Here is a 72,089-nt window from a genome sequence, read left to right as displayed (position 1 = left end):
AAATAATTATTCGCTTAATTTATTTTTAATAACTCACCATCATTTGACTCTCTAACAGTGTATAGAATAATAGATATTTTTAGTACATCAAATATTTCCATGAAGAAAACGGACACTTTTTTTTTCGTTAATAACCTACTGATAGAATGCATTAGAAGTGGTTCAAGCAACTTTTCAGTACAGATAGCAAGCGGGCGAGTTCAGTCGAGCTCAAATTGAGTTGTTTTAGGATTCAAATCTTTTTATTCTTCAATTTTTTTGGGCTCAGATTAACTCTAGCTCTGTTTTTTTTTTTTTGAAAGCTCAAAGTTTTAAAGACTCAGATTTTTTTTTTATGCTCTATCTCTTTTGGGTTTAATTTTTTAAAATTTAGATTTTTTCGAATTTGAATTAGTCTTATGGATTTAGATAAATTCAAATAATACTTTTGATGTTTTACAAGTTATAATTATTTTTATAATTTGCGTTGCACATCATATCATCTATCTCATTATAGTTTATTTATGCGAATATCAACTTTATAAAAATGATGTATATAAGCATTGTGATCATCGTTACCATTAATAATTTAATTCCTTATCCATTTCATTCAATTTAGTTAAAATAATTTTAGTATAATTACTTATTTGACCCTTCAATTTTATAAAAAAAAGTCATTTTAGCTTTGCATTTAATTTTTCACCTTTTTCAACCCTTAAACTTTCATTATTTGTCAAATCAACTCAAAATGGATAAAAAAGTTAATGTTTGTTAACTTTTCTAACATGACATATATGTGGATTGCCATGCAGATGTAACATCAACAAATAATTATGTATTAAGTTTAAAAAATTAAAAGATTATAATTTTTAAATTATTAAAATTATTTAAAAATTATAAAAAAAATTAATTTTTTTTAAATATTAAATGTTGATGTGTCGGATTTATGCCATGTTAGCAAAGTTAACAAACATTAACTGTTCTATCCATTTTGGGTGATTTGACAAACAATATAAGTTCAAGGGCTAAAAGAGGCAAAAAATTAAATGCAGGACTAAAATGACTTTTTTTTTTGTAAAGTTGGAGGGAAAAAACTATATTATGCCAAAAATTAATAAATTATACCGATAAATATTATGCACAATGCAACACCTCAAACCCGGTCTGATTGCCAAACTCAAGCTATGGAGCGCCACATTAGCCACCTAAGTGACTCTCCAATATCGCCTAACCTAAGCTCTATCACGGCACCATGTTCAAACATAAAATATGCTTAATTTATTAATTGTGCAGTATAATATCATATAAGTATTTATAGAAAACTACAACTCGATTGCAATACATGGTTTGAATTCAATTTAGGGTTTGCATACATAAAATGTAAGGGTTCACATGCAAAATTGGTAGGGGTTAGCACATTATTTGCTAAGGGTTCACATAATTATTCATCTAGGGTTCGCTTAACAGATCTCGTGAGGTTCACATAATTATTCTATCAAGTGTTTGCATTATACAAAGGTTTTAAGTTTACATAAGCAGGGTTGGTCTTGCAAACTGGGTTCGCAAACATAACAATTCCTTTTAATAGGGTAAAGTGCGCGAATTAACCCTATGCAATCAGAACTTAGAATTTTCAAACGACAACATAGTTCGCATAACAAGAAAACATATGAGTTCGTAGTTATATCATGTTTTTTCATATAGACAGACTTCACAATCATAAGGAACATGCATGCAAGGGTTATTATATTTCAATAGGGTTTGCATATAATAATTGGTTCACATGCATATATGGGTACTCATATCTGACTAGTGCTTCACATGTAATAAAAAAATCATAATAGGGGTATGCATGAAATTAAGGTTCGCATCACTTACACGGGACCGCTTACATTTATGGGATCGCAAAGCAAGGGTGTTCATGTAAATGAAACACATTATTCTCATCCATGGATAACAACAACTTTATTTATGAAATAACAAGTACTTTAAACATGGTTCACAAATCAATGTACTAAGAATTTAAACATATCTAAATAGTCTAAACTTTAAATGATATTGTCAAATTCATAAAGTTAGAACTATAACATTTAATTCCAAACCCATAACAATAATCCCATCGCCTTTAAACGAGGTTCACCAACATTTTCTCAAGAGTGCACCTCACCACAACATTGACCTCGCAAATGCTAATCTGCAACCTACTTTCCTCAGAAGAAGAGAGGAGTGGGTGCGTTCATTGTGAACTCAGTGAACGATAAAAAATATTAGGATATGTTTTAGAAACATAGTTTTTCTTTTTTTTTTTTTAAAAAAGGAAAGTTTAGTCTTGAAAACGTTTCGCGTGCTAGTTTCAGGAGTGAGGTTGCGAGACCCAGCTCACACATTCTGTTAGAAAGCAATACTTTGGAAAACAATTTAGAAAACTCATTAGTCTTTTCTTAAAACATACTGGCCAGGGCTTGCCTTAAAATCGTGAGGCCTATATCGTTTAACAAAAACCTTTAAAAATCGAGTCTAGGTTCGCCTTAAAATTGTGAAGCCAACTCGCACTTTTCAAAAAAACTTTTTCTTGAAAAGTGTCTGCCTTAGCTCACAAGACTGGTTCACACTTAGAAGTAGAATCTGTCTTAGGTTGCAAGACTGTCTCATCACTTTTTCTTGTTAGATATAATCCAATCAAACTCGCGGAGGAGCACGTATTTTGAGACATATCACACTAGCTAGCATAAATTTGGGCTCACTGAGGAGCATCATCAGTTACGAACAGAGCCTGTCTTACAAGATTGGTTTGTCACTTTGTCTCATTGGATGTAATCAAACCCAGCTCGCAGAGGAGAAAGAAATTTGAGGCTTAATGAGGAGCACAATCACTTAAGCTTGCACGAGGAGCTTTGCTGATACATAACTTGTCACTTAAGATCACGTGGGGAGCTTTGCTTATACACAGCTTGTCACTTATGCTCACATAGGGAGCTTCATTGATACACAACTTGTAAAACCATTTCTGAAAACATTCTTTAAAACCTTAGCTTGCGTAGGAGCTCACACAAAACTATGCTTTAAAAATTATATTTTCAAATTGTATTTGAAAATAGAGGTTCGTAGCTTAAAATCATGTATTTTCAGAAAACTTACTTTTCAAACTTGTTTTGAAAACATAATTCTAAAAAAAAAACACATCAGTATAAAATGAACAAAATGGCAGTTAACATACTCTAAATATTCCAGATCACTCACCGAAAAACAGAGAAACTTAAACAAGTTTAGCTTTGCCTTTATCCTTACTGGTAGACGATCCGGTTGGTTCGCAACAGACATACACACATATTACTTAAGCAGAATAAGACATACAGAATTCATGCAATGCGAACCTAGAAAATCACACCCAACAAGACAAAGGCTTACCCTGATAGCTACGAACTATACTTAGAACAAAGACTTTGACAGTAGAATATTCAATGAAGAATTCAAATAATTAAGGGTCGTATTTATATACCTAAGAGTCCAGATAATATTTGGATACCCTACTTGATTAGGAAAGTTATTACTTGCACGTAAAGTATTCCTTGATACACTAAATCTTTATTTCCTGGTTCGAGTCTGAATGTACCTTTGACTGGCAAAACCCAATTCGCAACAAGACTGACAATCCCCTGTTCACAGCAAGACTGGCGAACACTAGCTCACCATCACATTAGCAAACCTACCTTATAGAGAAACTAGCACACCCAACTTGGTATCGGACATCTTAAGGCATACACTTTTACTAGTGAAGTCCCTTGTTGATACTCTTTTGGCAAACCCCCAGCTTGCCTAAACCTTGGCAAACAACCAGTTAGTTGGAAAACTGGCGAACCCTTCACTTGCGAGGTGTTACAATACAACTCACTAGGCCCACTAACGAACTTCAACTCGCCAAGCCCTTCGGCGATTACATTTGCTTAGTCCACTGGCAAATACCAGCTTACCCCGGTAAACACCATCTCACCACGTCTCCTGGCGAACTCCAACTTTCCAACCTTATTGGCATACTTCAGCTCACCAAATCTATTGGCGAACCTTATTTCGCCAAGCCCAAACTTCTAAGCTTTACCTTGGGTTCTTACAACTCTCCTCCTCTTAAGAAATTTTATCCTCAAAATTACCTATGTGAGAACAGATAAGGGTATTGACACTTCATTACTTCTTTAGTTTCCCAAGTGGCTTCACTCTTCTTGTGGTTTTGCCACAACATGAATAAGAGAATTATTTTGTTTCACAAGACTTTGTCCTTGCAAGCTATGATTTCAATTGGTTCCTTATCACAATTTACATCTGGTCGCACCTCATTACCATTTACTGTCACGACATGGGACGGGTCCACACAATACTTTATTAGCATAGACACATGAAAGACATTATGGATTCACTCAAGTTCTGGTTGCAAATTAAGTCAATAGGCTATTGGACTAATCCTTTCGACCACCTCATATGGGTCAATAAATCGCGGACTCAATTTCCCCTTTCGTCCAAAACTTAAAACTTTTTTCTATGGCGAAACCTTTAGAAACACTTGCTCGCCTACCTGATACTCAATGTCTTGCCATTTTAAGTAAGCGTATGACTTTTTTTTTGTCTAAAGCAACCTTCAATCATTCGCATATTAGTTCTACCTTATCTTTTATTTTGCGAACTAGTTCTAGTCCAACCATTCACTTCTCATCTAACTCTGTCCAACACAAGGGGGTTTGACACTTCCTTCCATACAACGCCTCGAAGGGTGCCATCTGGATACTTGCTAGATAATTTTTTTTTATATGTGAACTCTATCAAGGGTAAATAATATTCCCAACTTCTTATGAACTCCAACACACAGCTTCGCAGCATGTCCTCCAGTACCTGTATTACCCTTTCTCACTAACCATTTCTTTTATGGATGATAAGCAGTGCTAAAATTCAATTTTGAACCCAAGGCTTCTTGCAAAATCTTTCAGAATCTCGAAATGAATGGAGGATCTCAGTCAGAGGTAATGGAAACTAACACTCCATGGAGACACACTATATCTACAATGTATAGTTCTGCTAGCTTTTGCAGAATATAGTTGGTACGAACTGCTAAGAAGTGTAAAATCTTTGTAAGTCGATCCACAATTACCGATATCACATCCTTTTTTGTTGAAGTTAGGGGCAAGCCTAAAACAAAGTCCACGGTGATCCTCTCCCTCTTCCACTTTGGAATTTTAAGTGGTTGTAGCAATCTTGAGGGATACTGATGCTTTACTTTCACCTTCTGACAAACGAGACACTTTGCCACAAACTCTGTGACAACTTGCTTTAACCCAGGACACTAATACAGTTCGCAAAGGTCTTGGCACATTGTCGCGTGTGAATATAATATGCGAATGTACAAGTGTACATGTTGAATCTTGTAATAAAGTAGTAAGTAAGGCCGTCTCCTCAGGGATCAGATAGGATGAATTTGATTAAGCTATTACTATACACTATATGGATCAGGCTGTGGAAAAATAGAATAACAATTTGTAGGGGAATAATTATGTATGAAATATTAAAATCAAATAACTAACTTAAAATGATGTGGTAAAAATATGGAGAAAAAGTTGAGAAGATCTACAATGTTGAATGGGAAGGTTGGGATTACTAACACTACGTTTGGTTGGGGGGAATGGAATAAGGTTGTAATGGAATAGAGCTGTAATCAGTAATTCAGTTGTTTGGTTGAATGGAATGGAATAGAGCTATAATAGTATTCTTGTGTTTAGTTTTTAATAGTCAGAAGGAAATCTTCTCACCCATTCCAATCGAACTGAAGAAGGTAGACTGAAAAAAAGAGCATTTGCGTTGGATGGTCAGGAATTTTTTTCAACCCATGATAACGCTCATCCTCAATTAATCCTTTTACATTGCATAAGGTCAGATATAATTTTTGAGCACTTTCTTGGATCACTTTCCTAGAGGCAATGCTCCTACTTAATTCAAGGCCAACAATTCGTATGTTTTCCCTCAATAACATGGCAACATTAGTAATTGAAGTAGAAATTTGTTCAATTCCACCATTCATCTTTTTTTATTCTTTAAAGATGTGGAACCATCTTGGTTTGGCTTCGGCGGTTGCAATTGTATAGCCAAGACATCCATCTCATCCAATAAAACATCATCTTCACATCCACGATAATTGTTTCTTTCTTCAAGATTATTTGCAATAGCTACATCCTCAGCATATATTTCTTCAACAATATCTGCAGTTGTTTGAGCATATTTTCCAATGGCTTGATCTTTTGTATATATGGAAGTAAGTTGGTCATAATAAGGGAAACTACAATGTCTGAATTGACTGACATCTTTACGACTCTATAAAAAAAAGAAGGAATTTACATTAGATATAAGTTTGGTCAAAATAAGATAATAAAGACAGGAAATAATTCTTAAACTTATATATGAGTACCACACAACATCTTCAGCAAGAAACTTCTGCCTATGCTCGTCCCAACCAAAGCCGCTATTGTCTTTTCCACTGAGCATGTCGTAAACGATTGTTCAATCCCTTTTCAATGTCCTAATCTTTGATTCAAGATTAGGCTTAGCCATCAACATAGCATGAGATAAAACTTTTTCTAACATTCCTTCCAACTCATTTAAATAACCAGCCTTGAATCCCGTATCTGCGTTATAGCTTCCAACATTGTACAAGTCGACCATACAAGCAACCAACATAACATTGTCTTCTGGAACCCATTTCCTTTTGGTTCCTTAAGAATTTTGGGAAGAAACACTAGATTGTAAAAAACCTGATATAACTATCTTAAGAAAAAAACACAAATTAAAATTAGGTTCGATATTATGAATCAAAAGAGTGACACATTATAAAATTATAACACATGACGAATCAAAAAAATAAATTAAAGTTGTAATTCAACAAGTTCAGTACAATACATAAAGACGATTCAAACAACATCAAATTTTTGTAAACTAGATACATGAAATAACATAAACAAATTAACCTTCTACTATGTTTTAATAAACCTAACTAATTTCTACATGCTTGCCATTCATAGAACATTTGATTGGCTAGTTCCATCCTCCAAGTAGCCCATGTATTAGATGGATGAATATTTACGATATTTGATTCATTTTCATCTATCACATTACTAGCTAACCCTTCTCCCAACTCCGCTTCAATAGAATCAAGACTCATATAGGTTTGAATAAAATTATGGAGTAAATAGCATGCAATAATGATTCTATTATGCACCCTTACAGGATAGAATGATGGACTCCTAAGTATTCTCCATCTAAGATTTCATATCCCAAAACATCTTTCAATAACATTACGCGCTGAAGCATGTTTCTTATTGAAAATTTCTTCTGGCGTACTTGATTGGTAACTCTGGCGCCAGTCATTCAAATGATATCTTTGTGCTCTAAAAGGCGCGAGAAATCCCTCACATATTTATTGTTCTGTCACCTTTTCATGTTCGATATCTAGGCTTATCAACTGTTCGAACCCTAATCTTGATGTGGGTTCCATCTAAAGCACCTAAGCAATTCTACATCACATGTATAAAACTTCGGGTTAGGTTATTATATTTAAATCTAAATGAACTAAATTATGTATGAGCTATATATGGAACTCACTCCAATACCTTGAACCATTTCCACCTTGGGTACGTAGAATTAGTTGTAATTGGCTATTTCTTTTTAAATAGCACATCTTGTCAGCATATGACAACATTTAAAATTTTGTGAAATGATCTGCTAATGGTTTCTTCGGACCTATTAAAGTCATGCCTGATAACTCAATTTTTAAGGTGATTAGAAATGATATGTAAAAACATTGTCACTTGCTCATCAACAAGCATGTTCCTTGATGACTTCAATCCTCCTAAAGTTTGTAACATCTCACATAGTTTAGAAAAGGTAATTCTATTCATCCTAACTTGTTCAATACATGTTTCATCACTAGCATATACAAGTCTTTTCACATAATCTCGTTTAGCATAAAAATCTAAAATATATGATCTAATCCTTGGTCTATAAGTATGTAGGCTATGGATGACACCTAATGCAACTAAGAGCCAACTCGCAACTGTACACATTTGCAACCATACTGTCAATGCAAGAGCAATTCATTTACACCTCTCACTTTGTATTATTAAAGGCAGACGAGTCATTACTACAAGATATTAAAGTGTTACATATCTTCAAATCATAGTAAAATGGTCACATTTCTTCAATACTAATTTCAATAACAGTAAAACAAAATCAGAGAATTTAATTGTCAAAGATCTTACAGTGATTTAGTGAATATAAGAGGCTCAGCTGTGGGTGGAGGAAGCAATCAAGCGAGCCAAAGAAAAAGAGGAAGCAATAACACACTGTTAAAGAAAAATGAACAATACATTTTAAGAATTTTTGCAAAGCACAAAATAAAAATAACAACTATTTTTGCAAGTAAAAAACTTGAAATTCATTTATTTATAAATTTTATTCAACAAAATTGACTCTTTTTTAGCAAATAATAATGTCTTGAACAAAAATATAGTTGTTTTAAAAGAAAATTTAATGATGAACATCTAAACAATTGTAGATAAAATTTTTGCATCTAGAATTTACATTAAGCAAGAAGTATAGGACTTCATTGACTTAGTAAATTGAAGTAAGAAATTCAAAAGTGGATAAAATGGATAAAATGATTTGTACATATATTGTAGAATGATTTGCAAATTATGAAATAACAAATATGTTCAATGTTTTTTTTTGAAATAAAATATGTTCATAGTGTTAATTATAATCTTTAATCAAACAATATAAGTAATATAAAACGTTTTTAAAGACTAAAATTAAATATAACATAAATGAAACGTATCAAAAATAAAAAAAATTTTAAAAAATACTAACAAAAGTGCATTTGAAAACTTATAGTTTAATGGTAATAATTTCATTGTGATTGTTGTCGAAACCATTTTTTTGAAAAACAAAAATTTTAGGTTGTCGACTTTTAAAAATGAAAATTGGGAGTCTCCACCAATCTTTTATTAAGGTATGATTGGGTCACCTAAAAATGACTTTGGTCTACAAATGTTAGAAAAACGGGTCCGGGAGTCGGTTACGTATGAGGAAGGATTAGCACCCTCATTACGCCCAAAAATTGGTACCTAGTTAATTAATTAATGTCTTAATGTCGAAAATTTGAAAATCGTAATCCTTAGCAAAAACTTAAAAACGTTACGTATTAAGACCCTTATCATTTCAGAGAAATAAAATACCACACCCAATACGTTAGGGCACGACATTCTAATTTTTCCCAAAAATGAATTAGGGCAAAATACTAGTGAAATAAAAAAATGTAAAAGAATATCCATTTATTCAAGATTTGAGAAATCGCGGCCCAATACGTTAGGACACAATTCCTCTAAAATCCCAAACTCAGAATATTTCCTTTATTATTATTTTTTTAAAAATATTCATTTCAAGAAATCAATGCGTCACATCCAATACGTTAGGACACAACGTGTTGAATTCCCAATAATGAGTTCTTATTTTTTTTATTAAAGAGAAATCCTCGATTGTTAGATTTTCAAAAAATCGGAACCCAATACGTTAGGGCTCAATTTCCTTGAGAAATCCTAAATACGAGTATTACCTCTATTTTGAAGCGTTTTATTTTAAAATTAAATAAGAGATAGGGTAATGTTATGTTGAATATGTGAATGAATGCCCTTAAACAAATATCAATAATAAATACAACAATTTCATAGAAATAATATGAATAAACAAATAAATAAACAAAATAATGACGTGCAAAATATCAAATAAATAGGCAAGATAATAATAAAAATATGCAAACATAAATTAATAAGCGAATAAAAATATACATGTACACATAAAAAAATACATAAGTTTTAAACAATTAATATAATATTAAAATTAATTAAATAAATTAAACATGTGTATATAAAATATAAGTATCGAAAATTTTAGTATAAAAAACATAAATACATGCTTAAATATGCATATAAAAATAATAATAATTGCATATGAGAATTATAAAATAAAATTAAAAGAATACAATTGCATTATCAAAAATATTGATTTTAAAGAAAATATGAAAATGGACTAAATTGGATCGCCAAGAAAGATCCGGGTAAATTCACAAATAAATAAAGTCCGGAGGACTTAATTGAGCCTCGAATTACATAGAGAATTTGGAAGGGCAATTTTCCTTCTACTCTAAAACGCGCTGTTCAAATTAGACCAAATTGAAATAAAAATAAATAAAAGGTTAAATTAAAAAAATAAAAAACTTAACTACTAAAACATTAAACGGCGGAGGGGCTAAATAAAATAAATAAAATTCGCAGTGGTATCACCTTCTCCCTTTTTTTAAAATTGTAAATAAGTAAAAAAACAATCAAAAGAAAAAATAGTAAGCCACCTTTAAAAAACTACCAATCGTTCTTTTTTTTTATTCCTCCTTTTTTTTCATTTCTTTTACAATGAAGGGAGAGGCCTCTATTTATAGTTGAGCCTCCCCAAATCCAACGGTACAGATCAATTACATCAACGGCTGAGATTAAAGGGTATCTACAAATTAAATCTCTAAGATTACAAAATCATATCTTCTAAGATTGCATATCATATCTAAGATTATATATCATATCTAAGATTGCATATCATATCTAAGATTATATATTATATCTAAGATTGCATATCATATCTAGGATTGCATATCCCTGAAGATTATGTTTCCATAAGCTTGTAGATGGACCTTCAACCTTTTCAAGTAATGGGCAATTCCGATCGAGCCAAATGATATTACTTTGGGTTTTTTTTTTGTGAGCCCAGGCTAAAATTGGGTATTACAGCTGCCCCTCTTTGCTCGTTGTCGTGTAACAGGAACGGAGCAAAGACTTTAGAAATGGCCAATTTTTGCCCAGTCACGCTGGATCTTAGTGCTCTTCTTCTTCAAGCAGCCACATTCCATCCTACTGCATCTTCAAATGTATAAGAATTGGTGCTTCAATCTACTCCACTGCAATATCAAGGAGATAGGACTTACAATCTTCAACCTATTCCACTGCTGACCAGGGAGATATGATTACTGGCTTCAATGTACTCCATTGTAACCACAGGGAGGTAAAATCCGCCAACTTCGATCTGCTCCACTACTGCTTAGGGAGATAAGATCTGAAATCTTCAATCTATTCCACTATTGTCCAGGGAAGTAGAATTACTGTCTTCAATGTACTCCACTATAACCACAGGGAGGTAAAATCCGTCATCTTCGATCTGCTCCACTACTGCTTAGGGAGATAAGATTTGAAATCTTCAATCTATTCCACTGTTGTCCAGGGAAGTAGAATTACTGGCTTCAATGTACTCCACTGTAACCCCAGGGAGGTAAAACCCGCCATCTCCGATCTGCTCCACTACTGCTTAGGGAGATAAGATCTGAAATCTTCAATCTATTCCACTATTGTCGAGGGAAGTAGAATTACTGGTTTCAATGTACTCCACTGTAACCACAGGGAGGTAAAATCCGCCATCTCCGATCTGCTCCACTACAGCTTAGGGAGATAAGACCTGAAATCTTCAATCTATTCCACTGTTGTCCAGGGAAGTAGAATTACTAGCTTCAATGTACTCCACTATAACCATAGGGAGGTAAAATCCGCCATCTTCGATCTGCTCCACTACTGCTTAGGGAGATAAGATCTGAAATCTTTAATCTATTCCGTTGTTGTTTAGGGAAGTGGAATTACTGGCTTCAATGTACTCCACTATAACCACAGGGAGGTAAAATCCGCCATCTTCGATCTGCTCCACTACTGCTTAGGAAGATAAGATCTGAAATCTTCAATCTATTCCACTGTTGTCCAGGGAAGTAGAATTACTAGCTTCTATGTACTCCACTATAACCACAGGGAGGTAAAATTTGTTATCTTCGATCTGCTCCACTACTGCTTAGGGAGATAAGATCTGAAATCTTCAATCTATTCCACTGTTGTCCAGGGAAGTAGAATTACTGGCTTCAATGTACTCCACTGTAACCACAAGGAGGTAAAATTCGCCATCTTCGATCTGCTTCACTGTCAATGCAGGAAGGCAAGATCTGCTATCTTTAACCTGCTCCACTACAACCGAATAAGGCAAGACTTTGTTTTCGATCTGCTTCGCTGTCGATGGAGGAAGGCAAGATCTGCTATCTTCACTGATCTGTTCTCTGGGGAACATGACCTGTATAATGAACCTAATTATGCCTAATGATTAGGATGGCATGAACAAAATGCATCAAATGCTCCTAACTAGACATGTGTGAATGGTGTTTGCATGAATGTAAAATTTTATTTTTCTGAGAATGATCCCGTTTAGGTTGTCATTACTCGAAGTTTATTAAGGCTTTGTGACTGGCGTGCTACAACGCCTTCTTGCTTGACTGGCTTTTCTGAAGAAACATTCAGCCAGGTTGCCCCCCACTGTGAACTTTCAAGTTTAATCCATTGGGGCGCAAAAATTCATACCATCGTTCTCCCACTGTAACCCAAAAATTCAAGGATACAGGATCTAAATCTTTCTAGTCTCCTACACCATTCCCAGGGTGTCGTACCAAAGGCTCATGTGCAAATGAAGGCTCTCTTCCCGAGGTAACCTCTTTCTATTGCCTGGTGATCATTACTTGCTTGTTGATTTAGGCTTTGTCATCAACACAACATCTTATTATTTTGTTCAACCAATGTTTTTGACAACAAAATCCAACGCGAAACTCCTAGTTTAGACTCTTCCTTTTCAGATTTCCAACCTTTAAACCCGGTGCGTTCTAAATAATAGCCTTGTTTCAGGCTCCTGTATTATTTAGAAACTTTTAGAGTAATATGCAAAACTTTCCTTGTGAAAGTTTTATTAGTCCATTGATCATTATTCCAATGCAACATGCTTACAAAAAGGTCATAACAAGGGATAAGAATAAATTATAGTAAAAAAACATAACAAAGAAATTGATTGGGAATGTGTATCTTTGAAAAAGAATGAAGTATTCCAAGAATAACAAATTCAATAGTATGAAAATTGGGTGCCCTAGATATCGCAGCTTGAACTTCCCTGTACAAACTTTTTGAAGATCCTTCTGAGTTTGACATGTGTTTAGGAGATCCACAATATTCTGCCAAAGCCCCAAGATTTTGCCTACTCTTTCCTGTTGATTCAGATATAACTAGATCACCACATGCCCCAATCTGATCAAGATTCGAGTTGCTCTGATCACCTCATGCCCCATTTTGATCAATATTTGAGCCGCCCTTTTCGGGTTTTCAACTCAAATCTCCTTTGGTCTCAAGGCGTCCTTTGCGGATTTTCACCTTGACCTCTCCTTTTTTTTGAAATATTTTTTATTGAATTTGAACTCGTAAGATTAGGCATGTCCTTGTTATCCCTTCTGATCAAAGTCGATGCTTTTCCGGATAAGGCCTTCCACATAAGGTCCTTTCTAGCTTGGGATGAAGTTCTTTTTGTATGGGAAGGATCTTCTTCAATACCAGGTCCCTCTCAAGGAATTCTTTAGGGCAGACCTTTTTTGTGAGCTCGCATCATTTACTTTTGGCGCATTTGACCATGAGGGATAACTTTGAACATTCTTCCTCAATCGGTATTGGATCCAAAAACTCAGAGAGAAAGAATCTTGTCTTCAATAGGCAAAACCGCAATGGACCCAAGAGAAAGACATTGTCCTGGTAGATTTTGTTTTGTTTTTTTTGTTTTTTTTTGTTTTTTTTTGTCATCCCCTTTTTGGCGATATGTTATTAATCATGAACAGACTGCAAACTTTTGATATTGTGCTGTTGTTTAGTACATTGTCAGATATGATCCTTTTGGCGTTCCATACTGATTCTTCACGAATTTGCTAACTGTCGACTTTGTGACATTGACATATGAAGCAGATTCCACCCATTTAGTAAAGTAATTGACGACAACAAGGATGAATCACTGATCGTCAGACTCTTTTGGCTAGATTGACCAAATGACCTTTATGCCCCACATATGGAGAAGTCAAGTATCCCAATGATTCTTTGTAGGGTAAGATCCGTTTCTCGACTTGTTCTACCATCCTTAACAGGTCCAGAAATAGACTACAATCTATGTCATCTTCAAAGTCATGAGATCGCTCTAAACACATGTCTCGCTCAAAAGGAGATTCTGAGTCTGTAGTAGCGTCACTCATGTCGTTGATATCCAGAGACCTATAGCAAGTACAAAAGAATATACAAGGAATGTATGAATTTAAGAATGATTATTTGTACAATATGATTATGAATGTGGAAGAAAATCCAAAAGAATGATTATGAAATATATTGGCTCAAAAATGAATGCAAAGATGTATTTTATTAGAATAATGACGTTCAGACATGAGCTTATTTTGCAAAGGAATTTTTATCATTTTTAGGCTAAAAATAACAAAATTTTTCTGAACATTACTCTAAATAAGCTCTAAAAAACTACAGAGATTTCTTCCGTAGTTCAATTACTTAGAACACTTCTAAGTTGATAAGGGAGAAAATCTTCAAGGAACCTTGCAAATTGTATCTTCAAAAATGGCATTGATGTGAACGCCTCTCAACATTTCTTCGTACATCCCATTCACCCCCATTATCAATGTGATTGGGTAGCGGATTTTCTGCACTGGATAAATCGCCAAATTTGACAACGCCCTTACCAATAAGCCTTTCAACCACTTTTTTAAAGGTAATGCAATTTTCTATAGAATGCCCCGTAATTCCTGCATGATAATCACATTGTGCACTTGCATCATACCATTTGGGATACGGGGGCTGTGGAGGCTTCACATGTAAAGGAGAAACAACATGCGCATTGAATAAGCTTTGATACAGCTCTTTGTACGACATTGGAATTGGCGTGAACTGGAGCTTTTCAGTACCTGGCTTCACACCTAATTCTTGTCTTGATGAACTCTGTTGATTAGCAATCGATTTGTCGTACGTATTCACGCTGTTCACCTCATTTTCCTTTTCTTTTGAGGCTTGCCTTCTGTTATTTCCTCCAGCATCAATCTTTCCGCTCCTTACGGTGCTTTCAATCATTTCACCATTCATGATTATGTCAGAAAAGCTTTTTGTTGCACTCCCTAACATATGTGTGATGAATGGGGCCTTCAATGTACTAACGAAAAGCATCGTCATCTCTCTTTCTAGAAGAGATGGCTGAACTTGGACGGCAACCTCCCTCCATCTCTGTGCGTATTGCTTGAAACTTTCACCAAGCTTCTTCTTCATGTTCAGAAGAGTAATTCTATCACGTACCATGTCAGTCACATGGCTGTACTGTTTTAAGAACGCCTGTGCTAGATCTCGCCATGAATTAATCTGGGTACGGCTCAATTGATTGCACCACTTGGATGCTGCCCCTGCGAAGCTATCCTGGAAACAATGTATCAGTAGTTGGTCATTATTAACATACCCAGTCATTCGCCTACAAAACATGGTAACATGAGCTTCAGGGCTACTAGTTCCATTGTACTTCACAAACTCAGGCATTTTGAATTTATAAGGGAATACTAAATCCGAAACCAAGCTTAATTCTTTAGCGTCAATTCCATGGTAGCCCTCTGTACTTTCCATCGCTCTAAGTTTTCCTCCAGCCATTTGTACTTTTCTTCGAGCTATTTCGGCAATTCACCATTCATTTTCTCAACTGTCTCATTGAAGTCAGGGATAGCGGGATTAGCAAGGTTGTCTCCAGGGTTAGAGCCTGATCTAGCTTGAAAGTTCATTGGTGTTACAGCACTGCCCTGAGGGTTGATGGTAATGGAGGATTTGCACGGATATAGCTCCGCTTGTTGAGAGGTAAGTTCTGGGGAATAAACAGTTCCCTCATTGTCTCATTCTTCAATATTGAGCACAAAGCCTTTTCCTTTATCAGTTCCTTTGTTGAACCATTGAATTAACTGAGCCATCATACTCCCTTGAGATTCCATCATTTTGTCTATCATTTTTTCTGCTCATTCATTTTCTTTTGAAGTTGCTCCTGCATTTCCTTTTAGGATTGTTCTAGTCTTTTCATCCTTTGATCCATATCCTTAGTTTTCGATCGAGTACCGTAGCGGTGTTTAGTAGGCTGGTTGGTTTCCAGATTAACTAAGCAGTGATTTAAATTAATTAGAATTTTTGAAGAATTTTAATGCTATGATATCATGTAATGCGAATGCATGAAATGAATGCATAAAGAGACGTTGATTCTGATTCAATTTCATTTAGAAAACTTTACTAGAAAACAAATATCTTTACATAAAATGGATATTTATATGGCCTTGCCCTCATAGGTGGAGATATTCGATCCTCTTCTTCATTTGAGCATTAAGATAAATCTCATGAACTTTTTAAAAAAACGTCTCTTCTATCTCCTTTTTTGCTCGATCCAGATCGTAACTTGTTGCTCACTCATCCTCGTGATGCTTGTTGGCTTCTCTTTAAGAAGGTTCAGGAGCTCTCAAATAAATTTTGTCATCTTGAATCCTTGGGCAACGGAGCCATAGTCGTGTAGTCTTCCATTAAATTATCATCCTTCTCTTATCACGTGTTCTTGGACCATATTCGGACAACCATATTGTCATCCACTTTATCAAGAAACTCATCTCCTTATGACAAGCTCTCTATTTAGCAATTGAACATGAATCAACACCTCTTTTTTTATGATGAAATGAAATGTCATGTCATGCAATCAAAATAAAACACAAAAAGTCAGTATCGAATATAAACATAGAATATAATCAAGAAAGAGTAAAATACCTACTAGGATATCTACTAGGGTTTAGTATAGTTCTACCTAATGTGGATTCCTAAAGTTCACTATATGAAGTTCGGCTTCTAGGGCAAAGGTACCCGAACCAGCAGATTCCTCGATCTTCACCCATTATAGGCTCATATGGATCGAGTTTAGTTCAGGGGAATACATTTCCCTATGGCTGCACGGAGATGAAAATCTCACGAAGACATAGGTACGGATGTATCCCGGAAGCAATCCACTACCCTACACGGAGGTGAAAACCTCACGAAGGTATAGCTTCTCACTCCCACTTAAAAGGGTAAAATTGTTCAGCTCATGGAATGTATAATGCAAACAATATTTAAACAAGAAGATAATGAAGGATGTCATGAGTTTTTTTATAAAAAATATTTTCTGGACTATAAGACAAGAATTAATCAACTTTGTGGCTCGACTCTCTTAAGTTCCCCAGTGGAGTCGCCAAGCTGTCGAAACCATTTTTTTGAAAAACAAAAATTTTAGGTTGTTGACTTTTAAAAATGAAAATTGGGAGTCGCCACCAATCTTTTATTAAGGTGTGATTGGGTCACCTAAAAATGACTTTGGTCTACAAATTTTAGAAAAACGGGTTCGGGAGTCGGTTACGTATGAGGATGGATTAGCACCCTCATTACGCCCAAAAATTGGTACCTAGTTAATTAATTAATGTCTTAATGTCGAAAATTTGAAAATCATAATCCTTAGCAAAAACTTCAAAACGTTACGTATTAAGACCCTTATCATTTCAAAGAAATAAAATACCACACCCAATATGTTAGGGCATGACATTCTAATTTTCCCCAAAAATGAATTAGGGTAAAATACTAGTGCAATAAAAAAATGTAAAAGAATATCCATTTATTCAAGATTTAAGAAATTGCGGCCCAATACGTTAGGGCACAATTCCTCTAAAATCCCAAACTCGGAATATTTCCTTTATTATTTTTTAAAAAAAATATTCATTTCGAGAAATCAATGCGTCACATCCAATACGTTAGGACACAACGTGTTGAATTCCCAATAATGAGTTCTTATTTTTTTTATTAAAGAGAAACCCTCGATTGTTAGATTTTCAAAAAAATCGGAACCCAATACGTTAGGGCTCAATTTCCTTGAGAAATCCTAAATACGAGTATTACCTCTATTTTGAAGCATTTTATTTTAAAATTAAATAAGAGATAGGGTAATGTTATGTTGAATATGTGAATGAATGCCCTTAAACAAATATCAATAATAAATACAACAATTTCATAGAAATAATATGAATAAACAAATAAAAAAAATAATGACGTGCAAAATATCAAATAAATAGGCAAGATAATAATAAAAATATGCAAACATAAATTAATAAGCGAATAAAAAATATACATGTACACATAAAAAAATACATAAGTTTTAAACAATTAATATAATATTAAAATTAATTAAATAAATTAAACATGTGTATATAAAATATAAGTATGCGAAAATTTTAGTATAAAAAAACATAAATACATGCTTAAATATACATATAAAAAATAATAATAATTGCATATGAGAATTATAAAATAAAAATTAAAAGAATACAATTGCATTATCAAAAATATTGATTTTTAAAGAAAATATGAAAATGGACTAAATTGGATCGCCAGTAAAGATCTGGGGTAAATTCGCAAATAAATAAAGTCTGGAGGACTTAATTGAACGCTCGAATTACATAGAGGGGCTGGAAGGGCAATTTTCCCTTCTCCTCTAAACGACGCTGTTCAAATTAGACCAAATTGAAATAAAAATAAATAAAATGGTAAATTAAAAAAATAAAAAAAACTTAATTACAAAAACATTAAAAGGCGGAGGAGCTAAATAAAATAAATAAAATTCGCAGTGGTATCACCTTCTCCCTTCTTTTAAAATCGTAAATAAGTAAAAAAGAATCAAAAGAAAAAAATAGTAAGCCACCTTTAAAAAACTGCCAATCGTTCTCTTTTTTTATTCCTCCTTTTTTTTTATTTCTTTTACAATGAAGGGAGAGGCCTCTATTTATAGTTGAGCCTCCCAAAATCCAACGGTACACAGATCAATTACATCAACGGCTGAGATTAAAGGGTATCTACAAATTAAATCTCTAAGATTACAAAATCATATCTTCTAAGATTGCATATCATATCTAAGATTATATATCATATCTAAGATTGCATATCATATCTAAGATTATATATTATATCTAAGATTGCATATCATATCTAAGATTGCATATCCCTGAAGATTATGTTTCCATAAGCTTGTAGATGGACCTTCAACCTTTTCAAGTAATGGGCAATTCCGATCCGGCCAAATGATATTACTTTGGGTTTTTTTTTTGTGAACCCGGGCTAAAATTGGGTATTACAATTGTCATGATTGTGTTTTTGTTTATTGAAGAGTTCTTTTAGTCATTATAAGCATCATGATAATTGTAGATCAATTCCTTGTATGTTTAGTATGACTTTGGTCTCTTTTGTTTTTGTTTAATTTTGTATATGATTTTGTTTTGATTCAATTATTATTTATTAAATTCGACTTTATATAAAAGCTAATATATTGTAGTGTTAAAATCTAACATGATGCACCCATAATGTATAATCGCCATTGAGTCATCAAATACTTAAAAATAAAGCCACTCGTATTTATTTTTAAAAACTTTTGATGATTTGTCATCATCTGATTTGTACAATCAGTTTATCAAATATAAAATTAATCTATCTTAACAAATTTCTTGAGATAATCATACAAGAAACATAAGTAAGTAATAACCAGTGAAATACTTAAGAAAATTTTAGCAATGCTTCGACGAATCATAAACCAAAAGGCATGATCTAAGAACAAGTAACTGGAGGGAATGAAGGGGATAATGGAACCGAGCAACTTCTCCATACAAAAATAACCAGAGAAGTAAAATCTTACCGTGAAGATTGGCGATTTCACTCTTGCTTCTCTTCCTCACGTTTGGGAGCTTCTTTGATCTAGTCTATTGCATTGTCCTAAATGGATGGAAACAAATCATAGTTAACGAAGAAAAAAAGGTATGGAAAGAACACACATATATAGGTAGCAGCTATGCTACTCAAACTCTTCGAAGTACTCATATCTAGTAAATGAATCTGAATATGGGGATATAACCTCCAAGATTCCTCCAAATATATGAAAAACCTTAGAAAAGTGTGTATTTTTGTGAAATAATGATGTGAAATACTGAACATGCATTTTTGTGATATGATAAACTCGAAGATAAAAAACTTTGACTATGTTAACCAAATAATAGTTGAGAATTTAATAGAGGATACCACCATTTTAAAATTTTGATTTTGTTTAATCAACTTTTGTGATAAAAGGAAAAACACTATGAGTAGCAGAGAACAAACTCCTTTGAAAACATCAACAACAGTACTTCTACGAGAATACAATCAGGTACCTTGATCAAGACAACTAACAACTTACAACAAAGACACACACCTAAACTTACAATAAGAATAATAAAAGAAACACCAACCAAGCACTCCTAACACACTAGCCATCAATTCAAATTTGCAACAATGAACTTTCAAAGTCACAAAATTCATTTTCAAAGAGAATTCCCTTAAAAGAGCATCAGTAACAGTATCCAAATCACTCCTTGAATCACAAAACATCAGCTTCATGTAACTCTATAACCACCACCAATACCAGCACTCCAAAATAAGTGATTCTCAATAATATAAAATGAAAATTACGCTTCATAATACAATGTTATAAAAATACTAATATAATTTCCTAAAATGGAACTAAATTTACTCAAGTATGAACAATTGACCAAGTCTAGATGCTTGAAGTATAACTCTTTTCAAGAGTTATCACACCCTCAAACCTGAGTTTTTGCTTGTCTTCAAGAAAAATATGCATGAATGCATGAATGAATGAAAGAATGAAATGCCACAACAATATAACTACCTTTTGTAATGTCAGACTATGTAGAGCATATTTTATACTTTAGATCTCAGTAATCTTCTATTTCCAAAAATTTGCTCAAGTTTCATAAGCTTGTTTAGCAAAAAAAAAAAGAAAAAGAAAAAATTGTTTCCCTAAAAATAAAAATTTCTAATTACTCATCCAATTTCGATTATAGGAAGCACTTCCTAATGTACTTAGTGTATTTGTTTTCTAAGCTCAGTTTCCTTTTAATAATCTGGCCTTGCATAACTCAATTACAAGTATTTTTACTAGGGGATTCATCTTGTCACATGATTTTCTTTACTTGACAATCTTAGTGGAGCATACACTAAATTTCTAGGTATTCCATCATGTCTCAATTTGAATACTCACTCATGAAGTTAAGGCTTTTCACTTAGAAGATGGATAGAGCAAACAACTACCCCCTTAGCTACTTAGCCTAGCACTATAATGGAGTGTCCCTAAATTGCTTCTTTTATTGAATCACTCTTACTTAAACTTACTTTTCTAACCAACAGCATGATGAAGAAAACAAAGTGATGCTGACTTACTAGGCAATTCTAAGCATTGGAGTATTTGATAACATTTTTTTCTTAAATTTTCTTAAACATTGACACTTTATTCATTATTAAGTATTGCCCTTGTACTGAATTTAGCTTCAAGAATATCTAATTTTATCAAAAGAAACTTAATATAGACTAATTGTAATTTAAATTAGTGTAATCTACTTTTAAGGGTCAACTTTCAAGCAACTATCCTAAGCTAAACTCACCGAATTCACTGTCACAATTTTCTATAAATGTCGAAGAATTAAATTCCTCATTGAACATCATAAGATAAAAATATACTCACCATAGTGTAACAATTCTTTTACATTTATGTGTCTTGGCAAAATGAATGTCAAAGACAGAATGAACAACTATTTGAATACAACCTATATGCACAATACATACTCAAACGTAAGGGATGCATTGTCCACAATGCATGAATAGACAAAAATTATGAATGCACAAACATATATATGGGTAGAAAATGATAAGAAAAAAAATCATGAATGCATGCTAAAATGAAATGAAAAACAAATAACATAAAAAATGAATTAAGCTTGGAGTGAAATAGTTGTTACTTTAATTTGGACGAGTGGATTTTCATGTAGCATGCTTGTAACACTGCATCATTTTCAACAAAAAGATTGGTACCTCATCTTCCACATCATCCAATTTTTTGAGATCATAAATTAACTTATTGATCTCATGATCTTACTGGGTCATTGGCGCAATCGATTGAGGTGGGACAGGGGTAGTAGCATCCGTAGGTAGTGCAAAAGTTAAGTTTGCTTCTTCTTCGTCATGGTCAGTCTCAATATGCACTGATTCAGTCTTCTCCTCATCTCCCTCTGGTCCGTTTGTGGCCTTCTCCTCAGTGGCAAGATTCGTCTCAACGGACTCTGCGGCACCGATCTTTGCCCCTCATGCAGTTTATTAAACAAAGGAAATGAAATAACTAAGAGAAATTTAAATCGACAAAATGAAATAAAATTAAAAAGAATTTTCAAAATGTTGAAGCTAAACATCTCGAAGATCAGTGGATTGTTTGTCTTGCTCTACATGAGCACCCCAGTAGTACTTCAAGTGTTGTTCATTAACTTTAAATGTGTCCCCCGTTTTCATGTCCTTGACATCAGCAACTCCATGCAGATTTACATGAGCTACCAAGCATTGTTTATCAAAATTGAAAGGTCTATTTTGCTCCAGCAAAGTGCACAAGGGTCACCACTCAAATGAATCTTCATCACTATCAGAATTGCTGTGGAAATATCTTGTGAATTCTTCCTCCAGTTCTACTGCTATCAAGTCAATGGGACGACATTCTTCATTCTCATCAGTGCATTTCAGTGCATTCAATACATTGAACGTGACCTACTAATCATTCATCCTTATGACCACTTCATCTTTCTACACATAAATTAAAGTCCTGCCTGTAGCAAGAAAAGTTCTTCCAAGAATAATTGGCACATCTTTGTCTGCTTCACAATCTAAAATAAGGAAATCTATCTAAAAAATAAACTTATCTACTCTTACCAGTACGTCCTCAATTTTACCTTCCGGATGTGCGTAGCATTGATCATCCAGTTGCAACGTAATCGTAGTAGGTCTTGCCTTTCCAATTCCCCACTTCCTGAAAATAGACAGAGGAATTAGATTTATACTCGCTTTTAAATCACATAATGTCTTGCCAACAAAATTGTAATAGGCCAATTTAGCCCGGGCTCTCAAAAAAATAATAAACCCAAAATAATAAAGCAAAGTCTAAGTCCAGTTCAAAATTATATCATTAGTTGAAAAGGTTGAAGGTCCATCTACAAGCTTGACGCATATGGAAACATAATCTTCAAGGATATGCAATCTTAGATATGATATGCAATCTAAGAATATATGATTTTGTAATCTTAGAGATTTAATTTGTAGATACCTTTTAATCTTAGCCGTTAATGTAATTGATTTGTACCGTTGGATTTGGGGAGATTCAACTACAAATAGAGGCATCTCCCTTTATTGTAAAAGACTGGAGTTTGGAGCAATAATAATTCTTAAGAGCATTCACTCAAATTTCTCCCTCTCTTGCGTTCTTATTTTCTGTGGCTTGTTCTTATTTTGTTCTTCGTTCATCTTCGTTTCTTTTTAAGTTGCTTTCATTTGATTGGATTTTGGTGAAGGAATTTCGCTGAATCTTCATATTGTGAGAGTTAGGCTGACTTAAGCGGTTTTTTGAATCTTTTTTATTTATCCATTTAATTGTTTAATTATTAATTATTCTTTTACTTTTATTCGTTTATTTATCCATCAACTTTCTTATTTACATATTGTTCATTCATTTAACCACTCTTATCATTCTTTTATTTTCTTCCGGAATTATACACTTTATTTGTTTTTAATATTATGTCACACATGTTTACATTTTAAAACTCGTGTTATAAATCATCCATTTTAAATTGTTTGATTATTTGCTTTAATTTTTTTCCATATATTATCAATTACAAATTTCTTTTATACTATCTATTTTATATACCATTTATTTTAAGATGTTTTGTGTATAACTTGTTCTAAATTCCTTATTACACAATATTTATTTTAAACTCATTTATATATTGTTACTTTATATATCACCTATTTTCATTTTTTATATATTATTTATTCCAAACTTATACATATATTACCTACTTGTTTTATATATAATTTATTTATTCATTTGTATATTGTTGATTTCAAATTTCTTTTCCCTTATTATTCATTTCCAAATTCATTATTTTTAAATTTTTTATATTTTATTTTTCCTTATGTTTTTTATTTTATTTTATGCTCTTTGTTTTAAATTCATTGGTCATTGATTATTGATGCTAGTATTTAAATAATTGCCATTATGTGTTTCATAAATTGTTTATTTGTATTTTCATATTGTCATTTTTTATCAAAGTTTTTACGCATCCTTTTAATATTGCGTCAATTTTTCCCATTTTTAAAAAAAGAAAACTTTTAAAAATAAGGCAATATTCGGTACTTTGGAGCTTTGAGAAAATCGTTCCCTAACTTACTGGGATTCGATTTTTTTATCCAAATAACCCAATATCCTTTTTAACCTTTAATGCATGAGACAAGCTTAGTTTCGAGGGTTAAAATGCCGTATCCTAACTTACTGGATGTGACATCTTATTACTTCGGGACAAGGAGGTCTTAACTGCAAATTCGATTTATTCAGGTTTTTAAAGAGGATCGTCTTTTAAAATCTTTTCAAATTTTCGACATTAGGACGTTAATTAATAAATTAGGTACCAATTTTTGAGCGTTACGAGGGTGCTAATCCTTCCTCATGCATAACCGACTGTCGAGCCTGTTTTCTCGAATTTTGTAGATTAAAATCATTATTTTAATAAATCAAAATGTTTTATTAAAATGATTAATCTTAAGGTGACCTGATTACACCTCGAAAAAAGATTGGTGGCGACTCCATTTTCGTTTTAAAAGTCAACCCCGTTTTTCAAAATAAAACTGGTTTCGAAAATAATGATTTCCAATTGAATAAGGAATAGAAAAATTCCATCGGTCTTTCAACTTTGGAGGTAACTTATTCATCAACATTTTTGTGCACCCTTCAATGAGACCAACAGTCTAAAATTCTCCCAATCTGCACTTCTTTGACAATATATCTTTCATAAATTTCATATAATTAAGCATCTGTTCCAAAGCTTCTATTAGGAGTATGTTGATGTGGAGTTGCTTCAAGACATCCCAAAATCTTTTGAACTGAACATCCTGTTTAGAATTAAGGAATTATTGAGCAAAAGCTGGAGGTGTTCGTCCTTTAGGTTGCTAATATTGTTTTGTTGTGGCATTCTTGTTGCCAACACGATTTGATCCTCCTGCAACAATATTTTACTTAGCCTTTCAGCTGTAGTGTACTTTTTAGATGGCTCTAAGATCTTCACATGGTTTTTATTTGAGTTATCCTCTCTTACCGTGGCATCTTGAGCAACGCCAGTCAACTGAGTTCTACTTCTGAGATTGATCACTTTGCAATGCTCTTTCCCTTGTGATTTCAAATTCTTAGTATCACTTGTTATATCTCCTTGTAGCCTCAAATTTAGAGCATTTGCTATCTGCCCCACTTTACTCTCAAGAGCTCTGAGGGATGCAGCTTGACTCTGGATCACGACATCATTTTTGACCATATATTTCTTCAATAGAGCTTCCATAGATGAAGAAGATGATGCTAAACTTTGTTGAACATTTTTTCGTGCTATGGGTTGATTATAACCAAATGGTGCATTAGTGGCATTCTATCGAACAACACTATTGGAGTTCAACATTTCTTGATTATTCCAATTGAAGTTTGGATGTTGCTTCCATGATGGATTGTAGGTGTTGGAATATGGGTTATTGTTCCAGTTGAAATTACCCCATGTAATACACTGAGGTTAGGTTTGATGGGCATTCATCAAAAGCATGACCTTTCCCACAATAAACATATGATAGCTCGACTATTTTCACCTCTTGAACTACAGCTGGTCTCTTCAGTGTTTTGATCATATTAGATAAACACGATACCTGAGCCGTTAATGAAGTGATTACATCAAGCTCCATTGTGCTAGCAACTTTTCTACTAGTCCCCACTCTCATAGTCGGGTATAATCATTGCTGGCAATCTGTTCCAAAATCTCATATGCTTCATTATATAATTTATCCAGCAAAGTACCATTGGTAGATGCATCAACTACCATCTTTGTATGCATGTTTAATCCATTGTAAAATATTTCTATCTATGTCCAGTGTTGGAAACCATGCATCAGACATTTCCTAAGTAATTTCCTCAATCACTCCCAAGCTTCGTACAACGTTTCATCTTCTGATTGCCAAAAAGATATGATATCATTCATTAACTTGGCATTCATATTTGGAGGTTATACGGTAGCAAAAACCATTGACAAAGATCATTCCACGATGCCACAGTCTCTGGCAGTAAAGCATTCAACCATGCTCTGGCACGATTTCTTAATTAATATGGAAATAGTTTTAAGGAACACCTTGTTGCCTGAATGAGTGACAGACTTCCAAGAAAATTTTTAAGTGCAGTCGTGGATATTCAGTAGGAAATCCACTGAAGTGTCCTACCATTTGCAGCATCTGAAACATTACAAGTTTCAACTCAAAATGCTCAGCTAAAAACGTGTGGCCTGATTATTCTTGGATCCAAATCATCAAAAATTGGCATAACATGCTCTTGAGTGGGTCTCTTTATCATCCATCATACGAGGGATAGGCAAATCAACATCCCATTCAGATGTAATGTATCTTCCCTACCTGGATCATTTTCAATCCTAGCCATATCTTGCAATTCTCGTCTCTTTCTTCTCAAAGTTCTCTCGATCTCTAGGTCAAAAGGATACTCTTCATTAGCAGGAATGCCTCTACTCATGCACTAATAACAAACCTATAGAAATTAAAAACAAAAAAGTTAAAACTAATGGAATTATATAAGGAAATAACAAAACCAAATTTCAACAAATTACCGATCCCTGGCTATAACGCCAAAAACTTGTCGCGTGTGAATATAATATGTGAATATGCACATGTACACGTCGAATCAAGTAATAAAGTGGTAAGTAAGATTGTCCCCTCAGGGATCGGATATGATTAATTTGGTTAAGCTATTACTATAAACTATATGAATCAGGCTGTGGCAAAACAGAATAACAATTTTGTAGAGGAATAATAATGTATGCAATATTAAAATCAAATAACTAACTTAAAATATTGTGGCAAAGATACGGGGAAAATGTTGAGAGGATCTACATTGTTTGAATGGAAAGGTTTGGATTACTAGGACTCTTTTCTCATAAAACAATAATGTCATAGAAAAATCTTAAGCAATCAATTATTCTGATTAAATCTAAGGTAGTCTGCTTCTTTCGAGAGTCAGACTTCAAGCTACCCTACCTAATGCTTTCTGTGTCTATAAGCCTTAAGAAAGATACCCAAAAATGTTTCTTCATTCCTCTGTATAAAGCGCAGCTCTATGTCTAGAGTGCTACAAGTATTCTTTTGAATACTTGCTTGTATTATTCTATTATAATTCAACTCATCTATCCTTTTAAGAGTTAAATCAAGTTTATGGATATAGGATACATTCGTCTATGTCTAGAGACTGCATGCAAACATTTTAAAATAGAGAAAATTCAATGAAATAGTAAATCTAATCAGGATAATGCCTTGGTTATTAACTGAACTGAAGATTCATCCAGTAATCCCAACCCGATGAGATTAGCTCATGAGTTGGAAATTAAAATCCAAAACGAAAGTATTATTCAACAACATATTTTTGTAGTTAAAATTCAAAGAAATCAATTAAGGTAATGAAGGAAAAACTTCAGCAAGCTTTCACCAATCCAACCCTAAACTCCAATGCTGCAATATCTTGTGAAGCCCAAGGTTGAATGCTTCTCCTTCTTCTTTGTGTTGCTACCCTGTTCCTTAGCTACTACCCTCTCTCCTTATGTCTCTAGATCTCCAATGAGAAATTCTGAGAGGAAAAACTGATGCCTTCCTTTTTTTCTCTTTCTTCTTTCTATAGGGTAGGTTCCCCTTTAGGCACACTCTCTTTTCTCCCTCTTTTTTAGGTGGATATTTTTGGTAAAAGTACAGCTGGCTGAGAGTGCCACAAATTGACAACTGAGTCATAATCTTCCTTGAATTTCCATGGCATTTGTGCTAGCAATCTATCCAACCTTTTTTCATGACAAAACTTCACTCTTTCACTTCTTTTCCTCATTTCTGCACCTGCTATGAACGACACGCAATTCCTTTCATCCCATAATTAAAAGTAACATATAGTGACATTGAAAGCCTAATCCAAGCTTCATGATGTAATGTTATAAAAATACTAATATAATTTCCTAAAATGTAACTAAATTTACTCAAGTACGAGTAATTAACCAAGTCCAAAGGCCTGAAATATAACTCTTTTCATGAGTTATCATACATCTTCTTACTTCTTGGGTGCATTGCGTAAGGACTACTGTAAGCTTTATTAAGGATTACATATCGGAGGTTTTCATCATAAGGCACACAGAGTCTTCCACAAAAACAGAGTACCCCTTCTTCAATTAATGCAAAGTCTCCCTGAACCCCTTATTCTACTTGGCAAACCCACTTTTCCAAATCCTCATTTGTGGCCTGTTTCTTATTATTTTTTTGTGAAAGGATTGGTTTTACTTGTAATTCTACGATTAGTCCCCCATCACTCATTATACTTAGATGTGCGAATGGAGTTCGTAGCTCACTCATCGACTTCTTACTTAAGGCATATACAACCACATTTTCCTTTCTAGGATGATATTCTATCACACAATCGTAGTCCTTCAGCAGATCTATCTTCCTTCTCTGTCACAAGTTTAGTTCTTTCTGTGTGAGAAGACACTTGAGGCTCTTATGGTCTGAGTAGATCATACATCGCTCGCCATATAGGTAGTGTCACCAAATTTTGAGTGCGAACACCGCTACTACTAACTCCAAATTATGAGTTGGGTAGTTTCACTCATGATGCTTCAGTTATCTCGAAGCATAAGCCACCGCCCTTTCTTCTTGCATTAGCACATAACTAAGTCCCATGTGCAAGACATCACTATAGACCATACAATCTTTCCTAGATTCTGGTTGTATCAACATAGATGCTTTAGTGAGTATCGCCTTAAGTTTGTCGAAGTTCTTTTGTCTTTCTTCTATCCACGCGAACTCCTTATCTTTCTACAATAGTTTGGTTAAAGGTGCCACAATTGTCGTGAACCTTCAACAAATCTACGATAGTATCCTCTGAGCCCTAGAAAGCTTCGCACTTTAGTAACACTTCTTCGTGATATCCACTCGAATATTACCTCAATCTTCTTTGGGTCTACACGAACTGCCTCCGCTGAGACCACATGACCTAAAAATGCTACTTCCTTAAGCCAAAATTCACACTTGCTGAGCTTCACGAACAGTTGTTTCTCTAATAGAATTTGTAACACAGTTCGTAGATAAGCGTCATGTTCTTCTTTGGTCTGTGATTACACTAGGATTTCATATATGAAGGCCACAACACATTGGTCCAAATAATCATAGAACACTCGATTCATCAAGTCCGTGAATGCAGGAAGTGCATTTGTTAATCCAAAAGGCATGACAAAAAATTCATAATGCACATACCTTGTGTGAAATGTTGTCTTTCAAACATCTATTTCCTTCACTTTAAGCTGATAGTATCCTGATCGCAAGTCTATCTTTGAAAATATTGTGGCACCTAGCAACTGGTTGAACAGGTCATCAATCTTTGGTAGTGCGTACTTATTTTTTACAGTCAATTTGTTCAAATGTTTGTAGTCGATACACATCCTCATGCTACAATCTTTCTTCTTCACAAACAATACTAGCAATCCTCAAGGAGACACACTTCGTCGAATGAAACCTATATCCAACAAATCATGTAGTTGTATATTCAATTCCTTGAGATATTTTGGTGCCATGCGATAGGGTGTAATTGATACTAGCAAACTACCAGGGTATAACTAAATGGCGAACTCCACTTCGCGGCCTAGGGTTAACCTAGGTAGCTCGTCTGGAAATACGTTAGGAAAGTCTTTCACAGTGCTTATGTTACGAACACTTATTGCCTTGTCATGCGAGTTCATCACATAAGCGAGGCAGGCTTTACAGTCTTTACCCATCATCTTCTTTGCTCTTATTGCTGAGACAATGTTGGACAAAAATTATGTTTGCTCCCCAACCACGACAATTTCCATCCCTTCATTCATAGTCACCCATTTTAGAACGAAGTCTATCTTAGCTTTATTCTTAGTTAGCCAATCCATCCCTAAAATTTTGTCAAACCCATAAAAGGGAAATTCCATTAAATCTATGAAAACGCATGTCCTTGAATCATTAAGGGACACCTACGATACACTCTATCAATCAATATACTCTCACCAAATAAAATGGTGACAATTATACCATTATCTATATTTCCTACTGGAATAACCAACTCATAAGCCAGCTCGCTTAATATGTATGAGTGTGTGGAATCAAAATCAATCAAAGAAAACAATGGTAGGTTTTGCCGTGTGAAAGTATCTGTGATGATATCTGACGAACGTTGTTCTTATGGTTCCCTTACAACATAAACTTGTGCAAGCTCTCCTGTCTCAGATTGGGTGGCAATTGTGTGTGCTAGAGTTCCCTGCTCAGCTGGTTTAGTGTCACCACTTCTACCTCATCCTCAACCGTAAGTGCCAACTCGCTTCTGGGCTTGCAATCATTCTAGGCAGTCCCTTATCATATTTTCCTTGGATCCGTATTTGAAATATTCCCCTATTAACTTATGGCAGTCACCAGAGTGTCTGCATTCACAGTGTTCGCAGAGTGGCCAACTTAATGTTTTGTGTGAACCTCCTTTTTGAGCTTGGGTGTTTCCCTGCTACTGCTATTAGTTTGATTGGAAACTACGTTTAACATTTTTATTAGAGATATGTGAGTCACAATCCCTCTTGGGTGCTCGCCCAGGATGTCCAGAAACTTATCTCACAGACCCTATTACAGTTCGCGAAGTCTTTGCCTTTATCTCATAAATAGCCTTCACCTTATCAACAAACTCATCAAAGTTCATCGTGTCATGAGCTACTATATAAAGTTGGATATGTGGTGCAACCCTAAGCGAAACCTTTTACAACAATCCCTTTCCTACGAAACCATTTCAGCCGTGTACTAGCTCAGTTGTACAAATTTTGCCTCGTACTCAGCCACAGATAGTTCGTCTTGCACTAAATTTATAAATTCCCACTTACGAGCTTCCATATATTATTCGCCCAGAAAATTTTTCTTGAACATTTCCAGGATGAAATTCCAAGTCAACCTGTTTGCAGTAGTCCTTTGCTTCATTGTTCCACCAATAATGGGATTTGCTAGTGAGTAAGGACACAATGCATCCCAACTTTTCCTACTCTTTACAAGCCATCTACTCAAGGATTTTCTTAATACACTCAAGCCAATACTCAACCTTTATAGAACCAGTTCCTCTAACTCCACTAAACTATTTACCACTTAGAACTCGTAGACACTGTACTGGCAATCCTCGATTGGTAAGGGCATGGTTCGCACCAGCATACCGTTGAAATGCTCTTAGCATAACTTGTACCAGCGATTTGACACTCTCACCAAACCACTAGTCGTGCGATGTCACACTAGTGATGTTGAAGCCTTATCACCCTCTAGAGGGTCCGCCGTTCCATTAACATAGTTAGCGTTCACTCTTTTGGGAGGCATTTTACTAATTCTAAATATACATAAGGCACAAGTTTAAGCACTTACAATTATACATCCTACATTTTAACAAACATATTTGTGAACATGGTTCGTCATAACACATTTGCAAACACTATTCGCTAAAACATATTTGCGAGCATAGCTCACCAAGTGTACTTGTATATACATTCTCTAAGAAGGTGAGTAAAGAAGAGTGTTCCAAAGCATAAACTTAAAAAAATAGATGAACCAAGGCAATGTATATTTTCCTAGTCCTATACCTCAAAAAATAACATTCACGCAAGACACTTCAAGTTTTCACAAACTTGGCGAATTTAACACCAACCTAGTGAACCTGTTAGGTTAACAAGCTTGGCGAACCTGTCTAGCCTGCCGAGCTCTGAGACCAACAAGTGTAACACCTCAAACCTGGTCCAGTTGCCGAACTCAAGCTATGGAATGCCAAATTAGACACTTAAGTGACTCTTCAATATCACCCAACCTAAACTCTATCACACCACCATTTTCAAAAATAAAACTCACAGGTAATACAGGGTTTGCAAACATAAAATGTAAGGGTTCACATGCAAAATTGGTTGGGGTTAACACATTATTTGCTAAGGGTTCACATAATTATTCATCTAGGGTTCGTCTAACAGATCTCGTGAGGTTCACATAATTATTCTATTAAATGTTTGCATCATACAAAGGTTCTAAGTTTACCTAAGTAGGGTTGGTCCTACGAATAGGGTTCGCAAACATAACAATTCCTTTTAATAGGGTAAGGTGCACGAATTACCCCTGCACAATTAGATTCCGTGAACTCGGTTTGCAAGGTCTCCTCTTGTTCTGCATTATCAAAATACGTTAAAGGTTTGCTTAAAAGTAGTCCGCCAACTGATAGTATTCACACCCTATCTCTACATAGTAAATTTTGGCAAATTCTTTATACGTTAGTTAATTTGATTCATCATATGTTATGGCTTATGGTGTACACTATGCTCAGCAATTTACTTACTTAAGTATGAACTTATAATTTAAGAAAACTTCAAATCAGACTTGACTTATATTCATGTACTTAAAATTCAAATGTTTATAGGTTCACAAACATAAGGGAAGATATAAGGAAACATAAAATAACTAAGTCTTAGGATAATCAGCAAAGTCATCAGAAGTTACCCCTAAGCCCAAGTAGAATATCCCACATTGTCTTTAATCATGGGTTCACTTTTTCAACCTTGTTAGTAATTATGCTTATTAGATCACTTACCTCGCTGCTGCTCACCTTGCGACCTAACTTTCTACAACATTTAGAAAGGGAGTGTGTGAACTCAGTGAATATACAAGAAAGAATAACCATAGAGCAGGCACAAACCATAAGTTAAATAAAGGCTATGGCAAAATTACTAAACTTGCGAACTAGGTTCGCCATTCTTATGCAAAGCCTAGTTCACTAATACTTCCTGTCAGATAACTTTAAAATATAAAGATTTTTTTTCAAAAAAGATAAACTTGTTCACTTGTTCTTTCTTATAGTATAAGCAGATCTCCTTATAATGCTTTAAAATGGCTCAAAGAGACTTAACATGTCCCGTAAGTGCAGCACAAAGCTAAGTAGTCTCCAACACACCAACATGTCCCATTTAAAAGAGCTAAGCTCATCACTATCTCTTCAACCTGTCCTAGGGCCTCATTGCCCAAAACATTAAACTTATATGTGAATACTCACAATCTTATGAAATGACATTATATCCAACAAATTTAGGAGATTGTCATGTTAAAACTTTTACTTAAAGCATAAAACTCGCAATTCATAAAAAGCTTGTAATGCTTATAACATATAAGGCTTGCAATTCTTTTAACATATATGTCTCGCCTCACGTATCACTGTTTATAAAAAAGCATAGTTTAAAACAAAATCACAAAAATAAGGTTTTTAAAGAAGGTTTAGTCTCGAAACATAGGTTAAAACCATAAGCTCCTGATTAACATTACGGTTCACACATACTAGTGGCGATCCCTAAACACTCACCAATTTTTTAAAAATTCAAACAAGTTTCGCCTTTCCCTTGTCTTTGCTTGTAGATGGTTCTGTTAGGTTCGCAATTTCACAAACATACACAAGTCGCTAACTTTCAAAGCATATTAGAACTCATACATAAACATAACAGACCTAGGTTTACTCATGCGAGTCTTTTAGTGAACCTAGTTTCCTTTGTTGTAAACATGAACATGATAGAGGAACAAAGTCTTACCTTAGGTCCTAAGGGCTAAGTGTTGGGTTTTTTGGAACTTGGTAATAGAATAACTGGTAAAGAATTTAAAAGAATAACAGAATATGAACTTTCTAATGGCAAGGGCTTTATTTATAGGCACTTAGTGTTTTAGTGTTCTTAGGATACTCTAGTTGTAATAGAAGTAGGAAATAGTTATGTGCATGAATGGTGTTGTAATATAATTTGACTTCTTAATTATGGTATAACTCTACTTGGCTACTCCTACTTTTGTCTCTCATCCCAAAATCACTACAGCTTGCCAGGCCCTCTGGCGAGTACAATTCACTTAGTCCACTAACGAATACCAACTCGCCTAGCCTTCTGACGAACTCCAACTCGCCAAATCTACTGGTAAACCCCAGTTCGCTAGGCCCAGACTTCTAGGCCTACCATGACATGTTACACATAAATACAACAATATATAATATTTAGTAGTTATATATGTGTATTATATATTATTATATTATGTAATATTATATCATATACTATAATATAAGGTACATGTAATTATTCTAAGCTCTAATCTAATTGTAAGTAACTAGCCTATACATAACTTTTGAATTAATAAAAATACATTTACTGTTTATTATATTACCACATTAAGTATAATTTAATTTTTAATTTTATTATTAAATTTTGAACATTAAAAAATATGTTCTTAAATTTATAAAACCTAAATCTCTAGTCTATGCCTCAATGTGTGAGCTAAAATAGATTAAAATTGATTTAATCGTTAGAATTGAGTCAATTTGATAAAATCAATTTAATTTAATTATTTCTTTGAGTTGATTAGAAAAATTAGTTAAAATATAATATCCTATATTATTTAAAATATTTAAACTCCAATTCAAACTATAATATATTATATTATAACCTCGAAATACGTAAAAAATGTGATAATCTAAATAGTTTGCATACTTATCCAGTAGATAATAGCAATATTTGTCTAAGTAATCTATCTAAAACAATTAGTAACCCGTATCTATTTGATAAGAACTAATTAAATGATTGTTAAAACCTTAGGGAAGTGACTAGTGCAATAACCACTACGGGCAACACTATGACCGGCAAGTATAACTTGCTATATTCGGAGTTTGCAATCTTTTGGAAAAAAAAATTTAGATTGATATTTGTGTTAATAGTTTATAAATGTGATAGTCCCTCTTTGAAAGATCAATAGTTTTTGAGCAATATATTTTAAGGATTGGATTAGATTGGATCAAATAATTAGATCTTATAAAATAAAGATATTAAATCATGTTAAATTGAAGGATGATCTTTATTTATTCTTTGAGTATCTTAGACTTGATTAGTATAATATCTTAGCAGTTGTTCTATTAGGAAATTGTTTGTAATTAATCTAGTATGTTAGTAAGTCTCGAATGCTTATGTATTTGAAGAGACTTGTATAGGCTTTGTATTGAGAATTTGAGTAGTTATCTATTCATTGAGGAACTTGTATTTAAGAGTATAAATCAATTTGTTCCTTGGTATCTGGCCAAATTTCTTAGAGGAAGAACTTAAAGGTGAGGGATCTAGATCTTTAGGTACAAAAGTGAGGTTGCTATACTGAGGTGTGATAGGACTTAAATCACTTGTTGTATTGGATTAGTGATTGTAGATTTACTCACTAAACCAAGCTTCGTAGATGTATGAAAATCGAATTGCGTTTGCCACTAACAATGACACTTTGGTTATTTCTAGCAGTTACTTTGCAATTATCAATTTTAGATTCCAATAAAAATAATATAATAATGTAGATAAATTATTAAGATATTGCGCCCTTATCAATTCTCCCTCTTATTATACATAACTCGTCCTTGTGTTAGCTTTATCCTCCTTTATGCAGAAACTTTTCAAGTTCCTATTCCATAAAATATCATACTTATTTGGACTCATTTAGTAGTGTGGTAGATTAAACACGCATGCTCCTGTCGTAGGCAGTAATTTTGAAGGCAACTCTTCAGGAATAAAATATTTTAATCCTTCAAATGAAAATCGTACATTTTTAAAGAATGGTTTCTTCACTAGCATCAGCATCTTTTCAATAATACTTTTCTCGATTATGTTTTCCTCGCTGCCATTATCAACTATTAAGTTATAAATATTACCATCAATGGTGACTCTGGTCTCTTAAATCAACAAATATTTATATATAAACTAAAATAAATGGAATAATTTATATTTAAATTATCGGATGTAAAAACCAATAAATAACATAATAAAAAGCAGAAATAAAAAAATCAAATTGATTAGAATCAAATAAAATTAGGACATATGTTTTTTATATCAGATTTTGTATAAATTTAGTGTATATTCATAAGCCCATTTTGGGCTTAACTGTCCGACATTTCCAGTTAAAGTACCGAATTATAATCTCTAATAATATACATAAACCATTTAAGTAAATAATTTTTTAAGATAAATAATAAATTAATAAAATTTGTGCTCGTGCAACTTTTTATAGAATCCAAATGATAATTGAATTAATTAAATATATTTTTGAATTTCATATTTATTAAACATTTTTATATAATATTGAAGGTTAGAAATGAAGATCATACTATTTAAATTAATATGAAACGAATGTCTAACAAAAATTTAACTTCTTTTAAAAATATAATTTGATGCTCATGTTTATTAAACGTTTAACATTAAATATTAAGTAAATTAAACAACTCCAACTTTTTATTAAAAAAAACAATTATGATACTTTTGTATATCTATTTTAAAGATCAAAGAGTAGTATATCAAATAGTCATTGGTATAATAGTAAATATTTTTGCGTTATTTAAACTTTTGTTTGATAATATGTTTTGAGTTTAAACTTACATAATTTCATCCACTTATCCTTCGTAAAAATAAGAGATAAATCACAAAGGTATATATAAATTTTGATTTAATGTGTAATTTGATACATAAACTTTAATTGGTAGCAATTATACATATGAAGCTTTGATTGTGGTTAAAATACATTTATGGATTTAATTTTGATTCAATCACAAACATTTAAAGAAACAAACACATCAATTTATTTTTATATTAGATAAATATAATTATTTATGTATGCAACATATAAGCATAAAATGATGTTCTATCAATAATTGTGTTAATAACTTGGGAGAATTGAATCAAATCAAATTTTCATGAATAAAATCAAAGTTTCTGTATAAAATTGTACATTAGACTAAAGTTCATTTGTAGTTTTGAGATTTATCACTAAAAATAAATAAGATGAAATTAATTTTAAATATGAAATTCTTTATTCTTTGAGGAAATCTAAAATTCTTTAAGGTAGTGTTTGGAAAGCTACCTAGTAATTGGATTTGAGTGTAATTGCTTGTAATTAGACAGTGGTGACATGTTTCGATTACCATTAAAAATGGTGGGTCTCATTAGATTGGATGTAATTGGAGCACCCTAATTGCACTTTTCAATTCCTAGTGGGGTGAGAATTGGTGTAATTCTGCAGACAATTACACCCAAATCCAATTGCCCTATGGCTCTCAAAACACTCATTAAGATTGAACTTTAAAAATATTATTATTTTTTAGACAAGTTATAAAAATATATTATAAATATGAACATGTACGAGTGTTTGGTATGATTATGATAAAAAATTCTAAATTATATTATAAATCCTAAAATTTATATTATAAAATAATTTGTTTATTTTATAAAGTTATAATAAAAAATTATATTTCTTTAGTTCTAAAAATTATAAATTTCTTTCCAAAATATTATTATAAAAATAATTTAAGAGTGCTAACATTTTTGCGAAAAGTGTTGGAATATAGTTATTTATAAAAAGTTTTCGCCAAAAAGTATGGATATAATTTATCTACAGCCGATTGAGTCTTAGCTCGATTGGCATGGACATTGTTGCCAATGTAGGAGAGGGGCTATGGGTAGTTCTTGGTATTGTGTCAAAAAAGCAGATATAATCAAAACCTATAATGAGATTGTTAAAAAAAATTTATCTACGTGTCCATGCTATATGTTATAAAAAACAATATGTTTATTCATAAAAATGTATTATATTTTTTCTTAACTTATTTATAACAAAATATTTTTCTAACATTATGACAAAAGAATTTTTTTTATAAGAAGCGTTATGAAAGTTATTCGACTTTTTATAAAACATTTTTTATAAATGTTAAATATTATAGATTTTATATTATTTTTACCTAATTTACTTATTATAAAAAAAAGCTTATAACTTACTATAAGTTTTTCTCTAAATTAAATTTCTCTGATCTTTTTTATAATCAAAGCTACATATTGTTTGGACAGTGATCGTTGGTATACTTAGAAGAGAGGTCGACTGTCGAGGTTAGATATTAGAGAACATTTGGATAGGGGTATGAGTTCAACTAGATTGATGGAATTGTTCCTAGAAATTTTGATTCAACATTTGCCACACTTTTTTCAGATCACTGCCTCTTGTGAACAATGGTGTGGAGTTTGTCGGAAAGATTCGGGGGTCGAACAGAGAACACATTTATTTTGAGGCCAATTGAGTTTTAGAAGGGTCATGGGAGGAGGAAATCAGAAGGTTGTGGTTATCAAGTGAGGGAGATGTTCCAAATAGACTAAAGGAATTGAGTTACAAGCTACGACACTGGGGGCGATTATTATGGTGGAATTCCAAGTCGACCATCAAGAGTTTATGGAGCCCTCTCATTGAATTGGAAGGTCTTTTTCTAGATGATGTTGTATTAAGTAAAATTACTGATCTAAACATTTCTACGAATTTGGAAATTGACAAAGAAAAGAGTTTTGGGAACAACCAGCAAGAGTGAATTGGCTACAGAAAAGGGATGGGAATACAAATTTTTCCATACATTGCTTCTCAAAGGTGGCAGATGAACAAGGTACGGGACTAGTGGATGATCACAAAGTTCTTTGGGATACAAATGGAGCCATGTTAGAGATCCCAAAGAAGTATTTTACAAAACTATTTGCAAGTCAGTCTCTTTGGTTCTACTTATGTATTAAACGGTGTACAACAGTGTATTTATAATGAAATGAATACCACCTTATTAGTCTCGTTTACTATGGACAAAGTTTATTAGGAAATAAAGAGTATGAGCCCCACAAAAGCCTCAAGCGAAGATCGGTTTCAGACTTTATGTTATAAAAAATATTGGCATATTGTAGATGTCAGTGTTAGCCAATATTTGCATTGTGGTTTTGAATCGACAAGTCGAGTTGGAATTTATAAATTGGACCAATACGTTCTTATTCCTTAAAAGTTAAACTTGGAGGTAATGAACCATTTTAGACCAGTTAATGTAACACCCCAAAAATCAGAGGGTTTGAATTAATAAAACCATCAAGAAAGGAGTGTAGGTAGTAGAAACACTACACCAGAACAGGTTTTTAGCGGCGTTTTTTTAGGCCTTTAGCGGCCTTTTTAACGCCACTAAATCCATTTCCGGCGCTTGAAGAAGCGCCACAAAAAATGCCGCTAACGACAACGTCGCTAACTTTTGCGGCGCTTACAGAAAAAAAGCCGCTAAAGAACATTATCTTTAGCGGCGCTTAGGAAAAAATGCCGCTAAAGATCATGTTCTTTAGCGGCGCTTAGGAAAAAACGCCGCTAAAGATCATGTTCTTTAGTGGCGCTTAGGAAAAAACGCCGCAAAAGATCATGTTCTTTAGCGGCGCTTAGGAAAAAACGCCGCTAAAGATCATGTTTTTTAGCGGCGCTTAGAAAAAAACGCCGCTAAAGATCATGTTCTTTAGCGGCGCTTTAGAAGAAAACGCCTCTAAAAGTAATGTTCTATAGCGGCGCTTGTTCGAAAATGCCGCTAAAAGTAGTGTTCTTTAGCGGCGCTTGTTTCACAAACGCCACTGTTTTGATATGACTTTTAGCGGCGCTTTTTTAAAAAACGCCACTAATTTTGGGTTTTTTTTAAAATAAAATTTTCTGTTTTTTTCAGCCCTCCTGCAACAACAAATCAAAAGCAACCAGATCTAAACTAACCAAAAAAAATAAATTTATATAATATTTCAAATTAAATGAATAAAATAATATTAATTGATATAAATAAAAGTGAATTTCAGACTTTTCTTTACAAAAACGTTAAAAGTATTTATGCAACATACACTATGACGGAGGAAGTTGCGACTGCTGAAACATCTTCATCATAATCTGAAGCTACTGTTGAAGTTCGTCGTACTTTTTGCTCTGCTCTGTTTCTCTCGATGCCGCATCTTTTTGAAGTCGTAGCTGTAGTTCTTCACATTTCTTTTGAACCTTTGCTTCTATCGCTGCTTCTCTCACTGCGGCATCTGCTTCCCTCGCTGCCGCCTCTGATTTAAGTTGTTGCTGAAGTTCTTCATATTTCCTTTGAACCTCAAATGTGGTCGCTTGCATCCGAGCCATCCGGTCTTTTAACATCCGAACTTCACTTGAGATTGACTCTCAAGCCATGTATTGGTGCGAATGGATCCAAAATATTGGGTTAATGATAAAAGATCCTTGAAATCGAACCGACCATACTTTTCAGGACCCAAAACTTCAGTAATAATCCGGTTATCAATGTCTTCAAGATGAACAGAACTATCACTAGAAGCAATCGCTTCGTACTCTGTCTTTTTTTCCTTTAGTTTTTCCTAATAAATAAATCACATAGTTAGGAACGCAATATATAGTAAAAAAAACAAATGCAATATAACAATAGTCGCATTACAAGCAATGAATTAAACCATTAGAAAATAAACACTATAAATAACTAAAACAAGTGAAATCGTATTAAGTAAACGTACCATAATTTCACCAGCTTCAGGAGTCATAGCAGATCCATCTTTCTTCTTATGTGTAATTTCAAAAAGTTGAAGGCGTCCAACTTTTTGACCGGACGAATCGCTCCTACAATATAGTAGTAAAATATTATTTAATAGAAAGTTATACATATTTGAGAATTAAAAATTAAAATACCTCCGCCTCACCTACACATGTAAAACTTCTCGACCCGGCTGTGTGAGTGAATTTTTGTTGTTTGCTTTTGCTTTTTCCCACTCGTTCACGATCCTACGTTATAAAAATTTTAGTACGCAAAGAGTAAATACTATAAACCAAAATAATTACAATAGTTTGAAGTACGTCAGACTCGCCTTTCTAAGAATGCCAAAATCTAACCGCATCTTCCCATTGGTACCTCAACATACCCGGCGGGACATTTTGCAATTTCTCATCGAGGGTTGTTTTTGTCTTATAATAATTTTTCTTCAAAGTACTTTTGTTGTCTCTTTATCTTTTTCCCAATGCCTTCTTTACATAAGCATCCGAGACCTCTAAAGCAAACCTCGCCTACAAAAAACACAAGTTAATAAAGTAAATACAGGTGAAACATCGGCCCAAGCATTATAGATGACTTTAACATTTTGTTACCTTAATATTATCGAGGGCTTGGTTTTTGTTGCTATCGGGCATTTGACGCCATGACTCGTACTTGATAGGCAACATATTCGCATTTCGTGCTAAAATGCCCATGTATCCTGCTAAAAGTCGAGCTTCTAATCCAACAGGCTGACCAAAACTGTTTCTGCATACATTGACACGCTCGACTGGATCTAACTCGTATAACTCTCTAAGCATCGTACGTCCTCGACCTCTACGCGTCCCACCATTTTCAGCTACAAGACGTATATTATAATATAAGAATTTGAAAAAATAAATCAATTATAAGTCAACACGCATGTAATTAATGTAAGTTACTTTGAACTTCCGTAGGATCCTCGTGTAATTGGAACATTCGAAGATCCAATTGATGTCATTGTTCAAGACTATTTGTTTCTATCGAGTTTGGATTATTTTGAACAATGTTTTCCTTATAATTTTTCTTCTAGGCATTTTATCTGCAATACACATAAAATGTAATTAAACTTAATATATTTTAAAACTATAATATATTTTAACAAGTTCGTAAGTAATGTATTATATACTTAAATTTATAGCGGTAATGTATTTAAGTAACATACTTAAGTAAAAATTTAACCAAATTTTAGTAATTAATGTATCCGAGTAACATATTTAAGTAAAAAATTTAACTAAATTTTAGTAAGTAATGTATTTAAGTAACTTATTTAAGTAATATATTCAAGTAATATATTAAGAGTAAAATTTAGTAAAAAATATGTTTTATTTCTTAATATTGTAAGACATCTAAAATATACTTAAAATATTTATTTAAGTAATGTAATATATACTTAAATTTATAGCGGTAATGTATTTAAGTAACATATTTAAGTAAAAATTTAACCAAATTTTAGTAATTAATGTATCTGAGTAACATATTTAAGTAAAAAATTTAACGAAATGTAAGTAATGTAATATATAAATTTTAAAAATTATATTCGAACAATATATGTATTAGTAATAAGTTAAATTAAATTGTAAAAATATTAACATATATATATTTTTAATATTAATAAGTTATAATAAAATATATGAATATATACTTTTTTAATATTAATAAGTTAAATAAAAACTAAAATGTGTCAAAATCATTGTTGCCAATGTATTATGTTTGCTATTTCCGTTACAACACACAGTACTATACAAGTTGAGATTCATAATGTTGTTACTTGATCGATAGAATCATCAAATTGAACCAATCCTCTCTAACATCCTTTTGTCATCACAAAACTCAGAACCACATCAAAAGAAAAACTTTAATTGATGATTTTGACAAATAATATTTTTCTCAATGTTTAGCAAAGCGATACAAATTAATCTAAACTGGACAACCTCCTCAAGATGGAGTAGTGGGGGAACCACTCGGTTTTTGTTTCCACTTGATAAACACTTCATTCAACTGAAAATAGCAAAACAGAAAACAAAAAATAGAAAGCAGAAAACAAAAATAGAAAAGCAAAAATATAAAAGCAGAAAATGTAAAATGAAAATAAAGAAACATAAAATGGTACGTAAACATAACATGCTAGAGAAAAGAAATTTCTATGTCCATATTCCTTTCAAAGTCGCAAGATTTGTTACCAAGTAAAAGAATTGATTTTCATGAAAGAAATCCGAACAAATAAATACATTTGATGATTTAAGCAAAGTCTAAATTTGATTATGAAACAGTTTATAGTTTCGTTCCTAAATAAAGAAAAGAAAACTATATATAATAAAGAGATTGAATCAAAAATGTATATAAATTTATATCCATTTTAAACTAGATATCCTCATACTATATATATTATATATTAGAAATGTATATAAATTTTAAGTATATTATAAATGAATCTCCCATTTCGATAACCAAAATATTACTTTGCTCTTTAGAAGTTTGAACTTACAAGTTTTGAAGGTTGTAGTGTTCGGTTCCTTGCCACTATTGGATTTTTCTAGTAGTACTATAGTAGCCCCGCCATAGCAAATATTAATAGATATCATTCAATAGGTTTTGAACAGTTTTGCAATTTTCGACAAAACAGCATGCAGTAAATGATTCAACATGGTAGCAATTAAAACTATATATATTATATATTAAAAATGTATATAAATTTTAAATATATTATAAAAGAAAGAAATAAAAAAGATTGAATCTCACTTTCAAATGAAATATTACTTTGCTCGGAAAGACAATTTGAACTTACAAGTTTTGAATAAAGGTTGTAGTGTTCGGTTCCTTGCCACTATTGGATTTTTTCTAATAGTAGTATAGTAGCCCCGCCATAGCAAATATGTATAGATATCATTCAATAGGTTTTGAACAATTTTGCAATTTTTACGTAGCAGCAAATAAATGATTCAACATGGTAGCAATGGAAACTAATTTTCGATGAACAATGAATAAATGATTCAATTTGAAATGAGAAAATCCAAATGCTCAAAAGCCCCAAATTCGGATATATTCGAAAGACCCATTTTCTTTGTGACGCACCAACTCAATATTTGTTCAAATGCCGTTTTATTCCGTAAACATTCGCGCATGAAGAAGATGAAGGAAGTAGTTGCCGAACAGTTGCGGCACCAGACACGGATGGAGGCATTGATGCAGTGAAGCAGACGGTTTGGGAGAATGAGAGGTTGTGATGCAGTAAGGGATTAGAGAAATTTTAGGGGTTTGGGAGAATGAGAGGTTGGGGATGGAGAATCGGATTTTAGCTTCAGTCCAAATGATGGGAAAAAAAGACGTCGTTTTCATCAAAATAATTAACCCATTTGCGGCGTTTATATACAAGCACCACTAGTAATATGATCAAACGCTGTCGTTTCCCGATCAGTTAACTCAAAGTCATTGCGTTTTAGAGAAAACGGCATCGTCTCCATAAAATTAAAACATTTTTGCGGCGTTTACTAAAAGCGCCACTAAAGTAAATAAGAAAAAAGCCGTTTTCCTAAACAATTTCTATAATTTACGGCGTTTATATACCAAATACCACTAGTAATATGATCAAACAACGTCTGCTTCCGATTAGTTAACTAAAACTCATGGCGTTTTAGAGAAAACGGCATCGCTCCATAAAATTAAAACCATTTTGCGCGTTTACTAAAAGCGCCCTAAAGTTAAATAAGAAAACGGAGCCGTTTTCCTAAACAATTTCGTAAATTGCGGCATTTATACATAAGCGCCACTAAATATTAGGCCAAATTAACTCGAACTCCTGGCGTTTTAGCCCAATCGCCACTAATAATATAGATAAAACGGCGTTTATGTAAATCTTAAAACATAGTTGCATTAATTTGCGGCATTTTTTAAAGCGCCACTAAAGCAAATAATAAAAGCGTAGCTTTTTTATCAAATGTTATGAACCTCACCAAAAAGCAGCACCGCTTTTATCTCCAATATTAAGAATATTTTACGGCGTTTGTTATTAAACGCCGCTAATGTCTAGTTTATAGCGGCATTTTTAATAAAACGCCACTAATACATTAAATTTTCTATTGAAACTAGCCGCTTTTGCCAAATTTTAATGAATAGTTTTGTTAATTTCGGTAATATTTAAAAAATTAGATAAAATTATCAATCTCAGCTTTTTAAGTAATATTTATAAAAATTAGGTAAAAATAAAATTTTAGTTTTTTATTTCTTTTTATTTTTATTTTCATTTTTTTTGTAATTTTGACAATTTTTTACAATTTTACAATTTTAAATTATTATATTCAAATTATTATATATTGCATATCAATTTTAAATTAATAATCTTTATAATATATTATTATCTCCTTTACAATTATATAAAGAACTTATTTAATATGTTAATTAAAAAGTACTAATTAATCCAAATCTTAATCCCTAACCCGACTCCAAATCCATAACCCTTAACCCCTAAACTTTATTTAATATATAAATTAAAAAACACTAATTAATCTAAACCTTAAACCATAACCCAATCCCTAACCCCTAACCCTTAACCCTTAACCCTAAACCCTAAACCCTTAACCTATGACCTCTAACCCCTAACCCCTAAACCTTATTTAATATATACTTAAAACACACTAATTAATCTAAACCCGAAACTCTAACCTAACACCGATTTTATAAACCCTAAATCCCTAACTCTTAACATCTAACCCCTAACCTAACCCCTAACCCCTAACCCCTAATCTATAAACCTTAAATCACATTAACCCTTAAACAAAAATCCCTAATCCATAATCTCTAATTCCATAATCTATAAAACTTAAAATTGTAACTCCTAAACCGGTCTTAAATCCTAAATTAACCATATATATACCCTAACCATATTTATTAAACCCTAAACTATAATGATAATTAAATTAAATATTTTAAAATAATATTATCTTATCTCTTACAATTATATTTGAAATAATTTAGTACATAAATTAAAAATCAATAGTATTTTAATTTATCCATTTTTAACAAATATTTTAAATACCTGAGTATTAGTGGCTCTTCATAAAAACGCCACTAAATCCCCAAAAGCTAAAAAACGGCGTCGTTGGGCTGAAGTAGTTTTGCGGCGCTTTCCCAAAAATGCCGCTAATACTATTCTTTAGCGGCGTTTTACCATAAACGCCACTAATTCTAATATACCTCAAAACCAAACGCTGCGTTTTGGTTAAGGTATTTTGCGGCGCTTACAAATAAACGCCACTAATTATGTTCTTTTACGGCTTTTTTTAATAACGCCACTAAAACTAATCTAGCTCAAGACCAAACGGTGCGTTTTGTTAAGATATTTGCGCGTTTTATCGAACGCCACTAATTCTAATATACCTCAAAACCAAACGCTGCGTTTTGGTTATAGTATTTTTTGCGCTTACAAATAAACGCCACTAATGATGTTCTTTACGGCATTTGTTTAAAACGCCACTAATACTAATCTACCTCTAGTTAAGATATTTGCGGCGCTTATTGTGATACGCCGCTAATACTATTTTTAGCGGCGCTTTTAGAAAACGCCACTAATTCTAATATACAATTGATCCAAACGTGTTTTGGTTAAGGTATTTTTGGCGCTTGAAAGTAAACGCCACTAATTATGTTCTTTTACGCCGTTTTTTAAAACGCCACTAAAACTAATCTACCTCAAGACCAAACAGTGCGTTTTCGTTAAGATATTTGCGGCTTTTATCGTGAACGCCACTAATTCTAATATACCTCAAAACCAAGCGCTGCGTTTTGGTTATAGTATTTTTTGGCGCTTACAAATAAACGCCACTAATGATGTTCTTTACGGTGTTTGTTTAAAACGCCACTAATACTAATCTACCTCGAGACCAAACGCTGCGTTTTCGTTAAGATATTTGCGGCGCTTTTTGTAAAACGCCGCTAATACTATTCTTTAGCGGCGTTTTATCGAAAACGCCACTAATTCTAATATACAATTGAACCAAACGCTGTGTTTTGGTTAAGGTATTTTGCGGCACTTACAATAAACGCCACTAATTATGTTCTTTTACGGCATTTTAGGGTTAGCGCCGCTAATGCTCGATTTTTAACAGCGTTTGTTTATCAAACGCCACAAAAAATGCCGCTAAAAGCCTGATTTGGTGTAGTGAAAGCTCCGTAGAGTGTCATAGTTCAAGCCCCACTCTTTTCATTTTTCCTCTATTATTTTCCGTCAACTAAGGAACAAACTCAATCTAGTATATATATTAGATGAGGTAGAAATACACCAAGTATGGGTAGTAGCTCAAGTGGTAAATCATTTTAATCCCCTCTTGTCTCTAGGTTCAAATCACACCACTCTCCTTCCCATTTCTTTATTTTGGATGGAAAAAAGGGCTATTTTCCCAATCAGTCCCTCAAAATTTGAAACCCTAAGTATTTAATAACTTTTCCTAATCATATATTGATTTCAATTACTTTTAAACCCTAAATTGAACTCTTTTTCTTCCCCTTTCAAACCCTCATATTCTTTTATTTTCCCTTTACCTTTTTATATAAATTCTACATTCTTGTGCTAAATATTAATTTCTTGAAAGCTCGAATCAAGATCAATTCCTGTTTGAACAGTTTCTTCATCAATCGTTGAATCTGTCATCATTAATCTTCGAAATTCCATCAAAGATTGGTAAGCATTCTAGTTCTAATTACGTAGAACCCTAGAATACTTGAATAACATCCTTCTTGCCAAGCTTTCAAATTGATTACGAATCTTTACGAATTTTCCTAAAAATCCTAATAATTTCGATAAATCTTGAAAGTCAATATTAATTCTTGCGTATTTGTCAACAAAAAAACATGTTGTAGGTATCCTGAGCCAGATTTGGACATGATGATCATCATTCGAGAACCTGAAAGCCAGGTGCGTGTTCCTTTATGAAAAAATCAAGGAAAAATCAAACTTAGCCCAAACTACATGGGCACATGGGATGCCCTTGTGGATTACACAACCCCCATACATTACCATGTCACCCTGAAACCCTAGGATGTTCGAATTTCACACGGCCTAGGACCCCCTACACAGCCGTGTCTCACCTATAGGTCGATATTTTTGAATATCACACGGTCGTCTGTCCCTTAGAACCAAGAATTTTCAGTTTTGACCTATAATTGTTTGTTTTTATCAGTTTTGTCCCTGAATAAGTTTCGAACTATTTTTAGTGAATTAAATTATGCAAAAGGTCTTTGATGATATGAGATATGCTATAATCCATGATTGATCCATTTAATATGGTAATTATTTATATTTATGAATATTTTCATGAATTATGAATAGTATATGTTACCTTTGCATCTATATACTTACGATCCTAAGAGTGACATGCCCTATATTATTATCAATACTGAATAAATGAACAGCTTGAATTGCTACTGATTGGCCATGTGTTAGATTACCTAACGTGTCTTAATGCATTGCATGGGTTGGGTTGTTATGGATGGAGGTAGATCAAGGAATATATCTGCAAGAAAAATGGCAAGTGTAGAGCATAGCCATGTGATAGCTATTATCTACAAATTGTTGTGTATCCACAACCAAAGGTCGGTTCGAACAATGAGTTTATGTTGTAAAATCTATAGCAAAAAAATAGGTTTTATTTGCAGGACTTTTGTTGTGAACCCACAGCCAAATGTGGATTCCAACCGTGAGACTTATTGTATGTCCACAACCAACATGGCAGTTATTATTTGGGAACCCATAGTGGTTTATCGACAACGTGGCATAAAGGTAGAGGAGTTCTAGGAAACTCCTACTGTGGTGTGTAGCGGTGTGGTAGGAATTATTTTGTTTAAACCAGAATATGTATGATATCATTTAGACCATGTGCATACAAACCTGGAAAATTATGTTATGATACATATGCGAGAATATATATATATATATATCTATATGTGTATGTATTATGATTATTGTGGCAATTTTGATGATTTGATTATCTTGAAAACTGTTATTGTGATTTCTGATATATCAGTGATGGTTGCATTTGAAAAAACAGATATTATAAATTGAATTGTTATCTTTGATTATTCTATGCAATGTTAATTAATGCGTCTTAACAAGTGTCACATTGATTTTGTTGTAAATGGGCTCACACTGAGAGTCAAAGCTCACCCCCTTAATTTTCATCCTTACAGATAACCCACCAAGTTACAACACGGGCATTGCATCTGGATGGTCTTGGCATAATCTATTTCATTTTTAGTTATTTTAAGCTTAATCTCTTGATTTATTTTATTATTCCAATATTATAATTTTTTATTCAAACTGTGGCATGGGAATTATGATGTAGCTTTGTTTTTACTATGCATGACATTTTATTGGAAATCTTCAGATATTAGGCTATGATTATTACATATTATGATTAAACCCTAATATTTTAATAGAAACTTAAACAGATACCATCTTTTTGCTTCTAGAAGATAACTAGAACACTAAAGAATAATAATCTGGTATTTAAACTAAAATTTTACCAAATTAAACAAATGTTTCAAAATATTTGTTTTAGAAAACTCGATAACACTGTCATGTCTAACAACTATGTAAAGTTGGGAAAATTATATTTCTTGGTATCAGAGCCTAAGCTTTCTAAACCCGGATAATAGAAATTTGAATAAATTTCATGCATGCATTGAAAGGGTATTTTGGAAAAAAGCAAGCCACAATTTTTTTTAAAATTTAATTTTATGCAAGAAATTAAACTCTGAGACTACGGTGTTGGTCCTACTTTAATTACTGGGAAAACCTTAGTCAGACTGTGAACTTTAAACTATGAGCATTTAGAAGAAAAAATAGTGTTCAAACTCTTGTATGAAAACTATTGATATACTTAAACTACTTAGACCTTCGCGAAACTATGAACACTCAAGGTAGACGTGGTAGGGATAGGGCTCGCAAGACTGCACCTATAGAGCTACCCATTGTTCAGGGCGAGGACCCAATTTTTTAGTAGTATGTTGAAAACTCCACCGCCAAAAGTGGCAGAGGCTATGAGAACGGCGATGACGCCGTGATGCAGGCAAAACTGAGGGTCCTGCAAAGGGTTATTGGAGCCAAAACTAGATCGGTGAGCCGTAGATTTATAAAAGAGAAACTCTAGTCGAATAGGGCAGAACCGTTCAAGTGTATTGCTGGTATGACTCCTATTGCCGTTGACTATTGGACGGAGTCGATCGAAAGAATCCTAGAGGACTTAGACTATATTCTAGAGTAGAAACTGAAGGGCACTGTGTCCTTGCTTAGAAAGGAGGCTTATCAATGGTGGCAGCCTGTGGTAAAAGGTAGACAGGCTGAGCAGATCACTTGGGAATATTTCTAAGAAGCCTTCTAGAAGAAGTATGTGGGCACGAGGTATGCTGAAGCCCACAGGCTCGAGTTCATCAAGCTGAAGCAATGAGATAACTAGTCGGTGGAATATGAGGATGAGTTCTTGAGGCTCAATTGTTATGCTTAGGGAATGGTTGGCACGGAATAAGACAAGTGCGTACAATTTGAAAACGGGCTACAGTTTGACCTTAAGATACATGTCACTCCACACCAAGAATGGGTATTTGAAAACCTAGCGGAGAAGGCTACAACCGTCGAGGAAATCAAACAGGTGAACCGTAAGCAATTGGCGAAAACTATGGTCTTGCCCAAAAAGGATTTAATGTATTACATCTTTTAAATGAATATGGGCCCATTCATCCATTATGTGGATGGTTTTGATATTATATGATTTTGATAGATGCATCTATAAAATAATCTAATGCGTTATCAACTCGTAACCTGTCGTTTGTGAGATTGCTTGTTTAAATGATTAATTTTAGATTATGCAATTAAAAAAATTCATCTTGGCAATGTTAGTGAGTTTACATTGCAAGTTTTCAATGATTATTGCATATTAATTGGGATAAAAGTTGAACTTCCTGTAGCTCTTGCTCACACACAAAATGATTCAGCTGCATTGTTTATCAAATGCCTCAAACTAATAGCTAAATCATTCCTTATGAGAACAAAACTTTCTATTTCAGCATAAGATTGTATTGGTTTACATGTTGTACACATCAAGCCAATAAAATATAAATACTCTCCATTACAATTGATTTTTGGTCACGAGCCAAATGTTTCCCATCTTACAATTTTTGGATGTGTGGTATATGTTCCAATTGCTCCACCATAACGCACAAAGATGGGTCATAATAAGAGATTGGGAATGTATATTTATATGAGTCTCCTTATAATATTTTTTAGCTTTAATTCGATATTTAATTATGACATGAGTTGTTAGTTTTTCCAATATTAGTGGGAGAGAATGAAAAATTGGATTAATAAAATACTTGAAATGAATTATCAATGTCTAAGATCCTCGTACAAAGCAATATGAACTAGAAGTTCAATAGATAATTCATTTTACAAATCAACTGCCAGATTCATGAAATCTCACATACCAGCAGAAAATGCTCCAATACGAATTGATGTCCTAATAGGGCAAACTATTAATGCAAAAGAAAGTAATCCATACTTGAAGTGTGAAAGATCGGTCAGTTCCAAAGATAAAAAATCTTTGGAAAAGTAAAGGAATAAACATTCAAGACGGTCATATAGTGGAGGCGGGGGTTCCTGAAGAGACTCATTACATAACTAATTATAAAAATCTAGAAGAGATTTAGATACCTAAAAGTGAAAACAAAAATGATGAAAATAAAGAGATCTCGATAAGTTATGTCAATACGTGAAAAAGATAGAACCGAAAAAAAAGGTAGCTGTCGACAACAATTTTGCTTATAATGTTGCTATTGAAATAACAAATGAAAATGAGGAGCCTGAGCCTAAATCTACTAAGAAATGTAAAAATAGAAAAGATTGGTCAAAATGGAAAGATGGAATTCAAGCATAATTGAATTCACTTTCTAAACGTGAAGTTTTTGGACCTGTAGTCCACACACCTACAAGTGTAAATTCGGTAGGATATAAATGGGTATTTGTGTGAAAACAAAATGAAATTGATGAAGTCGTAAGATATAAAGCTCACCTTGTAGCACAAGGATATTTGCAAAGGCCCAACATTGATTATGAAGAGACATATTCTCATGTGGTGAATGCAATCACGTTTAGATATCTTATTAGTCTAGCAGTATGTGAAAAACTTGACATGTATCTAATGGATGTTGTTACATCATATTTATATGGTACACTTAATAGCAAAATTTATATGAAAATCCTTGAAGGATTTAAAATCCCAAAAAGATTGAGTTTCTTGAGAAAATTGCTCAACCAGAATAAAGAAAAGTTTATATGGATTAAAACAATCTGGACATATGCGGTACAATTGTCTTAGTGAATACTTGTTAAAGAAGGTTAAAAAATGATCCAATTTATCCAATGGTCTTTATAAAAGGTTTGGATCATATTTTGTGATAATTGTTGTTTATATTGATGATCTAAATATTATTGGAACTCCTAAGGAGCTTCAAAATACAATAATTGGTTAAAGAAAAAATTTGAGATGAACGATATTGGAAAAACAAAGTTTTATCTTGGATTACAAATCGAGCATTCAAAAGATAAAATTCATGTTCATTAATCAAATTATATGACAAAGATATTAAAGAAATTTTACATGAATAAAGCACACCCATTAAGTACACCGATGGTTGCACAATCTTTAGATGTGAATAAAGATAAATTTCATCCTTGAGAGAATGATGAAGAGTTTCTTAGTCTTGAAGTACCATATCTAAGTGCCAGAGGGGCATTGATATATCTTGCGAACAACACAAGACCTGATATAGCTTTCGTTTTAAACTTGTTAGCAAGATTTAGTTCTTCTCCAACATGTAGACATTAGAATGGAATTAAACATTTATCTATATATTTCAGAGGGACCATTGATATGAAGTTATTTTATTCAAATGATTCAAAATCCCTATTATTTGGCTATGCTGATGATGGATACTTATTAGATCCACATAAAGGTCAATCTCAAATAGGATATTTATTTACATATGGGGGTACTGCCATATCATGGCGTTCAACAAAGCAAATATTACTTACTGCTTCTTCAATCATGCAAAAATAATTGCGATGTATGAGGCAAGTCGAGAGTATGTTCGGCTAAGGTTATTGACCCAACATATCCAAAAGATATGTAATTTGCCTTTACAGTAAAAGATGTCAACTATCTTATATGAAGATAATGTAGCATGTATATATCAATTGAAGGGTGGTTACATCGAAGGTGATAGAACAAAACATATTTCACCAAAATTATTATTCACCCGTGATCTTAAGAAAAGAGGTGATATAAATGTTCAACAAATTCGTTCTAGTGATAATTTAGCAGATCCTTTTACTACGGCATTGTTAACTTCAACATTTGTGTAACGCCAAAAAAATTTTAATTTTGGGTATTGTGAATGTGTGACTCAAACATCTCTCAGTTTTAGTGTTTATGTGTTCTGGGAGTGTCTGGGAGGTCCCAAGTTCAGCCCAAGACTTGGACAAATTCTGGTATTTTTATGAATAATCCCTATATTTGGTCTATATGATTTTAAGTAAAAGTTGGCAAATAATTAACAGAACGGGCCTACTAGTCTGGTGGATAAGTGGAGTGTTGGTGTGAGGGAGGTAATGGGTTCGAATCTTTGGGACGACAAAAGTTGTATTTTTGCTCTTAATTTGTGCAAGAGTTGTGCTGAACTGGGTTTCTGAGTGGTGGATGTGTACTGGGAAATGAGGGAGTGATTTTAGGAGTGAATTAGGGGATTATAGGGGAGAATATCCAAAATCTAATCACTTTTTCCTTTTTCGAAAAAAAGGGGGTCATTTTTCTCACCATCTTTCTAACATTTTCTCTCTCCCATCTCTACCGATTTTTTTTCTTCTTTGCTTCTTACTCGATAATCTTTTCTTTTCTTTCCTCTATTGCTAAAATTCCCTTATTCCCCCTAAACCATTCTTTCCTCTTGATTTCGTAGCGGTAAGCAGTACTTGTGCAAATTCAGTAACTTGTTGGGTATATTTAAGACACTTGTGCAAATTTAGTAAGTTGGTAGTTATCATTTTAAGAGATTATTTTGTGTGCGAGTGTTGGCAGCAGCATTTCACGAGGATTAAGGCTCTCCTCGTGATTTTCGTAAATGAACCGATTTGAAGTTTTTACAACTTTGAACTGCTCAGAGACTGTTTTAGCATCAATCAAACAAAACCAAGTGTGTACCCAAAACACAAAAATAAGGGATTCAGCGAAAAGCCAAAATTGCTTGCTATTTGGATAGCAGTAGTAGGCTAACTTTGAAAATCACCATAAATTGTGAATTAGAGGATGAAAAAATATGAAATTAGTTAAAGATATTTTTTTCTAGTTTCTCATAGAAGAAACAAAGTAAGCAAAAGATTTTCATATTATGATATATTTGAATTTTAGTGAAACAGGGTCAGAATGATTTTTAAAAAGCCTATCCTAACTTTGGAAAATTATTACAAATTGTATAAAAATAATGGGTTAGAATTTATATTTTTAAGATCCTGAATGAGTCTACTTTCAAGAGAAACAAATGGGAACATCATCAGAATTCTGTACGATAAGATAATTACTTTTTAGTGCAGAAAGGTCGAGACTGTTAGACAGTAGAACAAGGGAAACTTTAAAGAATAAACTCTACTTATTGGCAAAACCAATAATTCTGAAAATTTTATGGTAAGAAGATATGTGAGTCTGGTTTCAGGGAAAATTTACGGATCTTAATTCAGAATTCTGTAGCTTAAGATACAAATAATTTAGTAATAGTGACTCAAGTAGACAACTTTGAAGGATCATATGAGTAAATAGTGGAAACACAAGTGAATAATTAACTAGCACGGGTTACATTAAAATGGATCACGAGGCCAAGGACAATTTGGGTCATGTGGCCCACACGAGCGTGTGGGCCCACACGGGAGAACATCATGGGCTTTTAGGCTCATTTTGACTACTTGACTGATAAGGTTGTACGGGTCGTCCAAATCGACTATGAACCTACTATAGGGTCGGTAAGCTTACCTAGACCCCTAATAGACTAAAATGACTGTATGACTAATATGATTAAGCCTGATGATGTCCCACTGATTTGATATTGTATGCCCTATTTACATGCATGATATTATGTTATAGCATATCATATCTGTATATTGCATTGCATTGGGTTAGGGGATTATAATGTTCGGAGGAAGTGTACTGAAAGGCCTCGAGCCTAATTTACTGGCTATTCACCTGTAAACTACTGTCTAGTACCGCATTCGGAACTAGTTGGTGTGTAGGGATAGGTGGATTGATTATATCTCCACATGGAGTGTAGGGTTGGATAGAGATGGTGTGTAGAGGCTGGATGGGTAGGATTTTTGTGACTGCATATCTGTTACTGCTGCTGATACTGTGCTGGGCTAAATTTTTGATGTTTTTTGAAACTGTGAATTGTTTAAACTAAAACTAAAACTGTCTTTGATAGTATATCCTGAAACTACTATAGGTAATATATATTGGGATTACTATAGATAGACTATACTGAAAACACTTAAAATAGTGTGTACTGAGACTGTAGTAAAATTGATAGACATTGATTGACATTGCGATGTCTGAAACAAACTTTACACTTCTGATACTGTTTTCATAAAATATCTATTAATAAACACTGGAAATGTAAACTGATGCATAAAATTGTTGATACCGATAAAATGCAATTAGACAATGAGCAGCAGAGGTACTCGTGGACAGGGTACAAGAGGCCGTAGAGGTGCTCGTGCTGGATCTTCATCATCTGGTAATCTGCCAAACTTGGATACGAGTGAGACGCCAGTGTCGCTTGCTACTGAGACTGGGTCTCAAGATCGCATGGCTGGGGTTGATGTATTGTCCCAGGCTATGATAAAGATTTAGGAGAGGGTCGTTGGGCCCAATACTAGATTTGGGGGCTGAAGGTCGATTATAGACTGACTCCGGTCCAATGGAGCTGAGCTCTTCAGGTATGTTACTAGGTCACCCCTAGTGTGGCTAAGTATTGGATTGAGGTCACGGAGAGGATCATGGATGATCTAGATTGCACCCCTAAGCAGAAATTAAAGGGTGCAGTCTTGCTGCTGTGGGACGAGGCTCATCAGGGGTGGCTGACCGTTAAGGAGGGCACTCAACCTAAACGTCTGACCTGAGAGTTCTTTAAGACCACCTTCCAGGGGAAATATGTCGGAGCTAGTTATGTGGATGCACGTAGGAGGGAGTTTCTAAATCTTACACAGGGGGATTGATCAGTGGCCAAGTACGAGGCTGAGTTTTTAAGATTAAGCCACTATGCGCGAGGTATGGTGGCATCTGAGTATGAGCGATGTGTCCACTTTGAGGATGGCTTCAGAGATAATTTGAGAGTTCTGATAGCCCCGCAGAGGGAGCGAGATATTTTTTCCCTGGTCGAGAAGGCGAAAATCGCAGAGGAGGATATGGAGGTAGTCATGATCAAAGAACGTCGGAACAGCTTATCTAGTGTGATCTCTGCACTGGTGGCGGAGAAGTTGGTTCGTAAGAGATGTGAGGCATTCTTGGCCTATGTAACTGTTTCAGATTCTAGATACTCTACAGTTAAGGATATCAAAACAGTAAAGGATATTCCGAACATCTTTTCTGATGAGCTATCGGGTTTACCTCTATATCATGAAGTGAAGTTTGGGATAGAGCTCCTTCCTAGTATAGCTTCGGTGCCCATCACTCCCTATGGAATGGCACCGAAAGAGCTTGTGGAGCTTAAGGCTCAAATTCAAGATCTTTTAGATCGGGGGTTCATCCGCCCTGGTGTGTCTTCGTAGGGAGCATTGGTTCTATTTGTAAATAAAAAGGATGGATCCATGCGTATGTGCATCGACCACACGCAGCTGAATAAATTGACCATTAAGAATAAGTACCCCCTACCGAGGATAGATGATCTATTTAACCAGTTTTGAGGAGCTTCGGTTTTCTCTATGATTGAACTTCCATCTGGATATCATCAATTAAGGATTAAGGAGGCTGATGTTCATAAGACGGCTTTTAGGACTCATTATGATCACTACAAGTTCCTAGAGATACCATTCGGATTGACTAATGCACCAGTAGCTTTGTGGTGGTATTCATCGATGACATACTGGTTTACTCAAGGACTGAGGATGAGCATGACGATCACTTTTGAGGGAAAAATAGCTCTATGCTAAGTTTAGTACGTGCGAGTTCTCGCAACTTAAGGAGACATTTCTTAGTCATGTAGTTTAGACTGAGGGGATTCACGTTGATCCCTGAAAGATTGAGGCTATGTTTGAGTGAAAGCAGCCTAGGAACGTGACTAAGATCCACAGTTTTCTAGGACTGGCGAGATATTATCGATGATTTGTAGAGGGTTTTTCATTAATTGCAGCACCCTTGACTAAGCTGCTACGTAAGGGTGTGTCGTTTAATTGGACTGATGCATAGCAAGAGAGCTTTGAGAGGCTAATGACTGTACTGACTGATGCCCCTGTTCTGATAAAGTCAGAGCCTAGAAAGGAGTTTACTGTTTATAGTGAAGCATCACATGTCGGTTTAAGATGTGTGTTGGTGCAAGATGGTAAGTTGGTAGCCTATGCATCTTGTCAGCTTAAGACCCATGAGGTGAATTATCTAATCCATGACTTGGAGTTGGTCGTTGTGGTCTTCGCACTGAAAATCTGGAGGCATTATTTGTATGGTGAGAAGTGTATCATCTACACTGATCATAAGAGCCTCAAGTATCTCTTCACTCAGAAGGAGCTTCATCTACACTGGGAAATGCCGAAGGATTGAGTTGCTTAAAGACTATGACTGCACCATTGAGTACCACCTTGGTAAGGCCAATATGGTGGTTGATGCACTAAGCCGTAGGGCTATGACTAATTTGAGGGCGATATTTGCTCGCCTAAGTTTATTTGATGATTGTAGTCTTTTGGCCGAATTACAAGTTAAACTAACGTGGATAGAGCAGATTAAGGGTAAGCAGAAAGAGGATGAGTCGTTGGGACTTTGTTTTTGACAGGTTCAGAGTGGGAATACCTAGGATTTTGGACTGAATAGCGAAGGGGTACTCTGTTTTCGTGATAGAATGAGTGTACCAAAAGATACTGAATTAAGGCAGTCTAAACTGCGAGAGGCGCATAGTAGCTCTTATGCTATGCATCATGGCGAAAATAAGATGTACCGAGACCTTCGTGAGTTATATTGGTAACTAGGGTTAACTAGGGTTAAAATGTGAGGTTACTGATTTTGTGGGTAGACGCCTGACCTGCCAGTAGGATAAGGCTGAGCATCAGTTACCTTCAGGTTTGCTGTAGTCGGTTAAGATTCCTCTTTAGAAATGGGAGTGCGTAACTATAGATTTCGTTAATGGGTTGCCTCTAACACCCACTAAGAAGGATTCAATATGGGTCATCGTGGATCGATTGACCAAGTCCACCCACTCTATACCGGTTCGTACTGATTATTCTCTACACAAGCTATCAAAACTTTATATTTCTGAGATAATGAGACTGCATGGAGTACCAGTTTAGATCATCTCTAATACGGATCCTCGTTTCGCGTCCTGATTTTGGAGGAAGTTACATGAAGCTCTGGGTACAAGATTAGACTTCAGTATTGCGTTCCATCCTCAGACTAACGGTCAGTCAGAGAGGGTGATTCAGATACTGGAGGTTATGTTAAGAAGTTGTGTGATTGATTTCCGAGGCAGTTGGGAGGATTACTTGCCGCTAGTAGAGTTTGCTTATAACAACAGCTATCAGTCTAGCATTCAAATGGCACCATACGAGGCTTTATATGGTCATAGGTGTCGCACACCTTCATGTTGGACTGAGTTGGGCGAGCGGTGTGTTCTAGGCCCTAAACTAGTTTCTGATACCGAGGATAAAGTTAGATAGGTTCAGGACCGATTGAAGGTGACATCTGATAGACAGAAGTCTCACACCGATCTAAAGCGTCGAGAGATTGAGTATTCTGTGGGAGATTTCATTTTTCTCAAGGTCTCGCTATGGAAGAAGGTATTAAGGTTTGGTCGTAGGGCTAAGTTCAGCCTTAGGTTTATTGGGCCTTACCGCATACTAAAACGTGTGGGACCGATTGCTTACCAGTTAGAGTTACCTTCGAAATTGAATCGGATTCACGACGTGTTCCACGTCTCTATGTTGAGGAGTACCGCTCTGATCCCACTCATACTGTTCCTGTTGAAGAGATCGAGGTTAGGCCAGATCTGACCTCTGAGGAGGAGCTAGTTTAGATTCCAGATCGTGACGTTAAAGTTCTGAAAGGAAAATCCATTCCACTGGTAAAGGTTCTATGGCGTAATCATAACACTGATTAGGCCACATGGGAGCTTGAGGATGCGATGTGTCAGCAGTGTCCTCATATGTTCTGATCAAGTAGATTTCGAGGACGAAATTTTCTTTAGGGGTAGAATTGTAACGCCCCGAAATTTTAATTTTGGGTATTGTGAATGTGTGACACAAACATTTGTCAGCTTTAGTGGTTATGTGTTCTGGGAGTGTTTGGTAGGTCCTAAGTTCAGGCTAGGACATGGGCTAATTTTGGTATTTTTAAGAATAATCCCTATATTTGGTGTGTAGGCTTTTAAGTAAAATTTGGTAAATAATTAACAGAATAGGCTTGCTGGTCTGGTGGATAAGTGGAGTGTTGGTGTGAGAGAAGTCATGGGTGCGAATCTTTGGGACGACAAAAGTTGTATTTTTGCTCTTAATTTCAGCAAGAGTTATGCTGAACTGGGTTTCTGAGTGTTGGATGTGTAGTGGGAAGTGAGGGAGCGATTTTCGGAGTGAATTAGGGGATTGTAGGGGAGAATATCCAAAATCTGATCACTTTTTTCCTTTTTCGAAAAAAAAAGAGAGAGAGTTATTTTTCTCTCCATCTTTTTGACATTTTCTCTCCCCCATCTCTACCGAATTTTTTCTTCTTCTTTGTTTCTTACTCGATTATCTTTTCTTTTCTTTCTTCTACTGCTGAAATTCCCTTGTTCCCCCTAAACCATTCTTTCCTCTTGATTTAGTAGCATTAAGCAGCACTTGTGCAAATTTAGTAAGTATTTGGGTATCATTTTAAGAGATTATTTTGTGTTCAATAGTCAAATTTTGGGGTGTTGCCGGCAGCATTTCGCAAGGATTAAGGCTCTCCTCGTGATTTTCGTAAACATACCGATTTGAATTTTTTGCAACTTTGAAGTGCTCAAAGACTATTTTAGCATCAAACAAAACCAGGTGTGTACCCGAAACACAAACATAAAGGTTAGAATTTATATGTTTAAAATCCTGAATAAGTCTACTTTCAAAAGAAACAAATGGGAACATCATCAGAATTTTGTACGAGAAGATAATTAATTTTGAGTGCAGAAAGGTCAAGAATGTCAGACAATTGAACAGGGGAAACTTTAAAGAATAAACTCTACTTATTGGCTAAACCAGTAATTCTGAAAATTTTATGGTAAGAAGATATGTGAGTCTGGTTTCAGGGAAAATTTACGGATCTTAATTCGGAATTTTGTAGCTTAAGATACAAATAATTTAGTAACAGTGACTCAAGTAGACAGCTTTGAAGGATCATATGAGTAAATAGTGGAAACACATATGAATAATTAACTAGCACATGTTACTTTAAAATGGATCACGAGGCCAAGGCCAATTAGGTTCATGTGGGCCACACAGGCCAACATCTTGGGCTTGTAGGCTCATTTTCACTATTTGATTGATAAGGCTAAATGGGTCGCCCAAATCGACTGTGGACCTGGTATAGGGTTGTTAAGCTTACCTAGACCCCTACTTGATTGAAATGACTGTATGACTGATATTATTAAGCCTGATGATATCCCACTGATTTGATACTGTATGCCCTGTTTACATGCATGATATTATGTTATAGCATGTCATTTATGTATATTGCACTGTATTAGGTTGGGGGATTATAATTTTTGGAAGAAGTGTACTGAAAGGCCTCGAGCCTAAATTACTAGCAGCTCAGCTGCAAACTACTGTCTAGTGCCGCATTCAGTACTACTTGGAGTGTATGGATGGGTGGGTTGATTATATCCCCACATGGAGTGTAGGGTTGGACGGGGTTGGTGTGTAAAGGCTGGATGAGTAGGATTTTTGCGCCTGCATATTTGTTACTGCTACTGATACTGTGATGGGCTAAAGTCCTACTGCATGACTATTTTTGTACTGAGATGGGCTAAGGCCCAAACTTGACTGATACTGATACTGAAAAGGGTTATCTGTTTACTGTATAGGTAATCCTTAGATTTAGGCAGATCGGTGCGGCAGAGGACTTAGTGGTGGCCACACGACTTCTTTTACACTATTTATTACCTATTTATGATTTTACTTTTATTTCTGAGTATTTTACTGTAATTATGGCCTTTACGGATTTTGGTTTAAATTTGGTTTTTATATGGTTTTATGATTTAAACCTGTTAGTGTTAGGTAAAACTTGGGTTTTCAAATGAAATTAATGTTTTATAAAAAATACCTCAAATACGCAAACTGTTTAAAAGCTTCCGCAATAAGAAAATGTTTTGAAATTGAATAACGATTTCTAAATGAATAATGTTTTGGAAACGAACGACATGATTTGAAATTAGCATAAGATAGTGAAAAAAAGGGTTAAATAGAAAAGGGGATTTAGCCGCAACATATTTTTCGAAAAGCACTACCTTGTCAGATCATCAGATTCGGACATAACGTCTTGGTCAGGTCTGGGGTGTTACAATTTGAAAAACTGTTACACAAGATTGGAATGTGTAAACTCAAAAAGGTAATGTAATGTTGCCATTAGAGGGAGTCTAAAATAAATTGTACTCTTTTCCTTTAACCAAGGTTTTGTCCCATTGGATTTTCCTGGTAAAGGTTTTTAATGAGGTAGCTTGTAATAGAAGATTGTGTACTCTTTTTCTTTTATTATGTTTTTATCCCACAAGGTTTTTTTCTAATAAGGTTTTAATGAGGCACATTATCTACAAATGGACATCCAAGGGCGAGTGTTGTGAACATCTTATTAAGTGGATATCCATCATGATCAAGATAAAGTTTTGATGTACTTTAAATTCTAATAGTTATTAGAATTAGATCTCTACTTCTTTTATACTTCTTATGCCTATAAATGGAGACTGTGATGAAGCATTGTAATCATCCATTTGATTAATAAGGTACATTTTGTATTGCTTTTATATTTTCTTTGATCACATATATCTTTATTTTGTAACAATTACTTTATAAAAATGAGTTTTAATAAATTTTAATTAAACTGATATTTGATTAAGTCATGATATTAATTCAATCAACAATTATTAGTATGGTATAAATAAATAATTTATAAATTAAATAAATCAAACACATTTTCTTACTATTGTATTAGAGGTGTCTATGGGTCGGGTCGGGTGAAGTTCAAGCCGAGCCCAACAAAAATTTTAGGTCTATTTGCTAGGCCTGGTGTAACACCCCAAATTTTGGGCCTAGAAGAAATAGGTTTTGAACAAGGGAACTGTTAGGATAATGCACATAAATATTTAGTTGTGCAAGGAAGTGACATAAATGAATGTCTGCTTCAGTGGTTAAGTGATTTAGGAGTGTTGTGAAATGTCTAAGAAGTCAGGGGTTCAAGCCTTGGATTATGTAAAATTTTTATTTTAAGTGAATAAAATCCTTGGATCTAGATAGTAGCTTCTTCAATTATTATGGTTAAAATATGATACAAAGGAGTTGTTGGTCTAGTGATAAGGGGCGTGTGGAGTGTACATGGGGTCTAAGGTTCGAGTGGTGGCGCATCAGAAAGTGAGTATTTATTTTGCTGCCTAATTCGTGTGGGTGGTAGAGTTGGATTGAAATACTGCTAAATGGAGTTTGAACTTGTCATAGAGAGAATTGAGGAGGGATATTTGGAGAGATTTGAGGAGAGAATATTGGGATTTGGGAGGTTGTTGTTGTGGAGAGATATATATCATCTCATTTGTTTCTTGTTCTCGATGGGAGATTTGTGAGGTTTTAAAGGTTTTCGTCGCTTTCTCCAACCTGCATTGCTTTCATTCCTAACTGGTGGTGATCGAGATTGATTGGTACATTGCCAAAAACCAAAGGGTACGGTGATCATTGGTTTTTGGAATAAGAGTGTTCAGAACGAAGGGAATCTACATCGCATCAGATGTATAACCACCCCACTGTAACTGTAGAACGAAAAAAATCAAAAAACTGAAATACGACGTTGAGACCATACGAGTGTGTGATCACTCGTGTGGTAAGCCAAACCCACGAACCATGGGCGGTAGACTGTAGAGGCTTTCATGAGCATTTTCATGGGCTTAGGCCATAATGGGCCACGTAGGGCCGAAATGGGTCGTGTGGGCTCAATGGGCTTGTGGGCCCCACTCGGATGAAATTCACGATTTGTGGTAAATACTGGACTGGGCAATGTAGATCTGATAGCCGTGGTGAAATTTGGTCTGAGCGGGTCGCACGAGCGTGTGGACACACTTGGGGCCGAGTAATAGGCCTTGGGCCCATTTATACTGTTATGACCATTTAGGTTACCTGAGCCGCTCGAGGCGACTTTGGACCTTTCGAAAGGTCGATATCTGCACCGAGATCCCTATAGGGTAAAATGACCATAATACCCCCATAGGGTAAAATGACTGTTATACCCCTAGGAGATGAAATGACTGTTATGGCTTTATGTTATGTATGATTGATTTACTCTATGATATGTATGACTATGATTGAGCATGACATTTTGCATACACGTATGATATTATGCCACGATATATTACATGGGGATGGGTTGTTATTTTTAGAGGATGTGTACCATACTGATAAGGTTGCACAGGTCGCCCAAGACGACTGTGGACCTAATGATGGCTATATGTCGTTTATTTTACTGGTAGCTTTGCTACAATACTATTTAGTACCGCAACCGGTGCTAATCTTGGTGTGTCTGGCTAGGTGGGTCGATTTTATCCCCACATGGTGTGTTTGGCGGGACGGAATGGTGTGTAGAGGCTGGATTAGGTAGGATTTCTAACTGCATATCTGCACTGATAAATGATTTTGTACTGTTACTGCATCCATTAATGATATTACATATTGTTCACTGTATGACTGATATCTGTTACTATTATGGGCCAAGGCCCCACTGATAATATTACTGAAATTAGGTAAAGGCCCTACTGATTACTGGCTTTGTGATGGGCTCAAGTCCAATCATTTACTGTTATAGGAAAGGGCTTAGGCCACACTGAACTGGACTGTTATTATAACGGGCTCAGTCCCAAACTGCATTTATCTACCGTTTAATTGACTGTTTGCTTATTAGAGATTACACATTGAGTTTTCGTAAACTCACCCCTCTGTTCAACTGTACATGTAATCCTTAGCCATAGGTGATTTGGTGCTGCGAAGGACTCGGAGGTGGCCACACAACTGCAACTGTGCTACACTTGCTTTTATTTAAAATTAAAGTTTGTGTTGGGTTTTGTTTATGTAATAAGGTCATTTATGTTTGTTTAAATTTTTAATTAGGCTTTAGCTTACTTATTTTAAAATGCTAGTTTAGCAGAAGAGGAATTTTCAAAATAATTATTGTTTTCAAAGACACGAATTTTAAACATTAGAGTTTTCAAAAGCTTCCGCGATTTTAGATCAACCTTTTATAACAATAGTAGATAACAAGGTAAACGTTTTTGACTAGATGAGTTGTTAAATAATAATAAAGGGGTTTTATATAAAATGGTCTTAAAATTTTACCCAAGCCCAGCCCGGATAAAAATGCTAAAATCAAGGTCCGACCTACCCGTATTAATTTTTTATATAATTTTTTAAAAAATATATAATACATCAAAAATACTAAAAATATTAAAATAAAATTTTCCCAAAAAATTAAAAATAAATTAAATAACAATATGTATACTTAACTAACACTAACATAGGTGCAACTTAACAAGCAAATGCCTGTAAAATAGTAACAAAATTACCAATAAAACAAGAGTTATGCAATATCCAAAACAATAGCAACAAAATAGTAGCAACAAAGCAGTAAAAAGAAAGTAGCTTTTTTTTTTGGCATATTCGAGCCAGGTCGGGTCGGGCTCGAGGCCAAAAAAGCCTTAGCAGAGGCCCGATCCATTTTCTAAACAAGCCTTATTTTTTGCCTAAGCCCATTTTTCGGGCCAATATTTTTTCCCAAACCCTCCCGCTTTTTGGACGGACGGTCTGACCCATGGACAAGTTTACATTGTACCCATATTCTCGAATTAGAAATAAGATAATGTATACAAATAGTTTTTTAATTAAAAATGGGAGATAAACAAGCTTATAATAATATGATGAAATTATTGGGTATGATTCCCCCAAAGAAGTATATCTTAATTATTTTTATATGCATATAATTCTATATTACATGAAAAATATATAATGATTACAACGTGATCCCCTAACTAACTCTCAACCTTTTTATAATAATTCTTTTCTTTATAAGAAACTAATAATTGATTAGGAAAGATTGATAGAGCTGGCTTTGACGGAAATAACACGTGCATGCTATCTCTCTTAACACGTCTGTTTAGTAATGCATGATAAATAAGTGTTGATAAAACGAATCGGATTGAATTCCAAAAATAAAATTTAAGTTGAAGGTTTAGCCTAATTGATTCAAATAGTCCTTTTATTATTTAAAATTTAAATCAAATTCAGCAGATCAAAAATATATTTTTTAATACAAATCCAATTTCGATGGGATTGGATTAAGTGGGTCACTTCATCCTTGAATAGGTTAAGATAAATATATAATTATAAATAAGTCATACATAGAATATTTTGATGAAATATATCGGTATCCATAATTAAGTTTTGCTAAATCTTTTAGTTTTAATTTCTCTATCATGTTGAAATTTAATATTTGATTCTCTTATTTTAATTTTATACGATTTGTCCCATTCCTTTTATAATTTTATACAACAGTAACAATAAGGAAGTGGATTTTTAACAACTACTGTTAGTATTGTAAACATAGACGAATGAAATCATGACAAGTTATATTACCAGCAACATTTAACAATATTAAGAGTATTATTATTGTAGACCCATTACTAAAATCGTAGAAGTAGAGATAATTAAATTATATGAAATTAAATTTAAGTGATCAAATTTTAAGTTGCAGCAACGTAGGACTGAAACCATAACTGTAAGCTGTCATTTTCATTATTGTCCGCTACCAACATACTAACTATTAATATAGCAAGTAAGGGACACAAATAAGCCAAGATACAGCCATTTTTAGCAACCTTTTTAACTCTTAAAAAACTTCAAAGGGGCTGATGTGGGTTGAAGTGAGATGGGAAGGAAGAAGGTTGATAGCGTGGGTAACGACGATAAAGGTTCACACTCGATAGCAGGGCCGAAACTAGGTGCTTATGTCACGAAATTAGATTTTTTTAACACGATTCGTGCGGCCTTAGTTAGTTCCTTCACTCAAAAATGCCTAAGTCAGCTTAACTCGCAACAATTGAGGATTCAATAGAATTCCTCTAAGGCACGCACGAAGAATAGCAGAAGAACGAAATAAGAACGAACTCAAAAGATGAACAAAAGCCACAAAAAAGCAATAACACTTGAGAGAAAAGTTTGAGTGAATACTCTTAAAATTCTATTAATAACTGAATGAATTACAATGAGGGAAGAGGTCTCCATTTATAGTTGAGATTAAAAGCTATCTATATATCAAATCTCTAAGATTACAGAATCGTATCTTCTAAAGATTACATTTAATGTCTAGGATCACAAATCTTTGAAGATCACATTCCATATTTGCCAAGCTTCGTAGATGGGCTTTATATCTCTCCAAGCAATAGGCTAGTCCGTTCGGGCCAAAGCACCTCCTTTGAACTCGATGGGTCGCACAAGTTCGTCGTGGTTGCCGGTTCCCATGCGGATCCCATGACATTCTCCCCCACTTGTTCTAGTGATGCCCTTGTCATGTCCTCCTCATGGAGCTGCTCTATCTTTTCTTCCAACTGCCACAATGCCTCGGCAGGTTCCCAACTTGCTTCACTGTCGGAAAGTCCTTTCCATCGCACTAAGTATTCATGCCGCGGCCAATGGTACTTTCGTCTGATCACACAATCTGCCTCGATGTTTCCAACTTCATGATCTTAGGAGACCATTACCCCCATTGGTGCTCGTTCGGACTTACCTCGTTTTGGGTCCTCTTGATCTCCATAGAATGGCTTAAGCATGCTTATGTGAAACACTGGGTGGACTTTGAGCTTCGCTTGCAACTCAAGCTTGTAGGTCATCTTGTCTACTCTCTTCATTACTCGAAATGGACCCTCATACCTTCGCACAAGCCCCTTGTGCAAACCCGTATGTTGCAAAATCAAGTTTAGTTTAGCAAGGACTGAATCGCCCACCTAAAATTGCACATATTTTCGATTCTGATCGTCCCACTTCTTGTTGCACTTACTTGCCTTATGTAAACAATATTTAGCCAATTCATTCTTATTTTGCCAATTCTTCGCAAATCGATAAGCTGCTAGATTTGGTCCTATATAACGGGTCACAATAGCATTTGTAACAGCCCGATTTTAGGCCTAGTCGGAATAGTAGTTTCTGGACCCAAAATTTGACGTAATAAAATTTATCTTCTTATATTTTTATGGTGTACAGTTTCAAGGAAAGATTTCGTGAAAATCTCGTTTGAAAATTTCGACGTTTGGGCACTTAATTTAGTCAAAAGGACTAAATCGCGTAAAGTGCTAAAGTTGTGTTCTATTAGCTAAATGTGTTAATTAGCTATAGAACTTAAAATTTGAGGTCCTTATTGAGTAATTAGACTATTAAAAGAGAAAGTGGATGCACATGGAGTGTAATTATGATGTTGGATGGGTTAGGTTGGTATTAGGTTAATATATGATAAAATAAACAAAAATGAATAAAAATATCATTTTTATTTCTTTGCTCATCTTCTTCCACCATTTTCACCAAGAGAATAGCCATTGGAGAACTAAAATTTTCAACAAACTTAAACCCTTGCATGTAAGTGAAATTTATGTCTGTTTTTGTTGATTTATATATTTTTAGAACCCTTGAAGCTTAAGCTAGCTAAATGGGGGACTAATTTGCAATATGATTGAAAGGCTAGGGTTTTGGGCCATGAAAGCATGATAGTTGATTGTGAAGTTTAATGGAGGAAAATGAAACCTTGTTGTGTGTTGAACATTTCTTGTTAAGTGATTTTTGTTGTAAAATGCTAATAGGAGTTAATTTGTAAAGTATGAAGATTTTGAGTTATATGAGTGAAATTGGGGATTATATGGGCTGCTATGAGCACCTAAATAATTCATTTATTCTTTTATGTGGATGAAATTCCATAAATTTCGTTTTACGAGCCTAGGGACTAATTTCTAAATATGTGAAAGTTTAGGGGTAAAACTATAATTTTTCCAAAGTATGAATTGTGGACTAATTTGAATAATGTGACTAATAATCAGGCTAAATGTGATATTATATATCAAAGAAAATGAGGTTCGAACCTAGAATGGGGGGAAAACGTGAATTGACGATTATGTCCCTTTTTTCCATTTTGGTGTCGAGGTAAGTTTGTATATAAATAATATATCGTTTTTACTTATGTTATAATATTTTGTTATATTAAACGAGATGTGGTTGTATATTGAATGATTATTTGATGTAAATTATGAATTGAGATTGATTATGGATGAAATTGACAAATTGAGAATAAGTGAGAAATTTCTTGGTTGAACTTTCGGAATAGAAAAGGATACGAAGGACGTCATGAGAACACATGTGTAGTACTATGTGTAGGCTATCATGAGTATAAGATAGTTATGGTCACATGTGTAGTACTAAGTGCAGGCTACTATGTGTACCGGATAGCTTTGGGCACGTGTGTAGTACTATGTGCAGCCTACTACGTGTACCGGATGGTATTTGTCACATGTGTAGTACAAAGTGTAGGCTACTATGTGTACCGGATAGCATTGATCATAAGGGTGGTGCTATGTGTGGAACCACCGTGTATCTGTTATCATTCTGAAGTGTTCATCGGGAAAATTGACTAAGTGAAATTATGTGTGACTATGTAGTGATAAGTACAAGTATATGTATGTGTATACTCATGAGCAATGTGTTTGGTATGTGATCGAAATGTGGTAAAGTTGCAAAGGAGTAAGTGAAGTGATAAAGTCTTGTATCATGCATCCAAGTTGAATTATGTTATTGAATGTTGAGCATATTGTTATGATGTTTCATGAAAGAGTGAAATTCGAAATAAAATAGTTTTGAACAGTAGCAGTTGTGTGATTTTGAAAAATCACCAAAAATGGTGAAAATTGAATTAGAGGTTGAATAAGATATTAAATAAAATATTATTGAGTCTATTTTCATATAAAAGAAACGGTGTAAGCAAAATAATTTCATATTATGAGATCTTTAAATTTTAGTGAGACAGGGTCAGAATGATTTCGGAATCCCCTGTCTTGAATTTGGAAAATTATTAAAAATTTCACAAAAACAATTATGGGTTATAATTATATTTTTAAAATCTTGAATTAGCCTATTTTTAAAAGAAACAAATGGGAATATCATCTGAATTCTGTATTAGAAGATAATTAATTTTTAGTACAGAAAGGACAAAACTGTTGGACAGCAGAACAAGGACGAATTTAAAGAAAAAATGTACTTATTGGCTAAACCAAAAATTCTTAAAATTTTATGGTAAGAATATATGTGAGTCTAGTTCCAGGAAAAAATTCAGAACTTAATTTAGAGTTCCGAAACTCAATATATAAACAATTGAGTGACTATGACTCGAGTAGACAGCTAGATACGAACTTGAGTAACTATTGGAACTATTTGCTTTTATGATTATATTATTTTGAGAACATATTGTGAAGATTGATAAAAGAATATTAATAATTTTATTATTATTTATATATTAACTTACTAAGCTTTATAGCTTACTCCTTTTCCTTTCTCTCATCTTATAGGTTTATATAGCTAGCTCGGGTTGGAGATCGCCAGAGATGTTATCACACTATCAAATTATCATTTGGGTATAAGTGAATGCAAGTATTTTAAGTTTATGGCATGTATAGGGACTTTGTCTTTTGAATTTTTGTGTCATTGAGGCCAAATGTGTTGGCCTAATATAGTTTATGGTTCAATTGGTATACAGCTATGAATGATGGCTTATGTTGATTATAAGCATATACATGTGTTAATGCCTTGTGTGAATGTGAAGCTAATATTTTTTTAATGATATAAATAGGATGATTAAGTAAGACAAATGATGATATAAGGATGATAATTTGCTTGCCTAAGTATGCTATGTGTGACCACACGGCCTACCCACATGGTGTACCCCAAACCACACGGGCGTGTGACCCTGTTTCATGATGAAATTTTCCAAGTTTCCCAAAAGACCCCAAAGTTCTCGGTTTAGTCCCGAACTACTCCCAATGTATGTTTTGGGCCTTGTGGGCCCGTGTAAGGGACGATATTATTTTTTTTGCATGATTTTAATATAGATTAATTCTTATGACTCGAAATAGTATGATATATTGTGTTTAAGTCTGGTAACACCTCGAATCCTGTTCCGGCGTTGAATACGGGTAAGGGGTGTTACAGCATTGGGTGTGAGTGGCTATTGGCTCGCCACTATCTCAAACGGATTTTGATTCCTGGCCACACTTCACTGAAAATTGTATGAAAATTGGGCCACATCAAACAACTTCGGCAAATCCCTTTGTGTGGCACTCACATAATGCCAAAGATATGTCTCCAACAACGTATTCACTCGTTTTGTTTGCCCATCAGTTTATGGATGCATGCTAGTGGAAAAGTTCAAGTCCGAAAACATTAACTTGAACAACTTCGTCCAGAACCAGCCCTTGAATCTCCCATCTTGATCACTAATAATAGACAGTGGCACTCTCCAATACTTTATCATGTGTCTATGGAACGAACGAGCTGGCTCCTCAGCAGGGCACTCCTTGGTCGCTAGAATAAACATCGTATACTTTTAAAACCTGTCCACCACAACAAGAATACTTGCAAACTCATCAGATATAGGCAAGCCAACAATAAAATCCATGGATACACTTTCCCACGGTCTTCCTGGAATAGACAAGGGCTGTAGCAAACCGGCCGGAGTCTTTAACTCAACCTTGTCTTACTGGCATACTAGACAAGTTTTCACATAGGTCTCCACATCATCACCCATGTGAGGCCAACAGTAACGATCCTCCAAAAGGGCCAAGGTATGGTGCATTCCTAGATGGCCCGCCCATCTCGAGTCATGACATACTTTCATGACTTTCTTACACAATTTCCCATAATGAGGCACATAGAGGCAGTGCCCGTGAGTGTATAGCAACTCCCTATCAAGCCAAAATCTCCTAGTTTTCCCATCATTAGCAAGCTCAATCAAGATTTTGGCTATCTGATCATGAGACAATCCCTCTCAAATACGCTCCAATAAGGAACCATCGGGTTGGTTGATTGTTGCAAGTTCCATCTTTCGGCTAAGCGCATCAGCCACAGTGTTGGCACTCCTCGGCTTATACTCTATTGTGAAATTAAACTCAGCTAGAAAAACCTACCAATGAGCCTGTTTGGCAGACAACTTTTTCTAGGTTAGAAAATAACTATTGGCAACATTATTGGTAAGGACCACGAACCTAGAACACAGTAAATAATGCCTCTATGTGCCCAAGCAATGCACCGTAGCAATCATCTCCTTTTCTTGGACCGTGTATCTCCGCTCTGTCTCATTAAGCTTTCGACTCTCGAAAGTAATTGAATGCCCATCTTACATCAGTAATCCCCCAATGGCATAATTCGATACATCCACGCATATCTCATAAGGCTTCAAATAATCTGACAATGCAAGTACTTACTTCAATTGATTAAAGGCCCTCTCAAATTGTGGATTCCAATCCCATACCTTACCCTTTTTCAACATGTTCGTCAAGGGTGCAGTAATTTTAGAGTAGCCTTCGATGAATCGTCGATAGTAATCGCCAACCTAAGGAAAGATCTCAACTCCGTCACCTTGGTTGGAGGCTCCCACTCAACAATGGCTCGAATCCTGCTCTTATCCATCTGGATCTTGCCACCTCCCACAATGTGGCATAGAAATGGCATCTCTCGTGCAGCAAATGATTCTTTCTCCTCTTTGACAAACAGCTCAGTTTCCCTCAAAGTTTGAAACACTTCCGTCAAATGTTTCACATGCTCTTCGAGTAACTTACTATACACCATAATATCTTCAAGGTAAACAACCACGAAATGATCAAGGAAAAGTTAAAGTACATTATTCATCAGGGTGCAGAATGTA

This window comes from Gossypium raimondii, chromosome 6, assembly GCF_025698545.1.
Source record: "Gossypium raimondii isolate GPD5lz chromosome 6, ASM2569854v1, whole genome shotgun sequence".
Lineage (NCBI taxonomy): Eukaryota > Viridiplantae > Streptophyta > Magnoliopsida > Malvales > Malvaceae > Gossypium > Gossypium raimondii.
Note: the sequence above shows the minus strand (reverse complement) of the source record.